The 72,089-nt window shown below is 36.2% G+C and overlaps 3 protein-coding genes across 4 annotated transcripts in view; 1 reads left to right on the top strand and 2 right to left on the bottom strand.

Annotated features, from left to right (window-relative positions):
- Positions 1 to 11,716: 11,716 nt before the first annotated feature.
- Positions 11,717 to 13,537, bottom strand: LOC117304019 (trichohyalin-like). Its single transcript, XM_033788496.1, has 2 exons — positions 13,490 to 13,537; positions 11,717 to 12,976 (listed from the first exon to the last, which is right to left on the bottom strand). The coding sequence occupies exons 1-2, from the start codon at positions 13,535 to 13,537 to the stop codon at positions 11,768 to 11,770; spliced, it is 1,257 nt and encodes a 418-aa protein (XP_033644387.1). The 3' UTR covers positions 11,717 to 11,767.
- Positions 13,538 to 41,132: 27,595 nt separating this feature from the next.
- On the top strand, positions 41,133 to 54,377 carry LOC117303868 (synaptotagmin-15-like). 2 transcript variants are annotated; one of them, XM_033788268.1, is made up of 8 exons: positions 41,133 to 41,476; positions 44,974 to 45,166; positions 46,124 to 46,494; positions 49,607 to 49,911; positions 50,599 to 50,769; positions 52,154 to 52,277; positions 52,737 to 52,919; positions 53,592 to 54,377. In XM_033788268.1, the coding sequence occupies exons 2-8, from the start codon at positions 45,033 to 45,035 to the stop codon at positions 53,717 to 53,719; spliced, it is 1,416 nt and encodes a 471-aa protein (XP_033644159.1). In that variant the 5' UTR covers positions 41,133 to 41,476; positions 44,974 to 45,032; the 3' UTR covers positions 53,720 to 54,377. The 2 variants fall into 2 exon arrangements, with proteins under 2 accessions (XP_033644159.1, XP_033644160.1); XM_033788269.1 differs by having other exon boundaries at positions 41,260 to 41,266.
- A 13,708-nt stretch (positions 54,378 to 68,085) lies between these two features.
- The window catches only part of LOC117304018 (gamma-aminobutyric acid type B receptor subunit 2-like), a 19,243-nt gene continuing 15,239 nt past the window's right edge, over positions 68,086 to 72,089 (bottom strand). Inside the window, exons 14-17 of the mRNA XM_033788495.1 lie at positions 71,457 to 71,637; positions 70,387 to 70,550; positions 69,123 to 69,248; positions 68,086 to 68,444 (exon numbers count right to left, since the gene is read on the bottom strand). Coding sequence (XP_033644386.1) covers positions 68,328 to 68,444; positions 69,123 to 69,248; positions 70,387 to 70,550; positions 71,457 to 71,637 — 588 coding nt within the window. The 3' untranslated portion in view covers positions 68,086 to 68,327. The remainder of the gene's footprint in view (positions 68,445 to 69,122; positions 69,249 to 70,386; positions 70,551 to 71,456; positions 71,638 to 72,089) is intronic.

The following is a 72,089-nucleotide window of genomic DNA, read 5'->3' as shown; positions in this document are numbered from 1 at the left end:
CATAGTTCGCAGCCTCTTTGTGAGTTCCTTTTAACATTAAAGCAAAGAAGCATATCCAGAATTGCATTAATCAATTATGGCGAGCACTTCATACTTGCAGAGATTAAAGTGATCAAGTTGTAATCCTTTTATATAATACATACACACCCCAGCAGTGACAGGAAACGCTCTTGTAAAGTTCCAAGGTCGGCTTTTATGTCTACACACAGTGAGCTCAACCATAACGTTACCCTGTCAACATTTTAAACATTTACTGTGATGTTGTAAGTTATGACCATACACGTACTGCACTCAGGATTGCCGCACACATTATAATATTATATGAATAACTTGTATGCCTTTACTATCATATTGTCGTACTGCGGTTGTTAACGAATATCATTTGCAGTAACAAACAAGAACAAAACATAACACAACAAAACAAAACAAAACAGAACAAAACGTTTTTGTGTTTAAGGACTAAATGATTGTTGCCCACACGACGAATGCATTTTTCAAGAAAAAAAAACGCCCTTTGAAATCTCAATAACATGTGTGTGACGTAATCAATATAATCATTGCTAAAAATATTTAGTTGCACCACGCTTATAAGCTACACCTGGATGTAATTGTATTCAAAACATAGTATATTTAGATATCTCACCCTAGGCCAAGTTTGCATTTGGATCAGTTGACAATTAGAGGCCGATATGGTATCCAAAACATGCATAATGATGATAGCAGTTTGTTTGACCCGTGATTAATGTGTGAACTTGACACAAAATGAAGTACAGACCATTAACTCACATGAAGCTTAATATTGTATCTAAGCAACTAAAGCAGAACCTTCATAATGGACGTGTCTGCATTGTATTATCGGGCTACATTTACACTCGGGCTACATGAAGGTGTTGTATATACGCCCGATAAATCTTTGATGATAAATTGCGTAGTTTGATTGAGACTGACTTGCGAAACCCACTCGCATTAAAACCATGACCTTCATAATTATATTCATTGGCATGACGATAAGATGCTGGCCTTTTGTAATATTGAAGCTAAATTAATATTTAATGTGGAGTAAGGTTGGATCAGAGGTTGTATGACTTACTGCGCGTCTCGGCAAGCGTGATTTCTAATGATAGTATATTTGCCATCGTACCAAGACACAGCTACCAAATGACATATATTCTAAACCATGCTGCTTGTTCATAAAGCTTTTTCTCCTAAGAATTCAATAAATTAACGCATCAAAATAATATACATTATTTATTTGTTTCGCACACTTTGAAATGTTGTCAAAATTGAAACATTTCACCATATATACACTAAAAATAGTTTAATAATAATATCTTTGAAGTCAGGCCTTATTTAGAGTTTAATAATAATATCTTTGAAGTCAGGCCTTTTTTAGAGTTTAATAATAATATCTTTGAAGTCAGGCCTTATTTAGAGTTTAATAATAATATCTTTGAAGTCAGGCCTTATTTAGAGTTTAATAATAATATCTTTGAAGTCAGGCCTTATTTAGAGTTTAATAATAATATCTTTGAAGTCAGGCCTTATTTAGAGTTTAATAATAATATCTTTGAAGTCAGGCCTTATTTTCCACAGAAAAGGCGAGCTTTAATGTCGAGTGATCCAATTTTTGCATGCGGAAGGTTTCTAGCGATGTCACTAAAAATCGACCTATTTTCACTAATGACAACAATCACCCAGTTCATCTGAAGCTGAAATAACAAACTAGAAGCTGGATCGCGAAGAAAGGAAAGACATGGAGGGAAGAAAAGTCAAGTGGCTTCCGCCTTGTCTTTATGGTTGAAACTAGAGCTGTTGCATGTATAGGAGCGATCGCAGTACAATGATGTTTTGTTTACCTGTGTTGCCTAGTTACTGATGTCATTGTGTGGGAAATCGACGTTAAAACAAAAGGCAATATCTTCACTTTGATGGAATGTTCAACGATATGCGGTGTGTGGATGGTTTTAATGTCATTATAACTTGATTCATAGTCAAATTGCGTATGGGTTGTCATAACGATAACGGTACAATTAAAAGTTGTATAGACAACATTAAGTATCTTGGCAAAGGCAAGCTCGACACGTTGCAAAAGAGATCTGCAATACACCTAACATAGTCACAATCTCTTTAAATGCTAATACTTACTAGATACAACACAAGGCTTCAGAAATGTTTAAAGGTACAATGATGATTTTTGTATAGCCTCGTTTTTTCACTTTCTTAATACTAATTAACTCATATATATCAAAGCCATGAACTTTGAACCGTTGGCGTTTCTCTTAAATGTTTATACTTTTCCCACGTCCACTAAACTGTATATTTGTTATCAACCAGGCATACATAATTTAAATACAATTATATTTACTGAGTTTAAATCCGTTGACACCTGATGAGTTCTTTGATTTATGTGATCAAAATAAAACCCAGCATATTATAAGAAAGCCTGTAGATCACTAAAGACCTTACTTCTTGCTTTCTTCTGTATACGCATCCATTCCCTAGCCACATCAACAATGCGCTATTATAAATGCTAGTATATTTGTTCCTTGTTCGGCAGACTTGCAATGACACCGTCATAACTAACAGCTGTGCCAGCCTGACACACTAGGCTTTAGAAACCAGGCATAAATGTTTAAATTTCTACCTGAATTGCTGGATCATTGGTGTCCACAGCTGGACATACATTGGATAGGGTGTCATGTAAGGTTAAATATAGATTTAGTATTAGCAAGAAAGGACATTTCAGAACTTTTCCATCGGGAAAGGAAAAATATGCTTTAACGCGTGACTAATTAACAAACACTGCAGCTCGACAGTGGAGCAATTTACATATTATACGTGATGGTAGGTTGGTACTGTGTGTCTATGACTATGGACCCTCCAGCCATAACATCAGGTAGTGTTATACACAGATACTTGATTGGAAATACCACACTTCATTCTGTGCATAACATTAACAATGATGTCAAATTGTGTTTTTACTTATACGAGGATGTATAAATAATCCATTCGTTGTGGAGTTAACATTTTCACAAGGCTTCAATAGCACAGTTCCATTGGATGTTAAAAATAAATACATTTTGTCCATGACAAGAGAATTAATCAAGAGAGGTTACCGTTTAACGAATGTTTTCTTACAACATTACTTATTCGCAACTCGGTAGTTCTATTAAAAAATGTAAGCAACATATTTCCTTTGTCATGGTATCCGCAATGAATGACCTACAATGTTATAAGAGATTCGGCATCCACATTGTCTGATTGTGTTGTATTTCATCCACTGATGTAAACACAAGAATCGTAAAATGTTTGTGGAGACTATAGTCAACAACCCTCTATAACTTCCTTCTGTCCTTTATTGACACTTCTATTAAAGCAAGCAGTAAATAAGAATGGAAAGTAATTATCTTACTAAATTACTAATTAACGGCGGGGTGTTTGAGTATGCGGCAGCGAGCTGTGCGCGAGTATATTTAATACTATGTTTGTAATGCCATATGTGCTTGGTGGTTAATATTTCATTGATGTTTAAAGGTGCGATGTACCACAAGATTTTATTAGAATACCATTTCCAATATCTTATAATCTTGTTGTGTTACTAGTGGAACCGGAACGATTTAAACCACAGTCCCATAACACTCAGTCTTCTTGCCATGTTCTTAAAAATGAAGCGTGCTAAATGTTGATGTCGACTAAAGAAATCAGCATAAATTTGATGTTTTCGACAAGTTAGACAAATGCGGGGGACACTGATTTAGTAATATCAAATAAGAATAAAGTAACTTTCAGGTTAGAAGTCGATTATGTTTTTCCAATGTATCCTTAGATCATAATGAGTGAACATATTTATTGTTGAGTAGTTGATTGAAGTTTAATTGATTACGTATTATGGGCTGTTTTAATGCACATCAATATTTCCTACCAATATACATTATACCAAACTGAGCATTGGATGAAAATAAGTCTGGGAACTATGTCGTAAATCGGGATTCATGATCATGATTGCATACAGGATACATGACTGACATGGTCGCTGAATTATTATGTTTGATGCTTTGTGACACATCTTATTTGCGTTATCCCTGTTGTGGAAGGCAAACAATGTTCATTACTATACAGTCATTAACAATGCAATTACACGCTCCGTAAGGTAGTTGGTTTCCTTAACAAGATATTCCAGTAGTGTCACTCTACACAATGTGCCTTACCGAGTAACCTCACGCTCACAACACACATTCATGTTGACATCATTGTGGATGTACACTTTGTTCTTTCTCTTGTCTATAATACATTGTACTTAATATTTCATACATTTTATACACACGTTTCCTTATGTCAAATCTAGTCTTTAGATTTTCTTAATGGATACCCTTTTAATAGCTTCCCCTCTTATCATCGGTCTCCATGAGGCAGCAAATAATAAAACACCACTGCAAAATCATTATGATAATGCGTATGACAGTGATGATGCGTTGCTACATTGTATAACTTGGTTACAGTGCTACTACCCATCCATATGATGTGCGGTGAATATGGATACACCACAACACGACACAACATCTTATACATGTTTGGTTAGAAGAATATAAGCTGAATAAGAAGACAAACCAACGATCCTTTCTCATAATGCAGTCTTATTTATCAACCATGACAGAATAAAACGTAATGCTAGTCAGATTTCCCGATACCGTATGTTTTTGTCAGATTTAATTGGATAATATTAAAATGTTCAACGATGCGTATTGTGAGCTGCCCATCACGTGGTGCACTGCTTCTCCTGATTCTCTCTATGCAGTCAAACTGTCGTCTCTCATAATCAGAGAGAGGTTTGTGTCTCGGTTGAGAGAATGTAACTAATTTCCTAGAGCTGTGAAAGCCCAACAATGTTGCTAAGCACAAAACAGTTGTGCTTACAAGAGTATAGCGTAACGTTACCAGCCCCCAAAACCCAGGTTTGTCGCAATTATTGCTTGCTTTTGAGAAACATGGTCAAATCACCTTAACGGGAAGGTAAAAACGTTCCCTATTTCTAATAACATTTTCTGCTTTGAAGCTTGCAACAACTTTCGATAGTAAACTCGTTTTGATATTTTTTTCTGGATTATTGTGGTTATGTAAAAGAATATCATTTTTTTCTGCCTCAAAATTAGATTCTGAGAAGCGTTACTTCGGTAAAGTTTCTCAGATTGTGTTTTCCTGTTAGAGATTATATGATTCTCTGAAATGATGAATGTAAAAGTTGCCTTGACACACACATCATTTAGAGATATATCCAGGCATCTGTACAGTCATATAAAAGCTTAATCGACAAGAGTTGATGACACTTCCACAGTTCAAGTATGCAGCATTACTAAAAGTCATATTGCTATGATGCATACTAGATACAAAGCTATTTATGTGGCATACTGCTTGACATATAAAAAGCAAGAGAACACCACATTCGATACAGCATGTGACTGAAGCCAATGTTTAAGCTAGGCCTAATAACGTCGTGTAATGCTTATAATATTAGACACTTTCCTCTTTTTGTGTTAGCATTTAAGTTTGTCGATAATCCATGGTACAAAGTTCATATTTACCTGTTGACACAATCTGTCATATCAATAATTACGATAGGAAAACATTGATGTGAAGTGTTATTTTAGGGAAGTTTTAATCTTGGTACGGGCGTCATTTTAAGCGCTTTAGAAACAGTATCTGATAACAATGTCCATTGTTTAATTGCACTGAATTGTTCACACTTTCACCTGTATCTTTATCTTCACATAACACCTGGCATTAGGTTCACACAAAATATCAAACTATCTTTCAAACTTGTATGACAGTTGTATTTTCATATCCTCTATCCCATATTAAATTTTAATTAGTTATTATACAATACTCGTACACGCCAAGGAACTTAAATGCATTTTAACTTGAAAACATAGGTTTGTTGAAATGATCTTAGCCCATCATTTGCTCCTCGGCATTCTTCATTGTTCTATTTTACATCTACTCTTATTTGAAGAAGGTATAGGTGAAGTCTGAACCAACACACGCATCAGTACGGCATGCACGTACTAGCAATGCTTAAATGCATGGTGTGGAAACGTGTCAAGACAATGATAAGCACCATTATTAGTGTCCGTATTGTAGGCACTTTGACTGAGACAGTACATGTATTAAGGTTTCTGGTTTCATGACCATTGTCGAATCCACGTGAGATTTAACCATCTTCGCTAGGACTACGTGGCACCATGATATGTTCTGAGATGATATTTCAAACTAGATCTACACCCTTGACCAAAATGTAGCCCAGGCCTAAAAATTGACTTAAATGTTGCTCTAAAGTCCATTCTTGATGCTCAAACCCAACAAGTTGTAGCCTAGGCCCTTGGCGAAGCCTGAATTATAGAGAAAAAGGGCTACTTTAATGCACGCGAACAAAGGTCCCGGCCAAAGTCCATTCTTGATGCTCAAACCCAACAAGTTGTAGCCTAGGCCCTATGCGAAGCCTGAATTATAGAGAAAAAGGGCTACTTTAATGCACGCGAACAAAGGTCCCGGCCAAAGTCCATTCTTGATGCTCAAACCCAACAAGTTGTAGCCAAGGCCCTTGGCGAAGCCTCAATTATAGAGAAAAAGGGCTACTTTAATGCACGCGAACAAAGGTCCCGGCCAAAAGGTCCCGGCCAAAGTTGGACTTTGCCACGAAGGACAAATTTCCACATATTTTGCAATTTACCCTTATTTTGATTATGCAGCCATTGAGTGGTTATGTAGGGCTTCGTTGGTTAATGCATAATTAGGTCCTTAATGTAGGGGCTCAAAAAAGTTGCAAAGATTTCTTAATACAGTTTTTGTTTTGAGCAGTTCAGTCAAACTATTGTATATAGTTGTTTATAAACACATTACCAATTTTGAAATGTTAAGTTATTAGAACACCATAGGTTAACTTATCAAACTCCGAAAGGAATCTTTAAGCATTCACAAAACAATAGCTAACACTAAGATTAACATCTCGATGTAGACTAGAGGTCAGTTAAGGGTCATCCTACACGCACCATAGTCTCAATTTATCATAAATATCCTTATGACTTATCATTACTCAGTCATCACATTATGGCATTAATGCCAAGGACTCGTTGCTACTTTGTTGTGAAGTGCAACTAAGTTGTAGTGCAGCATCATGTCAGTAATTTGATAAGAGAAAAGAGAGGCTGGGCATGTCAAATGCTATACACGTGTTTGTTTTACTAACTAGGTACAATACTCGAAAAATTCCTTTTAATTAGAACTCCATGATAAGTAAGTATGTCTTTGCTTAAAGTGACGGTTTTTTGTTGTATAATTAGAAATGACATGATTAAGTTTCATACAGATTTTGGATGGAAATAGATTGGACATAGGCCCTTTTTTCTTTTTCTTTTCTTCTTTTTGTTTAATTTGAGATATTTAATGATTGGACACTTTTTTTTGGCTACTATATTAACATTCAGTATTACCCTTAAACAACAACACAAAGGATTTTGCAGTAACGCCTCGTTAAAAAAAAAAACGACTCTCCACCAGTCTGTTCCGAAGGGGTGAGTGTACAACACGTCTTTAGTGGAAAACATACCATAATTGATCGGCAACACGTTGTCAACAAATTGCCAGCTAAATTAGATTAAATTTATGAGACAGGCTTTCATAAATAATCCTTCACCTCCAATATGTACATTGTTTTGTACTAACCATGTATATTGATTTATAACGGAGAACAGATCGTTTATTGTTTTTGATTATTGTTTAATTATGCCCGAAACATTAATTGTTGATCTTGCATATTTTTGTTTATTGCATGAAATATTGACTTCTATGAGCATCAGAGATTATATTGCATCTAGTTATGTATCGCAAGATTGTCTTTAAGATGACGTCATACATTACTCTAGAGATGTCGTGAATCGGGATAAATATTCAACTTGCTATGCATTAGTCATGCCGCATTAAGCCGAATATTCGTCATTAGGAATTGTAATTTGGATAAATCTTCCTTTAGTTGCCCTACACTGAAATTCCTATTAAAGTTGTAATACAATTGTAGATTGATGATTTATTGTTTTTCATTGTATTTAATGACAAGTAAACAACGTTTTGCCGTAAGACACGGGGCATTGACACTGCGTGTAAGTCATAACGCACTATTTTTGTATGTCACCAAGTAGAACCAATTTGTATTAATTTCCATACATCGACATCACACCAAAACTCTTTACCAAGTTTGAGTTTGCACATAGAAGCGCCTCACCTTAGCACCAAAGCTCGTCAAACCCATAAGAAGAACTACATTATACAAAAACCACATCCACTTCAATCAGGGAAGAAATACACAAGAATTTATAAATGAAATGAGAAATCAGAGAGTCGCGTCCGACCTCACTGCAGCTGTGTAGGAAATTAACTTGTATCGGACCTAGAACTGTCGAAACATTAAATCAGTCTGTACTGGTGCCCTTGGTTGGTGCTAGTAGGGTGAGAGGCAATAGCAGACGCTACTGGCGACTATCAGACACGCATTGGACTCGATTTGGAGCTGATAAACACAGAATATTAAGCATTTTACTATCATAAGCTTAACGGGAAAAAACGAGAACTACGAAGGCAAATTAATCCAAACATCTGTTTGTACCATTCTGATCCATGTTTTAAAACGCATATAACATTTTGCGTTGATATCTTTTTATAAATATGGGGAAACATCAACAAGATAACATTTTGATGCATAATATTTTTGTTGTGTGTTTAGGTGGTAATTGCACTTGGCCTCGACTTCACAAAGCGCAAATAATTTTAAACTTGGTAGATGGACATACCAAATTACTTAGCAAAAAATGATAACAATTCAATTTGCTATGGTGAAAACCTATTTAAATAACTTAGCTTTGTGTTTTATCGAGTTACATTATTGCCAGGGTGGGATACTTTTGAGAGAGAAAGCTAAATTGAACCCCCAAAATGTGTCCTTTTGTCTGCAAAATTTCCCTCTTTCGGTCCCCACATATTCCTGACACATCTCACCATCTATCTGCCCGAGCTAGATCCCGTCTCCCCATGCATTGCTTATTACGCAGTACTAGCTTCCGGCCATCGCCCACAATTTACTATGCAGCAGTTTATCATCATCACGGAGCAAGACGGACTCCGCGGGCACTATGTAGCCGGGAATAATTCACATCCAACAATGCTCCAGATAACTCTCTGATTTATCACCAAATGCTATCTTTTCCTTCATGTTTGAAGTTTAAAAAACGTAGAATATCAAAATGGTGTCTTTCTGTTTAATCATGTTGGACGAATGTTAAGGCTGCGGACAGCAAAATGTGACCAGACAATTCATGTAGCAGCTACGAAATTATTAGAAGCAAAGTGTTACCAGACGATTTATGTTGCGCTATGTAGAAACAAAGTGTCATTGATTGATATGCCCAAGGGTAATGACGTCATAGGGAGCCCCCCCCCCCAGCAAAAATGACGGGTTCATATCATGGACAAAATATCTAGGACCGTGTTTTTTTGTTGTTTTTTTTAAGAAAAAAAGAAAACAAAAACAAAATGTTTGTACTATCACAACCGCAGCAGACTTTTTTTCACCATCGTAACATTGTGTCGATTGTGTTTTGGGGTGGCATTGTAGGTATCCGTTTACTTGTCGTGTCAGGTTGTATTTGTAATTGAAAATACAGTGATATGGTTGAAAACGTTTAGATTTTTTTTAGTGAATCTCAAGTGCAAGAACTGTAAGTGCTATGTTAATGTATTGATGACCTTTTGTTTATACGTACACAAACCAAGACATAAAATACCCCAAAACAATGAATGAACAAGGGCATTTTTCCTAGTTTTGATTCCATGGCGGATTTGGCTGACTGTGCTACAGGCAGAATATACATCTTCAGCTTCTACCTTGAAAGTACTTAATTATTGACATGAATTGGTCTTAACAAGTCTGACCAAGCCTTCCCATTTTATCAGTCAATCCATCGTGTAAGGTGAAGTTGATTACATCTTATGTTCTTGCTTGGAATATTTATGCCTTGACAAAATATCATATTTGCATGATTTATAATGATTTGGAATAACATCATAATCTAGCATATGTTGATCATTTCAAATCGTCTCCACTTGTATCAACTGTTTCAATATTCCCTTGGTTAAGATTAAGAAAGCACAGTAACATACTTTAGCTGGATGTATCAGCTTGCAATGAAAGGCCTTGATGTAATGGTCGGTTTTCACATTAAAAGACATAGACTATGATTAGCTTCATATGGTAACCCATCTATATCCTTTGTTTTTAATGGCTGTGTTCCGGTAGTTTGCATGCCTTCCGTGAAGCCTACGGACTGTGGTAAATATGTATCCTCCCAAAGGAATAACCAAACGATAGGCAAGTTGTATCAGTCCTCTAAAAGTATTAAGTGAAGCGTATTGTGAGATGTCTGACTGCTGCGTGCAGCCGGCAAATGGACCGTAGCGAATTGTGGGATAAAGGTGTTATAGCGTCAAATAATAGTTATGCAGGCGCGTGATAATACCACTGTTCGTTTCTATCTTAATCGAGCTTTGGGCTTGAAAAGGAAAAACGTCATTAAGAAGACAACAGTCAGTCAGATTTTTAAGTCTAGTTATGTCTAAAGGATCAACCATTTTGTTTTCTTCATGGACTTAATCCGCTTGTTTTATAATGGCCGCAAGTTTAACCTTTAATAACATGGTTAGTAAACTTTGAGTATTCCCAGGATGCACTGCGATAAAACCAAAGTACGTCGATAAAAATACTACGGTGTACGTCACAACTTTTTTAGCCGAAATATTAAGGCCTCTCGGGGTTCGCCTACGTAATATACAACTAACGGCGGCCATTTTGAAATATCCAATATCAAATGGAATATTGAATTTCTCTCAGACTTCTAATGATGGGAAAGGGCTCCGGTTTGACTAGCCAAGTGTACTGAAAGAACCACATAACGAGGACCTTAAACATAAGATATTGAAAATGTGTATAGGGTTGGGTTTCGATGCTCATATGTGGAGTGCGTCAGAGAGTTTTTTTTCTGCCGTAAATTAAACAACAGTCTAGTTATGCCTGGATTTACACGCGTTGCTGATTTACCGGTACATAATATAGCAACTAACGAAAGCCACATTGGAATTACACGCATGGTCGTTTTGTTTGGATGAATATGTGTGGCACTTTGGGTTCTTATATATATAATGTTTGTTCAGGCTAGCATCAAAAGACTTTCACCGAAAATACCCCCCGAGTACAATTTCTTTTTTTCTAGTTAGTTACAATTACAAGTATTTCAAGTAGTATGTAAAGGTATGTCAGTTTGTATGTCATTTTTGTTTTGTTTTAATGTTTAAATGGATTGGAACTACAGTTCGAAAATAACGTTTACGGTTTACGTTCATTATACTTTGATGAACGTTGTGTTGTTATGTGCTGTTTCGTTTGCATTGTTTTACGTATAATACGTTAATTTACACTATAAGACGCATGCTATAGTTTACGTCTTCTGTGATTATACGGTGTGTACACTGTAACGTTCTTTTTGTTTACGTCGTATACGTCGTTTTACGCTCCTTTGCTGTGTTATGGTACGTTACATAATTTTCCATCATGTTGTATCTTGTTATACGTTGGTGTACATGTTATGGTCGCTTCACGCCGTATAACGTGCGTTTTTTTTTTTGTGTTTGTTGATATTTTACGTTCTTTGCATACGACGTTTAAGTTGTTCTACGATATGACACGTCGTTTCTGTTTGCGTCGTTCATGTTGTAATAGTTGTTTCTGTTTGCGTCGTTCATGTTGTATTAGTTGTTTCTGTTTGCGTCGTTCATGTTGTAATAGTTGTTTCTGTTTGCGTCGTTCATGTTGTAATAGTTGTTTCTGTTTGCGTCGTTCATGTTGTAATAGTTGTTTCTGTTTGCGTCGTTCATGTTGTATTAGTTGTTTCTGTTTGCGTCGTTCATGTTGTAATAGTTGTTTCTGTTTGCGTCGTTCATGTTGTATTAGTTGTTTCTGTTTGCGTCGTTCATGTTGTATTAGTTGTTTCTGTTTGCGTCGTTCATGTTGTAATAGTTGTTTCTGTTTGCGTCGTTCATGTTGTAATAGTTGTTTCTGTTTGCGTCGTTCATGTTGTAATAGTTGTTTCTGTTTGCGTCGTTCATGTTGTAATAGTTGTTTCTGTTTGCGTCGTTCATGTTGTATTAGTTGTTTCTGTTTGCGTCGTTCATGTTGTATTAGTTGTTTCGGTTTGCGTCGTTCATGTTGTAATAGTTGTTTCTGTTTGCGTCGTTCATGTTGTAATAGTTGTTTCTGTTTGCGTCGTTCATGTTGTAATAGTTGTTTCTGTTTGCGTCGTTCATGTTGTATTAGTTGTTTCTGTTTGCGTCGTTCATGTTGTAATAGTTGTTTCTGTTTGCGTCGTTCATGTTGTAATAGTTGTTTCTGTTTGCGTCGTTCATGTTGTATTAGTTGTTTCTGTTTGCGTCGTTCATGTTGTATTAGTTGTTTCTGTTTGCGTCGTTCATGTTTTAATAGTTGTTTCTGTTTGCGTCGTTCATGTTGTAATAGTTGTTTCTGTTTGCGTCGTTCATGTTGTATTAGTTGTTTCTGTTTGCGTCGTTCATGTTGTAATAGTTGTTTCTGTTTGCGTCGTTCATGTTGTATTAGTTGTTTCTGTTTGCGTCGTTCATGTTGTATTAGTTGTTTCTGTTTGCGTCGTTCATGTTTTAATAGTTGTTTCTGTTTGCGTCGTTCATGTTGTAATAGTTGTTTCTGTTTGCGTCGTTCATGTTGTAATAGTTGTTTCTGTTTGCGTCGTTCATGTTGTAATAGTTGTTTCTGTTTGCGTCGTTCATGTTGTATTAGTTGTTTCTGTTTGCGTCGTTCATGTTGTAATAGTTGTTTCTGTTTGCGTCGTTCATGTTGTAATAGTTGTTTCTAATTGCGTCGTTCATGTTGTAATAGTTGTTTCTGTTTGAGTCGTTCATGTTGTAATAGTTGTTATACCTCGTGAACCATGTACGTTCCCATATCCACATTACTTTAAAGTGAATGATACTCACAATGGGTTATACCATCGCAAGCTGCTGTGTAGCCCTACTTTAACCAAGTAGGCATAGTGTTTCATTAATTTACGGGTGATTACCAAACGTACATGTACCCTTTAACGTGTCGTTTGAATGAAATAGAGTGAACGGACTGGAGGGGTTTATGGCGCCATTCGCTTCACACTTCCCTCGATGAAGAGTTGGGATTTCAGTTCTGCCTCGTTAACTTTCCATCAATAGATTCGCACTCCTATGACGAACATTCAATAGCTTTTATATCTAGGTTTCTGTGCCTTCAATTGAAATCAAGTCTTTGTCAAGATTCAAACCGTTGGTATAGTTCTCGTGAATGTACTATAAGATATTCTCAAATCGACTTGTAGATACATGTATCAGTTGCTACATCACTGAACTGCTTCATGTTTCCAAAATCATTCGACATGACCACCATGTTGAATAGCATGACAAGAAAACGTACTGCAAACTAATTGGCAAAATATAAATAAACAAACGAGTTAAATATAAGACCGTCATTGAAACACGTAATGAAATACAAAATATCACAGTATTCAAGATATTCTGTCCAATACGTGTAGTTTCTCCGCTTATTGTTGTGTCATCCAAGGTTATTTCCCTATTCGCCCGGCTCGTATATTCTCATCTATTTCGATGCACTTACAGTATTTTGAAAATGAAAACCGCAATGTATCTATTTTCTCAGATTTTTATTGAGTTCAGTGAGTAGAAGTGGCCGCAGTTGTGAGAAACAAATCGCATTAAATGCTGAATCAACACCGAGAAAAAAGGGCCAACTCACTAAAACCTCGCAAAGGTTTTAAAACACACACATTCAAGCTTCTCTCGCACGTCGCTCTAAGTGGCAAATTAGATCATACCTTCTCCTTACTGCTAGCCTGTACTCCAGTCGGAGCATCAGCTCATTCCACACTGAGAGTGAGGCTTGGTTTCCGTCTTTACAAACCAGGCTATATCGATTGGTTCCAACCTCACATATCGATCGCAAGCACTCATATAGATGTGCAATATTCTTCCATCCACTCTCCCCCTCTCTCTCCCCAAAAGTGGTCTTCAATGTTCCTTAATTTAAACTATAAACTTGCCCAAGAATCATGACCAGCACCTCAATTTGAGTTACAGTCCGTCTGGAAAAAAATAGATGCATGTACAACTTCCTCTGTAAACCTAGACAAACCAATACTCGTGACTTTGATTTGTTTTACTCTGATTTAAGTCTCCTTCTTCTCAATGTTTGTGAGCACGTGAATATATGCAACCCGACCATTTAAACACAAGGTATCTGAATCCCCAGGGGTGCACCACGACCAATGGGGACGTCTCTAAAAACTAAAGACAAAGCACAATCTTTGGTTTTTAATTTAACAATCATGGTGAACGTGCCTAAACCCATTGAAACAGAAAGGTTTGACTCAAGGTATCAAGAAACGTCCTTGCTTCGCGGGGTTGATTTGTGTTACGTCGGTCATTAGTTTAAAACACCGGGTATCTTGAAATCTGGGAGACAAGGTGAGTCTGAGGAATGAGGTCATTTTGAAATATGTGAAACTAGAACGAAACATCAGGGATAATACACGTAGGTTGACAAAGAAACAAGATTAGGAATGAAATCTACATGTCAGATCTTTAAAGTAGTACGGTGGTGGTAATATATTATGTTTATGCGTAGTCCTTTCCATCTAAAACTCGGCATACGTACAGCCAGAAGAGTGGTCTTGATTAGTGCAAATTTCCCCAAAAGTCAATAGCTATATTTGCAGCCTGCCAATAAAAGCAAGAGTACACGTACTTTGGTATTTAGTTAGGAAGTTATCTTACAACATCTCGCGTGGGCGACCTTTGGCGGTGAACCCGGCTCGATTGTCCCGCGGGCAGCCTCCTTCATGACGTGCTATATATTTATTTACTGGCCTTCAGTGGCTGTCTCTCCAAATATCTGAAATCTGACACTTAAGGTGGTAACTCGATACCCTAAAGATCGAGTCACTCTGACCCAATTAATATTTATAATTACTTGATAGCCAGTCAAGACAGGTCCAGGGCGGAAGGTCCTTTGGCCGATGGCGTGATGGCGTTATATCACTTGGAAAAATCTCGACCGAATGTGGTTTAGACGAATCTTGGAAGACCAACTTAATTTGAATTCAAGATGTGTTAACTGAGAATTTTTCGCTTCCATTTAAAGCGAACAAAACGGGATCGCCAAACAGTGTATCATTTAAATTCCGCATTAATGTTTTAAGTACATTGACAATGAAATGCAGAGAGCTGAGATGTATGAACAACATGCCAATGTACTTTTGGTATGAGCCTTCTAAAAGACTTTAGTGCGTTGTCTAAACAATGACTAAAATATCACAGTTAGTTTTTCTTTATTAATCTTCTGCTTCAAAATGTAAACACCTGTTATAAATTCCTGAATGCCTCGTGTGTAGACTCTGAGAGTTTGAACTGCGCGAATATTAAATTTTATGCCAAATCAATATTTGCTGTCTTTGAATATTTGTCTTTGTTTATTAAATAAACACTGCAATTAATTTTCTTTGAAGGGCAAACAATGCCGACGCTATTTTTTTCGCATATCTGTGTTAGGAAACAAAGATCTCCTAAATTCTGATAAATTCTTGAATTTAGTTTAGTGATCCTATATATGAATTCTCCTAAGCGATTGGCCACATTAAAGGCGAAACAACTAATGATATGCAACGGCATATTTAAGTCCCTGAATGATGTTTCAGTTATACATCAGGGAAGTTACTCTCTCCGCACTTGCTAGTGTAAATTGCAGTCCACCGAGCCTCAGCAAACTGCAACACTGAGAAGCTTCCACAAAAGAATAATTGATCGGTTTATAAATTGAAAAGGAATCCTTGGGATGTCCCTTCAGAGAGCTCGCCAAAAGAAGAATTCGTCTTGTGTTTCTCAAGCTAAAGAAAGAGGATAAAACGAAGACGAAAAAGACGAGTAGCGCTTGAGAACATTTGGGATAGGAGCAGCTGTATCTCCGAAAGCAGTGCCGTGGGCCGTTGACGCACTGGAATTCACTCAGGTGAACGGGTTATGAGGAACCTGGGTTAGGTTTAACATTCCCTGATGGACTCGAATCTCTCTTTGGATTCTCAGCGATGGCTTCCTCATCAGGAGAACGATGAGGAAACGCTTACTGTAGCTTGACAAAATGGTGAAGCTGTAAACAGGATCAGTTTTTGTTAATAAATTGCGATGGGGACATTCAATCAGGCAGAGGATTGAAAATGTCCTCATATTCATGTTGATGTGATCACTTCCACGTGGAAAGAGACTCACTATGATTCCATGTAGTACCTCAGCCCATTGTAATCCCTACAAATGGCTGCTAAAAAGGGTATCATAATTCATAAACTTCAACACCTGTCCCTGTAAGTGTCACTCTTTGTTGCAATGCCTTGAGCACTTAAGTTATGGATGTGTGCGCTACAACTCCGTTATTATTATAATTTAATATTTGAAACCCTGGTAGTTGCCTATAGTCCTAATAATAATAATAATAATAAGAAACACATCAGTTGTCAGTCGTAATGCGCCATATTACTCTAGAAACACACTCAGCGCAGAATGCAGATACAGAGTGGGCCTGTTTACACAAAATAATGTTTTCAAATGAGATTTAAAGCTTGCACATGTGGTTACTTTCGAGTAATTTAAAAAATAAAAACCACCTCGTTTTCCTACGAAAAAAAAATTGTATAAAATGTTGTCTTTGCCTGAATGAGCAAGCGTTGAAATAAATAAACAGGTATCTTTACGTAATCATTGCATAACTTCTCTTTGACGAAGGTGTGTTTTAACGTCAGGGTGAAGTGATAGTTGTGTGAGTGGGTGGATGAGTGGGACAGTTCACTGTCGTGCCCGCTCGAGGTCTACGCTCTCGATCAGTCAATGTTCCTCTGATTCTCACCACATTTCAACCCATACGAACAACGGCACATCCACCTGCTTACTTAATCCAGATTCGAAATAACATGGATTAGTGTTTTTTTGTACTTAAGAGAGTAGGGAAACAAGGGTTTTAGAAACATCAACATCCCTTAAACCAAATTGTAAGACGCATTGTCAACAATGAAAAGCAATACTTTGGAAAGTTGTTTAATATCGGTTTTGTACGGCTATCCGATGATAATAGAAGGCTATGAACAATGAATAAATGCCCAAGACAGTTATCTCATTGGATGAAACTTGATAACCTTGGGTTGACTTTCATGCCGTACCGTATAAAAGCACATCATCAGAGCTTTACGTTTTTATCAGCAGCTGCTGTTTCATGTTGATGTCATTTCGCTGAATAATACGAACATTTTGAGCCAATCGGAGTAGCAAAGTGTTTTGACATCGCGAGTTCAAGTGACTCTAGCAGTACTGGACTCTAGGTTTTGTGCGTCCCAGTAAAGCATTCTCTCATAACTCTTAATGTAAGAATAAATGCTAAATTTGAAAACTGATACGGTTTCAGAAGGAATACATCAATAGTTCGGCACCAGCCCCATTCCAGATCGTAGTATCCTGCTAATGATTAGGTCACCGCCCTTTTCTTCCTGTACTAACGTGCTGATTTGCGCCATTGCACGTTGGTATCTCCATGCTAGCGCCACTGTGTGCCTTAGTGGTAATCAGCATGTGCCTCGTGATTCCAATGTACTACTTGCGGAAATCGCAGCATTTCCCTAGCGTGTCTTTGCGTACATTTACCTGGTTGTCAGCTGACCCTCTCGCCTCGTGCACATCCGCCTTTCAAGAGCCTTCCGCTCTCCATAGATGACGTCCAAAAATTCTCGACTGGGACAAATTTAACTCATAGATGCGCCTGGGGCCTACATCATAGATCACAAGTTGTGTATATTAGCTTTCTTTTACGGTTTACACAAACCCTGTATTTGCCGCTATCGGAAAAGTCATCTTTGGAACTCGGCAACCATTCAGGCGTCATACGGAGTATACTCAGACCTCATTTACATATGTTCAGGAAATTTGCATCCATCCAAACATGTCTAGGGTAGCGAGATATTATAAGCAGCTTATACCCGACCAATCCCTGCATGTAGGCCTTCATTATAAGTGTGTTATATGGAGTTACATTGGCTACGACCGGGGATGTTGAAATCTGTTATATGGAGTTACATTGGCTACGACCGGGGATGTTGAAATCTGTTATATGGAGTTACATTGGCTACGACCGGGTATGTTGAAATCTGTTCATCTTTATTGTTCAATTCAACAAGTGTCTTCGGAATCATTTGCATGGTTTAATGGTGATAGCTAACGTATGTCGCAACCATATACTTGAGTTTGAAAAATAAACAAGGAGACTGAAGTCTGTCTGCTAACTAACATACCAACATCATAACAATCTAGGGAAACAAAGTAACTCAAATACTTAACTTATCGTAAGCCCACAATCAGGCACAACTGTTCGTACCTTTGAGGGCGTTGTGTCCACTTTTAGCAAGAACTCTACAAGTTCTTGAGCTCCCGCAGTTCACAACAGTCAATTCTATATTTTAATCCCACAACTGCCATTTTGAAAGCAAATAATATGCTCTAATCCTAATTGGTACCCTACACAAGAAGAAGCCCCCCCCCCTCCTTCTCCTCATTCCATAACAGGAGTGGGAACTTAATATATTCTGACTAGGGGGTACCATGATATGACGCAAATCAGGAACTGCTTTTGATTCAAACCGACCCTTCTATTCACTGATCCCCGACTGACCGAAACTCCGTTAATTTCTAGTCTTTCTTCCTGCAACGAGATTGTATCCATCCCCTCGGCGGAGACCCTTGCCTTCGCTCCATCAATCATTTATAATATTCATTTGGTTAAACTTGCCTTGTACTAGTTCTGACCGTAGTAATGTAAATGCATGTGCTGTATGGAATTGCAAACAAGAACTGACTTACCCATTCAACCCTGATTTTGACGACCCTGCATTTTGTCCACTTGCTGCATTTATGAAAGGTAAACCATCGCTCGATTTCATGCTTGGAAATAGCAGAAACTAAACTCGTCTTTTCTGGAATTTGTTTAGGTAATGTCAGACGAGGTGTTTCTGTTTTGTTTATAGTTCATTTGCGGCATAATTAATATTTTAGTTTTTAACAAAAAGTCGTATCCGATTTGAACGATTTGGCTGCGGCTATATACGGAACCGCTAACTGCAAAGGCATACTTTCATAAAGGTGATTTTTGTTGCATAGCCGTAGCCGTAGCGTTAGCCTAAGCCTTAGCAATAATTTGTTTGAACTCATTATAACAATTTTTTTAAATCGTTTTTAATTTTTTTTTTTTTTTAAGCAACAGTAGCACATAGTCTTTAATCACATCATAGCAAAGTTTCGTCTGGACGTTATTAATGGACCTCGCCTTCTTACTTGATCCATTAACAACGGCCTTGTACCCAAACCGGTCATTACTAGTCACTGGAGACCGGATCCTCACATCCTCACCTTAATAGTGTCTAATTAATGTCTACAGTTGCTCTGATTGACTCATGTAGCCTTCACGTCTCGCACAGCGAATAATTTCTCATTATTGTTCTAACTCATTATTGTTCAGTCTCCTGAAGATGACTAGAGCAAGCTAGTCGAAACGTTGAGACCAATTTCAGAACTGACTCCGCGGCAGTACAGTTAATTACGATCCTATAAGCTAAAGTAGTAGTTCAGTCTAATTTCTATACCATCCGCCCTGGTAATAGTTAAAAGCAGGACAGTTCTTTTCAGAACTGAGAAGTCTCTCGAACCTCCGATTATCTACTCCACGGCAGTAGAATAATGCAAGACAGTTCCCTAAGAACAACTCTACCTGGCAAGTAGATACACACATGGTGTTACCGCAAACCAAATATACATTCTAACTCCTCTTCTAAGATTGTATGTTGCGCATAAGATTGTATATCCTGTCAAACCGCCGTGTTGAGTTTTGGCTTTGAGGTAACTATTATTTCACAAGAATAGGTATTATCTCAAGTGAGAATAGGTTTGGGTTCTAGTCCTGCCTGCGTAAACCAACAAATCCCCCCCGAATATGTTAAAGCACTGATACTGTACTGAAACGTGAGCATGTGAAGGACACGATACACAGGTTTTATTCCTAATTCGTAGTCTCATTGCCTTCTGTCTTTGATTTTTGTATTATAAATAATTTGACAATGATAAAAATATATACTCTGTAGCAGACTAGTTTATTTTAAAGGTATCAATATTATGTATTAAGGAAAGCACTCTTAATATATAAGTTATAACCGCGTTAGTAATATATGTAGAATGTGTTAAATAAGTTCCCGTTGAAACATTAGAATTTATGAATCTTATGAATTCAGTGGATAGAATCAGTTTAACCTAATGTACATAAAATACATACAGCTATGTCACTGTATACGACATGAAGTACTGATGCACATTTTGTTTGTGTAATGTTATAGAACGTTAATAATACATGAAATACTAGCGTCCATTATTCAAGCAAAAACTGTTTAATTATACACACCAACTTGTTAATTATCTCAATTTCAATCAAGTTTACAAGTTGATTGTCTGTCAACAACAACCAACACAGCTATGTAAATATGTCTACAATACAAATGTGTATTTATCCCTCGTGTGTTGTGACTTCATTTTGAGAAATTGTCTCGTTCGTAGCCGACTTAAAAATAAATCCTAAGTCCATCGCTGAAGGCAACACGCAAGGTCACTGCGATTGGTTTTACATTATACATCTATCGATGAAGGTCGACCTTATCAAATACAAACATGATAATCCACAATAATTTTGACCAAAATAGTCTACTTTTATAACAAAAAAACCCAGGATTAGTCACCCTCACATTCCACACATTACATACAATAATATTATGCGCTTTAAGGGGAACAACTTGAGGCTTAAAACCAATCATTTTTTTATATTATTTAACTCGGCAGGGACGTGTATAGTTATTTAGCAACCCTGGGCAAAACCTCATGTTAATAAGAAATTTATGATTGTATGTAGCCATGCCAACGTGTATAACGGTACTCAATGTCGGTATGCTGCTCTATACACATAACGGCTTTAATACAACATTCATCGATTTGAGAGGTGTTTCTGCGAAGGTGTATCCAGTCTGTTTTGAATCATTGCAGTTAAGCAGAACAAGATTTATTGGTAACCAAATTCTAAATTTTGCTAAACAAATAAGACCAGTCACAATTTTCTTCGTTTTACAGTACGATGGCTGATAACGAGTTTATGTATAACAAGACTCGTGACATGTTCTTGCTAAGCAGATTTAATACCCTGGTACCTGAGTTAACCTGAATCTAGTTTATAATGACGGCTAATGTAGGCGTTTTTCTTTAAATATGTACATATTTGGGTGTTTTCATTTGTACCCGAAAGCAACCAAATGCAACCTTGGATAAACACAGTCTGTTCCCCTATCTGCTTTAATTACCGATGCATTATATCAATAAAGTGGAACCATATCGTAATTCATTAACCTCATTCCATCCCTTTGAATAGACCTCGTATTGTTCGATAAGTGCGGCCATTAAGAACCCTTATGCACTTTTGACTACAAGGTCAATTTGGTCCATGAACAGTCAGAAAACAGCTCATTTAATATTCTACAATTCCATCTTTCTAGACTAGCAACAATTATGAGATACTAAATCATTGGTAAAACCAAGCTACAAACGGCATTATTTGGTTTTAGATCAACTACCGTGATATAATAAAAATTCCAGTTTAGAGTAAAATCCAAACATCTAATTATAACTGTTCTATGGGGACACTTTGTCCTATAAGTATAAGTGACTTTTGTATAATTCGTCAACTTATCGTATCTCCGTTACGTAGTACATTATCTTTAATCGACACAGCGCTATACGCAATGTCAAATTACTTTGTCGTGTATTCCTCTAATTTTAAAATTTGTGGTAATTAATTTGAGCGGTGGAACTCACTCAGCATGTAACCAGAGCCGGAACGAAGCTGAGACTATGCACCTGACTTCATTTACATCCCCTCCGTTCAGTTAATTCAATTAATTGACATCGGGATCACCACAGACGGAATAACTCGCTGTGTTTGGAGCTCGCCTGGGCTCTCAAAATGCACTTGATGTTCTGGTGTAGAGATTGACTCAAAGTCAGTTCGCTCTAATATGCGCATATGAATTATCTTAGAATTCAAGGGATTGATTTTTAAATGCGAAACGAATAAGATAAGACCGCGACAGTTTATCCCACGTCTGAATTGAAGATTTACCGGGGTTTCTGTGTTCTTATGACGAAGACGGATTGAGCTAAATCCGTTATACTAATTAACCGGAAGCCGATGGATAGTTGGCTATCGCTTATAGATTCACAGGTTACTCCTGGGATCGATGGAATTCTTGATGCAAAATGATAGTTAGTTTTCAATAGTTGCAATGAATAACAGTAATAATCTTATATCAACGATGGACTGGTGAATGGAATCAATTATTATAAAAGATATTATGTCTTTTTCATATGAGGCAACTTTTACATGCAACTTGGAAAAAGAAGCCCAATAATTGGATAACGCCACCGGTACTTTAATCGGGAGGTCCTTGGTTCAAGTCCGGATCCAGTCAATTTGTCTTTGCTCAAATGTTGTCGCAACTTGTCTGTTTATGTATCGTTCTTCTTCTTACCATTCCTTTACTGGTTAAGAAATTGGGATTGGTTAAAAAATAAACGAAAAAAAAAAAAAAAAACGCCTTGTGTGTATTTATTGCAAGTTTGCAACGTCATTGAACCAAGACAGTAGTAACAAGGCTGTTCTTTAATTACAAAGAGCAGTCGACATGTTTACCTACCTCATCAGAACAAGTTTCAAGAAAAAAAAATAGTGACAGGTAACAAAACGCCCAAAATGTCGAGTTGTTTTGTGTTGTCATAGTTAATCACTGCCAGGCTGCATTTTCTACTTCTACAAGAGGAAAGTCAACAAGCGATTGACACCGTGGTTGCTTGGTTCAACAGTTGCGATGCTAAAGTGATCTTATACTGTCATTAGTCATTTAAAGGGCTGGTTATTTGGTGTAGTCCGCCTACAAGAAATAATATGATTATGTCATAACATGTCGTTGGAAATTTAAAATGTTATAACGGTTTTAACCAATATTTGATTTTCCGTCTAAGTGGATAGAAGCTGCTAGCCACACCGTTTGGCGAATTGAGTTATTTCTAGAGACTAAAAGTAATTCATAGAATAGCTTGAATAGAAAAAATATTTTAACATTTTTCCTGCTAAGCAAACACAAGTATACTACTCACATATTGTACATGCGGTCAATAAGTTTGGCCGGCGGTGACCATTATCTGGTCAGCATTATTATTGTTGTGCTAAGCTATTTTTTGTACTTATGTAAGCAGCTCTATGAAATTGGGCTAGAGTCCAGTTAGTTTGAGAATATCTAAACGCATTAAACATGGGAAACTTGTAAAAGATGACTGGCAACAGTTCAAATAACGTCTCGATCATGTTCATCAACTTCGTTTAAAAAATCATTTCACATCATCCTCTCTTGTTTTGGGGCTCTTGTATTTAAAGTAAGGGAAATCAAAATGGCTGTCAATTGGTTTCTCCAATGTGAATGAACTTGCAAGTGTAACACTAGTCATGCGTGCGTGCAACTTCAGCTCTGACGCTATCCACAAAATAAATGGATTCTTCTGTCACGTAATGGCTCACCAAAATAACAAGTGGTTAAATATTGATATCTACATTTAATTGGTCCAGTTAGATTCCAGTTAATGATTGATAGTAAGATTTAAAGCCTGTTTTGTTTGTCTCTTTCATGTTTTGTTCACCTATAACAAACCAAAGGTTGTTTTGAAAGCAATTATGAACTAGTTATTATCTACAGACAAGGAGATTTGTGTGGAAGAGGCGGTTTTGTTTTGCAAAAACAAGACGTCACTTGAATTGGCAACGAATACAGTTGAGAGATTTGTGTTTAAAATTGAAGTCAGAAACCGAGTGTGATGTTAGAATCACCCCATAGACAATCAAGTACTATTCTGAAGAGCTATTCAAATTAAAATGGTTTCAAATGGCTACTTGTCTTCTTACAATGTGCATTAAAGGGACGTACACACAAATTTAAGGATGATTTGTGCATAGTTGATTCGGATAGAAAGTGCCTAGAAGTGGGGGATTTGTGTGCCAGTGATTTATTAAAAGTATTAGTCAATTATACGAAAAAAAACAACAACGAAATTGCAACAGGATTTACAGTTTTAAGAAAAAAAGAAAAGAAAACAAAAAGTCACTTTCACTCTGCAAGTAAAAACAACAAACAAACTGCTGTTGTTTTTACGAGTTCTAGAACTTTTAGATGCTCTAACGCTAACTACTTGCATGTCAACATTATCGGGCCAGCCAAAAACAGGCTCACATAATACCAATTTCCTCTGCATACGACAGGAGTATACCTATTTGTTCGGGATACCTTGAGGTTAATAATTGTCTGGAGTCTTGAGGGGAAGACTAGAAGGAAGTCGAGTGGGTTGTGTGAAGTACCAGAAGTCACATTCGCGAAGTCATGACAGACGAGTTGGTTTATGTTATTAAAGGAAACATCAAGTATGACGTAGGGTAAGGGTATGAGATTAAGTTGCCGATGCTGAAAGCTTTGTTTCTTCTATCCAAACGTGCTGACAGCAGACAAAAGCAGACTTCCGGGTATGTTTTAGAATTGTGTTTCAGTATGTGCCATGGCTTGAATGAATGTCATAGAATGGGCTCCAAAGATTGGCTACTGGTACTGTATCTAATGAATTTACAAATAAGTACATCAAATCCAAACTCCAATTCTAAACCTTATGCTTTGGCAAACCTAATGTAACTTTATTCACATTGTTAATGGCATGTCAACTTCAAGACATGATGACTTCAAGACCTGTCAGATCACTTCAAGACATAATACAATGTTACGACGCTTGTCCGAGCCCTGGTTTATATATGGCGTCTTTCTACATAATAATAATAATAAGACTTGTAATTAACTGTGTCCCAAACCATTGGTAATCAAAACCTATTTTAATTCTGCAATTAATCTCATCAAGTCAGGAGATGTAGTCACTCAAGCAAGTTCAATCAGATCTATTGGTTTTACATTTAATTGTGCGCAATCATCCATGCGGATAGTTTCATAATAAGATTACCACATTTCCATTAGCAACACTCCAAGGGCATCCTGCGATAAGCATGTTCATTCAAGCATACTATGGTAAGCGTGTTCATTCAAGCACGTCGATTTCCTAAGTCCTGATGATCAGACACTTTATAAATTACACCGTTATGCTACTGTAGAGTGTAGGCGTCAGGGGTTTATACATTTTTGCATTGGTGTCCAAAACCCCCAGTCGCAATACAGGTGCCTAATTGGTACTCTGATGAATTAGTATGTATACCAATCAGCAATGAAGTCTGGACTGGATGGCTACGGCTACTGATATATAACTTCATCATGGCACAGTATCCCCCTAGGCAACTGTCTAAGCCATAGCCAATCATAAGATTAAGCTGGGCCTAAGGTGTACTCGCTAAGGTCAGTGTGATCTTTGGTCGCGTTTTCCCCCAATGGACTGAAGCAATCTTGATTACAATGTGAATGAGTTATTTACACTGCAAACAACCCGGAGCGTATCCCACAAACCACTACGAATTTCTGCTGATCTCCGTGTACACATCGTTATGCTTGGGAATGATTTGTTCTTTGTAGTTATAACGACTCTTTGGTTCCATCTGCACGAGACTGTTGGACATCTTTGTATGGTACCCTGTGTACCCGTATAAGATTAACAGTAATGAACCATGAAAGGGAGCAGACTATAATATGTCTCGCTCTTATAGTTCACATGCCGAACTTGTCTGATTTTGTTTTCCTTTGAGTAAATAATTGCTCCCAGTTCATTTAAGAAATAACTTGACAATTTCAAATTCAGTGAAAGCCATTGCTTTGTCCTTATGAAAAAAAGAAAAAGGAAACAAAGGAGAAAAAAGAACCACACGTTGTTACATTGAGCTACCTCATTCTTGGGCGCGTTGGATAGGTATCTATAAGCTGATGTTGGGAAACACATGACACCAATAGTATCTGCCTCCAACACAGTGCGCAGTAGACACAGTCCCTAGAAGCAATATTGATTAGGTTTCGTTTCTACTCCGGGCTAGAAAACATCCTGGGTTTCCCTTTTCTCGTATGATCACCAATGTGTTGTGATACCACGATCTGCCGTTTGATGTAACCTTCAGTGCATAAGGTTTGTTTCTTTTGAAAACATGTTGCCTAAACGATCTGGTGTAGGATGGCAGAACATTATGCGTTTAGTATGCCCTAAGGTATAGCTTCCTTCATCCATGGGTACATGTACACCGACCGGCGAACCCGTGCTAGTTTTATTTAATCTATGTTATTCATAACGATTAATATTATAAAGCGATTAACACGGACTTGACGGATAAGTTTCACTTATTAACACATTATGTTTCATAGCTGTTTTGTTTGTGACTGTGTAAAGTGTGATACCGAAGAACACACAAAATGAGAGTTATGTAATATTGTTTTATTTACTTCATTGAAACATGATAATGCGTGTTTATTTTATGTTGATAGTCTTTCATACTTTGTGCGAATTAATGCAGCACTAGTAGAGTGTTTTGTTTTCTCTAAAATGATGAGTTTTCGAATCTGGAAATTTGTTGGTATCTTAAATTTGCTGTCACATCGTGACAATGTCATAGCTGTGTGGCTGCTTGTGACATAGGTTATCATTCTTAAAAGCAGGGGTATGTGCAGTGTGAACAGACATACTTGAGACAATCAAACCTTGACTTTTACAGTGCTAAGCCAGTCTAGGAATAAAACCGAGTTGTACACTGGACACAGATCAATCGTAAGTCAGTCCTGGACACGAGCGAGGGGCTGGGTTCGAGGTTGTGAATAATGCGAGTCCGAATGGTATCATTATACAGTCTCGTCTTCAAATACGAAATGGCTGCTCCATAACTTTCAAAATGTCTCTGTTTATTATGTGACATTTAATTCGTAGTTTCTGAATAAGCTCTTAACACTCTTCAGTTGTACAGAGTGACGGTGCTGTACTTATAGTACGAGCGACACATCCTCGAACGTAATACAACATCTGATGTGTTGTTACGAAACCAAACATTTTGTTAACCAAAAAGAAAAGCACGATATTAAGACACGATTGAAAGCAAAACAACTCTTTTTGCACTAGAAGAAAATGTATACTGCTTCATGAGTTGAAAAATCCCCCATGCAAATTACAACATAGCACATTAAACATGATTACATCAGTATCCTCCACACCCGGCCCCATATACAATGCTGTGCAATTATCTAGATCGTGTTGCACATAATTTGTCTGAGAACCCAATAAAATATGCAAAATGGTTGGCCAAGTCTCGTCTAAACTACCCTGTAAATTATTGAGGTTGAATTGCACGCTCTAATTGCCAATTTTGACGTCACGTAGACCGGCAAATATTATATTAAAACTCCAAGGCTAAGTCTCCACTGTGCGAGAGACAGCTATTTGACAACTTTGTTGTGGAGACCTAGTACATATTACCTTTTAGAATCAATGATGTAACCTTCTATTAACTCTAAGCTGACTTTAGCCTTGATATGTCTTCATTTACAACACGAAGAAACACAGATGCCTAACATTATCAACAAGTACGTCATCAACCAACCTTGTGAAGAGACAATGTCTGGTTATCTTTTAGCAAACGTCTCAACTATACATTTATCTCTATTCTTGAAAAAAAAAAGAACCCTTTCAAACCCCGTCAATATTGCAAAGTTGTTAACAGTAATAACATATTGTCACCTTATTACGTTTAGTCTTATCTCAACATTTACAATGTCTGATCAGTTTTAAGAGATGATGAAAACTAGTATTTTAAATTAATGTTTCTTCGTACTCAAAAATTGCGTCACAAATCAGTGGTCGAAAAAAAGAAGGCAATTTTGCTTTGATCTTCACACAACTGTTAAAGTGATGATACATCAGTGCACATGGCGCAATATGTGCATTTTCAAAAGCGTATAGGTCTATTATTAACGGTCATAAAGTTTAAACGTAATTAAGTTAGTGCGATGTTCTTGTTTTAACTTCATGTTTCACTTGAATCCTTCACATAATTGGTTTTTGTTTGGTGGTGAACTGTGACGACTTGATGGTCTGTGACTCAAACCATAGAGCCTAAACTGTTCAGCCTGTCTACAAGATGCGGCGGGCTTGTGGTTTAAGATCTTTGCACTATCTACAGTAAGGGTATTAACGTTACCGGTGGCGGCGCTTTCAGTGCGTTAAGGTTGATAGTGATGATTGATGATATTAATGAAATATCGGGAAGATTGAGTCTCATTATGCAGATGAAAATTGAAAGAAGAGTACACCGGTTTGGAAAATATGTTGTCTATTGGAAATTTATTTTCTGTTAAATATAGTTTAACACCGGTGTGGTGGGGAATTCTGTGCCCCGACCAAACTGGCTTTTAATGTCCAGAGATTGTGTCTACTGAGACAGAGTCTCCTAGAAGTGTGTCTTCCTAAATCTTAATCTATCTACATTATGCAAAAGAGACTATGCCCTCCCGAAACCATGTCACCCTCTTTTGCACCATGTTTTAGAACCATGTTCAACGTTGAGTAGTTCATAAAACGACAGTGAGGAATTTGACAGGTTTAAGAATTAAACCCTCAACCAAAAGTCTAAACTTTTCAGAAGACAGCTCTGAGTTAATATTGTCAACATCAATGTTTATTCGTCATGCTCTTATTACCATTTCATTAACTATTCAAGTTCTGTACATAACGTATTTGAGAAGTAGCCAAGGTCTTGATGTGGTTTAATCTGCCACCCAATGTCTTCCACTACAGTGGACTCAATTATAGAAATGTATTCCGAAAAACATTGTGCATGATTGGTCTGATATGTTGTGTGATGCGACTAGTTAGAGGAGTCCGTCTAATTGTCCAACGTATGCTGAGCTTTAGTGGAAAATTAACATAGTATGTGGTGCTTTACCAGAAAGCTTTGATCAATGTTTTACTCTTGTTAGGTCCCGTGAGAAGCATTTTACCAGGAGATTTACCATTATTATTTCCTGGTTTGTTTGATATAGTTTGTGGCCACCTTACAAAGCAATCATCATTATTTGAATAAAACTGTTGTTACATTTGATTTCTTTACCATGTCCCATTGCAGTTCAAATCATTTTCAAGTTTTAACTTTCCAAAAGTTCATGCATAAATAAAGCTGTCAAAAGTACAGTCCATCTAGAAAAAAAACCCACTGTTATAATAGACGGATGTTACGGTCACCCTTTTATTAGGGCAGATTCACCATCCATAAAATTGCAAACGAAGTAAATCTTCATAAATGAACATGAGCAGCTCTGTAAAACGGATCGGTTTGAAGTACGTTATAAGATAAACTGGGTAGGGTGTGTATTTATACAGCGGGTCGTTGCCCGATGTTAGAGAATAAATCAGATCATTATGCATAACGTCGGGAATTAGAGCGTGAACACAATTTGCATTGATCGCAAAATATGCACTTTTATGTTTGGCTGGACAAGCTGCCAATTGGATCTACTGTTTATTTCCAATTAATAAAACCACACTGTAGGAGTTATCTTATTACTTCCAATGTAAGGCAACGCCGATCTAAATTATTATGGTTTGGTCATGCTTTGATATTGACCTAAAAAAAAGAACATTTCTATGAGACCCATCTCAGCTATAAACATTATGGTAATAATAAAAAAAAAAAAAAAAAAAAAAAAAAAAAAAAAAAAAAAAAATAATAATAATAATAATAATAATAATAATAATAATAATAATAATAATAATACCATTTATATTATGGTAATAGTAGATAAAATCTTGCACAATTTCGTCAGAAGTGCTCACGTAAATTGCAATTTAATAAAAGCTTGTCGACAAACTATGTCTTCAAAGACATGCCACTTTATAAATTTCCATTTTGTTTTTGGTTTGAATACCGCCCTCATGGTCACGAGACGCGGTTGGTACCCACTCTCACAATATTCTTGATAACACCGTGCACTTCTTACCCTACTTTTGGAAAATTTAGCAACGGTGTTTTTTGTTATTAAGAGAAAAAAAAAGAAAACAAAAATCCTATTTAGTTATACTTCGTAAATCATTTCCAAGAAGACAGTCGCATCTCATCTGGAAACATTTAGAGAATATTTTGGTCTGGTGCCTGCCTCGAGAGTGTCACTACTGCATTGACTATGTTGACATTGGGCTGCCACAATGATGTTGTTCTTGTATAACCAAACAATCTTATACACATCGATACATTCAAAGAGATAGGAAAGGAAATGATAAATGGATTAACATTAAGTCAGCCTACTCACTGAAGCAATTTCGCCCCCACTTCCAATGTTATAAACATCCGTGTGAACTTATCCGACAGTGCTATCGATCACCCGTGTCTACCAGGACGACTGCAAACAAGACTACGTGGCTGATTCTGTAATTACCCGTAGCCTTGTTTCTAGCATGACTTCTTAGCGTTTTTTTGTTAATGATTGTGTAAACCTATAGCTTTTCCCTCTTCGTCTTCTGAAAAAAAAGTAAAATATACACATCGAAACGTCGAGTTGTAACCAACGGTTCTTTTCAGAACTAATTTAGAGATATTCATTACATGGTGTTACTGCAAACCTTTCCATAGACAAGGGATGTTCAAAAGAGGACCAACCGTGACAGTGGTTCGTAAAGGCTTCTACATGGAGAGGCAGTTCGCCAGGCTGGGGGGGGGGGGGACCATGGACAAACCTTTTAGCCAAATTTTGAAATCTGAGTCGCCAGGTGGGTTACTTACTCTAATTATTGCATGCAACTGGAATTTAACTGCTTGACGTGCGTCAAAGTTGACGTGAGTTGCCGACACGGTGTTCACAGCTCAACGTATTCATTATTCAAAGCTGCAGTGCACGGGCTGAGATAGTATCTCTACAAATAATAGTATGCTGTTTTATATTCCTCTTCTATCGAGGGAAGATACAAATCCATTTGAGTTTCATGTCCTACGAAGTTAGCGGAAAAGCATCGACAGTTGCGACGATAACAATCTAAAGGAAAGGAATAAATATAATATATTGACAGTCAGCTCTCTTAATATTGAAAAAAATGTTACAGCAGAAGACCTACAACGGAAAAAGAAACAACCTAAAACTACCTTCTTACTCAAGGCAAAAAGAACTTTTTAAACATTTATATAATTCAACATGTTTTGTTTTTTACAGTTCACTAACAATCTAAAGGTTCTTGTATGGGTTCGTTAAACATCATCTGTTGTTTTTATGACATTGCTTCGTCTGATTTGTATTTTACTTTGTATAGACGATGTGACCTGTGACATTACATGTTTACAAAAGAGCCACAGCCTGGACTTCCTGCAGGCATGATTTGTACACAGCCTTATGGAATAAACCATAAACTATTATATTTATCATGGAGATTGCACTGTCTAATTCCTATCAACTGTTGATATGATGAAAGGGGGCACATCTGAAAACTTGTCCAGCTTTTACTTTCATAATTATTGGATTTATGTGGAAATTCTGCCACAAAATGTCAACTTGCCTATATGACCATTGTAGTATTGTGCCTGCCAGAACACCCGAAGAATGTACAAGGTCACACTTATTGTAAACAAAGTTCACATGGTCTATTCATTAAACGGATACAATGTCAAAAAAACGGTTAGCAGACTGGTCTTCTTTTATAGAGAAAAAACAACAGTTTCGTCGTAAAAATAAAATTAAATTAAATAAAAGTACATTTGAAATATGAGCCATTTTAAGCTTTGATGACATTTCGCACAAGAAGCATAAATAAAAGCTTGATCCAATATGCAGAAAGAGGCTAAACGCATCAGGTTGTCACGTGACTCAATTTATTTGTTTACCCCGCGTGGAATTTGATTTGACCCGTTCGAATGAAATGGTTGCTATGGTAACCAAAAATAGGTTAGAAGGGCTGCGGGGGCTCCAAAATCATGCTTTGAAAAAAATTACCAAAATTTACGCATGGGAATCGAAGCGTTAACTGAAGGGAATCAAATAGCCCGCGACTTGGGGAGGAGGCTGTTTTCTTTGGGTTGAAGCCTTCTTTCGGTTCACCTGTCACTGTTTAAGATTGGACCATTATCATTTAAAGCCATTTTGTTTTTCCAGTTCATTATTTTTGCTTGAATGAGGTTAAAATAGTCTGGCCCCTTTTGGTAGCCTAAATTGGTGTGTTTGCTGCTGTTAGTTTAGGAAGGGAGTATGACTAGAATGGCTCTGGTATTATCAAACACTATATCATCATCCCATGCAGATCACAAACTGCATCCAGCATCACTATAATCTTTTTCCAATCTGACTTCCCTTTCTCACACTACAAATTGCTGAAATTAAAAAAATACAGCTCCGCACAAAACCGCGAATACCTGTCACTGATGAAAAAAGGCGCGTATATGTAAATCACCCGACCTCCAGTAAATTGCCCTTGCGTCACAACCAAAGCCATAGAACTCAATGCATAACTTCATCATCATTTTTAACAGCGTAGTTGCCAAGAAAATTCACTCAAACTGCGCTATCCCCAGTCAGTTTTTGCGTGTGGTGTTGTCAAAGGATACCCTGCACGCCATAGGAAACGTACATGTGATACTCTACACGTAGTGTTAAGTATACGTGAAGGCGCCTAAGGGCAGCCTCGGTTGAAAAGAACCTAAGGAACTGCATAATAATATCCCAAGATATACATCAGACTAAAGGATATAAACGCAGGTATCAAAACCCTCAGTATATCCGTACATTACAGCATCTACTCCAGCAGCCGATTATTATGTCCCTTGGCTATATTATTACAGGTCTGTCAACCATTCATTGAAGATTGTCAGCTATCAATCATAAACCAGTATGGCCGGATTTGTATTCATTTTATATGATTATTTTTAACATAATTTGTTTTTGTGAGAACAGCAAAAATGTCGCGTTATGTATGCATACCCGACCAACATCTCACTTAAGCGAATTACTGCACCGCAGTGCTTGAGGTGTATCAGTCTTTTGTCTTATTATTACACTGAATTTTCTGGGTGATTTTGTATTACCATAGGACCCCTCCCTGTTACTGTTAAAAACATGTTTGGACCATATTGTGTAAAAAATGCTACTTGAATATTGGCATGTACACACGTTGAAACTCTCCGGTTTGTCAAAGCAGGCGCTCTATTCTTGTGCCATTGCGGCGGAACATGAACAAAGTATGAGCAATCAATATTGCAGGAAAAGTCATAAGGAACCCCTATATAAAATATTCTTTGTATATGCAGCCAAGTGTAAAGCATAGGCCGGCTAGCTAGTCGGAAAACCCATAACGCTTTATTGTACTATATCATTAGACGTCATTTCGAAGACAATAGCGACCTAAAAACACTTAATAATGTGATTGATTGATTTATTGCATTGTATTGTTTCCAACGGTATCATTGCCACACTGCCCCAATTTCTTGGACCAAATGATTATCATGTATTTTTTGTTTTCGTAATGATTAAAGAAAATGCTTCAACAAATGTTTGAATAAATTATTCAAATCTGGCAATCGTCGTTACATACATCTCATTTGCAAGACATAACAAAAACCATTAATATTACACAATGCAACAGTCCATAACTGCTCTTTATTTCTTTGACTGAACTAAATAAGCGAGTATTTCCCAGCAATCCTCAGTTTATTTTGTTTGTGGATCACCAACAACACTCGTTTTCGAGGAAACCGCATTCTCAATCTAAGAATGCGAACATAATCTAACCAAGTAGAGCGTACTGCACCACAGAACAGCAACTTAATTATGACGTCATCAATCTATGTTAATGCATCCAGGCCCTGATGAACACTTTATGTGTTTGTCCAAAGAGAACAAGTTGGGCATCATCAAATCTTAAACCACAACCTCTTCGGATTCATCCATTCATGATGCGGAATGTTATATGTGGGTCAATGGTATCCTCCACTGCTGTGATGAATTACACTTTCATTTGTAGTGACATTTGGGACAACTCTGGGACTGCAAACAGTATCGGTATGCTGCATAGAAGGCACTAATGGGATTATTTAATCCGTCCCAACTCAGACAATTTTACACTTCGCGGAAAAATTAAACGGCAAGGCTTTCGAAATCCAGAAGATTAACTTAAAGTGATTTAACTTCAACCTTTGAAAAACTTAAATCACAGTAATTCATAGTCACATACAATAACAAAGAAAGGTAACGCTTCTCTAAATAAAGTTTTCATAAAATATTGTTTTCCTTATTAAACTTACCGTTATTTCTTCTGTCGATCACCTTGACGCTTTTTTCAATGTCAAAGTTCAATATCGCGGTCAGACACAAAACATTTTCTAAAACAAAGGGTCAGACTCTTTAATTTTCACTCTGTAAGAAGATCTAGATTTTTAAACCCCTTTAAAAGTTTGCTATAAACATTAACAGAATGGCATGGTAAAAATGTTGTTTCTTGAGTTTGTTCATTACTTTATCATCAACACGCTTTTTGGGTATTATTTGTTTGTACCGTGCGTTTTTGGCGATTAGTTGGGCGCATGATATTTTTGTTAACAAGCACAGATTGGTCTCTCTCCACTTGGTTTCTGAGATCTAGTGTTTATTTTAGGATAGTGTCTCCAGTCTATCCGTAAAGAAACCATAAGAAACACCAAGGTTGCAATGTGCCTGATGACGGAGCGATATTCCTTCAATTTCTTCCTCGGCAAGGCAAAGGAGAAACTAAATATAGATGGGTAGAGACCAATCAATATTGCCTTCTGGGTAGAATTGAAGTTTGGTTTGCAGGATGATGGAGTGTAGCAGTTGTGTGCTGATTATATATGCCTTCATTGGATTTGCTAGAGAGAAAATGTCAGTGTGTATTGAGGCATAAGGGTCGTAGCTGTGCATAATGCTGGATATATAACAAGTCAAAATTTACTAATGTGCTTCAAAACTATAATACAATCTGTTGAATATTCAAGCTTGACGCTTCATTACGAAATAATTGAGGGTTAATTTGGTGTTAAATAATTGTCGACGCATTATATTTTGTTGTTGAGGTTGAATGCTGGACATTATGTCTTAGTTTTCAACTGGATTGCATTTGATATACACTCTGGGAGTTTCCTGCGAATGTATTGATCTCAACTAACCATCCAACATGCTAATCATACCCGTCGCAAGACATGTTCTTATTATCTTTATGTTTCGATTATCTTCACTTATTCGCCCTTTTTTCTACTGCATCTTGAAGAATTCCCAAGACTCCACAGTCTCCTAATGGAATGACAAGAGGACTGTTCCGGCAATTTCTTTCGTCTACCTTCATCGGGAAAGTGGTACCCTGGGTCGTCTGCTTTCACTTAAAGTGACATATGTAGTGTTTATGTAGACATATCCCCGTCTTGAGTAAAACTCTGTTCACACTGCCGGACATCCTACAATGCTTGAGACAGACTAGTTATGGCGCAGGTGTTTGCTCAAATAAGAAACCACATCCAGTGTGACAAACTTTGTGTCCGTTATTGCTACATTTTAGTCCGTGAGACTTTGGTTTTGTTTGTATGTAAGTCCAACGGCAAACTTCAAGGTAATTTACGATTTATCTTTGAGATTGAAATTTAAATGAAGCATACTGTTGCCAAGTCAAGGTTCGGATCAAGAACAATCCATCTATACATGAAGTGTAGAGTCCTTTTTTAAACAGTTTTGGGTCAAAATAACACATAAAGCGTATTGTTTCATCTTCTGATTATTGGTTAACTTGACAAACTGTTTGAACAGTAACACTCTACATTTCAATGTTCTTATACCGATTTGTCCTGATCTTGTTTAAAAGAACTTTAAGCTGGGTAAATTCTGCCAACTTAGGTTTTGGCTGAAGGGTTTCAATGCTTCAAGAATACACTACATTTCTTGCAGTGATTAAACAAATATATGTATATATACATACATGTTTTTTTTTTTTTTTTAAACATTGCTTCTTGTGGGTTAGCCGTAGGTTAATGTACGTAATGTGTTAATTGAACCAAACCATGTGCTTTTTACGTAAACTATACGTGCAAGCTCATTGGTGAATCCGATGGTAACATCATATTTGTATGACCTTTGACATGGCAACAATACCAGACAAACACAACGACATTTTTCGAAGGCTCTCCAAATTTCAAAGGAAATGAAACGGAAATCATTAACAGTGTGCCAAGAAGTCGATCAGCTGAAATTGATTTGTATTCTGCTTGCCAGACTCAACAGCTGAGCATAGCCGTCCCTGTTTTTAACCGCAATAAATCATTTATTTCCAAAGCCTAACCAGTTGAAGTCAATTCGTTACATTATCCAGCCTTGCTGACTACGATAGAAGGAGGCTAGATGAAACATAGAGTAGACGTACGGCTTCTACAGAACCATGTATATTTGTCGCTAAACTACAACCCAATGCAATCGACACCAATGTGACACGTACAGTCCCAGTTGGTGGTTATTTGAAGAACGATCTATTGTTTCTACCCACGATTGTTAAACTCGGATAATGAAAACAAAAACTAAACTGTTAAACACTCATATCATAATTCTCTTATTTCTGAAGTATGTATTTATACTTTCTGGAATCGAGACACCTTTGCGGCTTAACAAAAAGGTTATCATTATCTTAAGGTTGATATCCTTTTCTTTCGCACAATAAATCAGTGCATTCATTCAGTATGGATTCTCCAGTTTTAGCACTTCCTAAATAACCCCTTTTTGAAAGGCATATTATTTCGGAATGGTATCTTAGTGTTTAATTTCATCCTCGGCGGTACATTATGGATTTCATTCTAGAGTTACGGTTATTCCCCTGCATGGGTCTACATACAATAGGCAAGTCAAATACTATCAGCTAGTGAACAATTATATATATTAATTCACGTATTTTGTTACTCTGTCGTTTATTCCGCTGTCTGGAGCTTGAATGGTCTGAATATTGTAAAAGGGGCTTCTCAACGCATACAATTAAGACAGAATGGGGCCAGTGGACCTGAGACCAAGCTATACTTAGATTACTCGTGAGTCAGGTATTATGTAATATGAACCTATTGCGTTAAAATCCACTGACGTCATTCAACATTATGACTATTACCATTGTAGATATCCCAGAAATAAGAAATGATGAACATTGACGAACAGGAAAGCAAGACACAAAAACACAAAAAAATTCACCTGACTGTTCGACCTACTTCAAAAAGAAAGAACAAACGAAAGCAGAAAAAAAATGTTAATCACGTCCCCCTGTAACATTATAGCCAATAAACTGTGAGTTTTAATATAGGCAAGTGGTATAGATTCTGCGAATATGGCTGGGCAATTATACTCCTAGTATTGCATGCATCATACACTAATTGCTTTTTGCTGTCTATCCTAAGGTCCTCCTTCTAAAAGGGTATTTTTTTTAAGAATCATTGGAAGAGAGTGATACACAACTTGGGGGCAGAGTGTAATCAGTCTTCAACATTATTAATTACTCTTGTTTCTGGCGATCCGTTATGAAAACAGCCCATTTATTATACATTGCTAAGATTCGTCCTTGTTTGACGTGCCGCCAATTTCCAGAGGCGTGCGTTTGGTATTAAAAGCTGCAAACTAGAGATATTACAAATGTCTTAAAGAGGCAGTCACACATTAGTTAAAGAGACAGTTACACTTTTTAGTTGAAAAGGCAGTCACACATTAGTTAAAGAGACAGTCACATACAAGTTACAAGGACAGTCATACATTAGTTAAAGAGACAGCCACACTTTAGTTGAAAAGACAATCACACATTGCTTAAAGGGGCAGTCACACATTAGTTAGAAGGACAACCATACATTAATTAAGGAGACAGTCACACATTAGTTAAAGAGACGGTCACACACGTTAGGAAAGTCGGATTCGTGTCAAAAAAGGAAAGAAGAAAAACAAATCAGCTCTTGCAGGAAGCTACAGCAGCCTGGTTCCCCGTCGTACCAGTTCTTAAAATGTCCCAATAGGCCATTGTTTCAGTCTTGTAAGGACACATTTATAAAATGTTAAGTTCACGATGATAGACCGTTGGGAACCATTAGCATATCATGTTAAAGCACCCCATCAACACTGCCGACATGTAGATTATATCACTTTGGATAGTTTACTGGGTCAACTGCCACGTTCTATGGGTCGGCTCGTCAATCTCCCGAGCTCTGGTCGAAAGAGGTGAACTACATCTAGGGGCTGCTCCAATTCCAATTGCCCAATTCAAAACACAGCGGAAACACTCTGCCTCTGGCTACCCAAGCAAACTTTGTCATTTTCTTGTTGCGGGACAGGGTCGTCACCTGTACTGTACGTGGGGTTTTGATATTTAACATGCCGTCACCGACGTATGAAACCACCCTTAATAAGAATCAGAGCAAGCTGGTCTGGGTAGTTAAAGGAGAAACAACTCCAACAGGTTTTGTACGATAAAATGTAATGATAATACATCAAGCAAACTTGAGTATTCACCAAGAGGAAATAGGAGCAATGGTCAGCCGGCTTTACAAACGTCCCTTCTGGTTATACTATAGTATAACCAGAAGGGAAGTTTGTAAGTGGTTGTGGTATTCTTTTCTGAAACTTGGTGTCCCATCAGTATATACAAACGTCAATGAGAAAGTTAAATGCACGAGTTACTATAGTAATTACTTAACATAACGAGCGATGGGGAGATGTTGATAATTTAGTAAAACAGTGTGTAACAATAGTTAAATTCTCACTCAAATTGTAAAAGGACTTCTGGCCTAAAGCTTGTCTTTGGATGCACGGCTCTACTGGTAATAACGTGGCAATCTGTAAGCAGCTCCACTGTGTAATCGCAATCGCAATGTTCTTCTATCCCCCTGTGAATTTAAGCTAAAAATGAACAATTTTAAGCGACAACATCATCCATCATTACAACACCTTGAAGTCTCACTATCACCTTCCCAATAAATCCGCCACGCCACAGAGAAACCTAAAACTCAACGTCGCAATTCCCTCCCCCACATTCACTTGTAACAATCTAATTCTGATTTCCGCAACAGCCGTTACTTAATTTTGATTGAAGTACTAGTATTGCATGTTTGGGCAGTCTCTTGCAATCGGTGTTAACTTGGCCTCTCCCACATGAATTGCCGTTGGACAATATTTGGCAATCTTACACTGAACTCTGCGTTTCTTCCTCTTCTAGTTTCCCCCAAACTCCTCTTATTAAATTCGTGAATTTTCTCTTGATGGTCCAAATGGTGATTTCTGAACTCATATTTCAATGTTTTGTGGATGATTTTCCAGGCCGCGATTGCACAGGAAATTGGCTGCGAGTATCGAGGCACCTGCCTCGTGCAACCTACGGCTGTTATATGTACCAAGTTGATACAGTGTCAAACGTCATTCCGTTCCAATGTACGATTGGAATTATTATGTGTCGAATTAGCTGCTCTTGTTGGTAAAGTATCTGCGAAGAAATAAAAAAACATTAAACCAGTTTCACCGAAGAAACCAATGTCCAATTAAAAGTCGGGCGACGTTATTATGCCAAAGTCTTACAAGGTTACGTTAAATGATATTTATCTTTGCTGAAATAGGACCGATAAGTATTTGATTTCTTCGCCCACCGGATATTAAACTGCTCGTTTCAAAGTACAGAAGAGGCGTTTTACAAACCGAAAATGTAACAGCCGTCGGTGCCACTTTCAGCAGCGGATTGGTAAAACGCGCGCGCAACATGTCAACTATGACCAATGTGTGCACAAACTTTATTATTACTTTTTAGTTTTAAGGATTACTGTCAGATTGGTGCAATTTTATGTTGTTCACTTCATCAGTTATATTGTTTACATTCTGCCTACAAATGGGGCACCAAAGTATTTAGAATTCCCTTACGGAGTCGTTTTGTTTTCTTGTGTTTTAGTTTGGTTACTTGGTCTTCACAAGGTACCACTAACATACAAGCGTCTGCATGATACTGGACAACGATGTAGATAGCTTTTGTTACTTGAACGCTCCATGGTATGAGCATGCTCCTTCCCGCCGCCCGCTATTTGACCGCATCCCTACCCCTCACCTCACCTCAGTCCAGTACTTCAAGACCTCAATTGATTAAGGATTTTTTTATCAACATGTAACATCAATCTTCCCTAGGCCTCGAGGTGTGTAGTGTTCCAAATTAAGGTTAATATCTTCAGACTACACCAGGTGGAGTTTTCTTAGTTATTAAGGAACGGGTCTTGATTAATCCCAAACCCGCTTCTAACTAATTCTCCTCATGTTATAGGTTAATAAGTGAAACATTTATTCCTGCTCTGGTATCCAGCGTATGTGCTGGGCCTTCGTGGCTGGTAAGACCGGGATTAACGCTGTTAAACGGTAGAGCTGCAGTTAGAAACGAAGGACAGAAGGTTACTTTGGTTTTCAAAAAGTAATTATCAGGATGTAACTTCACTTTGTATTGACGTCAGGAGACTGGATCAAATAAACAGTTCGTTGATGTTGTTATCTCTAGACTATGTTGAATATCTGTCTGCATTTGTTAAGTCAATGATTGTGCGTCTATAAGGGTCGACTCGGCAATGAGTTGGATTGGGTGCAAATTGTGGCCTTCGTTTGAGGCGCATAAACTAGATTGTCTTTGAAGGCTTGATTGCGGTGTTTTTACGTAGTTTGTTTGTCAGCCTGCCAGTAAATCTAATGAACTGATCGGACGTCTCAGTGGAAAATAAACAAAACATGTTGTTTTCAATCCAACAATCATTTTACAAACACTGGTCCCTGACACTGCATTACTGCCATCAGGGAGCTGTACCCAGACGCCGCGGGCGGGATTTGAACCAAGAACCCACACCATACTCTTCCTAATTCAATAACAACAAAGAACTGTTAGCACAATGGTTGCGCGTCTCAATGGGATATTGCTAGGGGGAAGTCAAGCGTCACTCAGCTGTATTAGGAAACATGGCGGTCTGTGAGTTGTTGCCGTGAGTGTACATAAAATCATCATGATTTGCTGCTGGGATATTGCTGGGGGAAGTCAAGCTTCACTCAGCTGTATTAGGAAACATGGCGGTCTGTGAGTTGTTGCCGTGAGTGTACATAAAATCATCATGATTTGCTGCTGGGATATTGCTGGGGGAAGTCAAGCGTCACTCAGCTGTATTAGGAAACATGGCGGTCTGTGAGTTGTTGCCGTGAGTGTACATAAAATCATCACGATTTGCTGCCTGTATAAGATCTGTTGCACCTCTTACTGTGATATAATGTTACGTAGCTTTGACAGGTAAAGGTTCATCAAACACTGTTTGAATTGTCTTTAGAATATGTTACAGGTATACAAACATTAACACAGATATGTTGTGCTGTCCATTTTATTGAGCAGTAGACTGGCTACTATGCTTTAACCTTTACATAATGTGTTCTTAGCGTCTAGGAACCAAATGATAATGCTTGTGGTGTACTTATTAGTACGATGACCGGTGTAATAGGCAAATTATATCTTTGTTTTTGGAACTTGATTTATTTAAATCCTATTTAAATGTAAATTTTATCCATAAAACTAGCCTGTGAATATTTCATTTCTAAAGGTGGTCGCAGATCAAAAATTTCGGGCATTAAAAAATACGTCCTTTTCTTGAAGGTTAACATAACTTTTAATTGTGAACATTTTGTTGTTTTATGTATTATTATGTTAGTGCATGGAGGATTCCTCCATGGTTAGTGTAATGATGGGGTTGAAACCACTCAGCTCTTGAGTTGTTGCTTTTGAATTTATTTAATTAAAAAAAAGTTGAGCACGTAGAATCGATGCCGCAAAGCTCTTTCTTTAATTTGCATCACAACCTTTCACTCCACACCTTCATTTTGATCTGAAGCGAGGCCTTCCCGGTAAGAAAAGAGGGAAAAGTAATTTGTTGTGTTTGAGGAGTACGTTGGCCGGTGAGAACCAAGGGACAGCCAAGTACCTTCCCTCTAGAGATGAACTAGCTTGCCGTAAGGTGTACTGAGCGTGACACATTGCCTACTTCGATAGGAGTCCCCATGGGTAACCACAGAATCTCATTCACCAAGGACGTGCTCTTTACCTCTCCTATAAGAATCTGCTTACAGCAAGATGCAAAGGAACAGAGAAAAGTACTGCTTTAAGTTCAAGCTGTTGTTAAAAATGTGTTTGCGTAAGTGGAAGCGGAGGACTTCCGATCGTAGTTTTTTCCATTGAATAATGAGTAAATACCACGAAACTTGAAGTGAAGGTATAAACAGCGCCACCTATTGAAAGTGTAAAATACCGCTGGACCGATTGAGACTTGTCCCTTCTAAAGGACATGCACCAAATAATTGAATTCATTTACACATTTTGTTGATAAACGTGCAGTGACGTAAGCTTTCCATAAAGCTGCGTTATGACCCTGACCCTAAGCTTGCACTCTCAGTCAAATACATGTAAAAAGTATATTGTTGACGGCGAATATGTTGTTGACTTGACTGCGAATCTCCGTATAGGAAACAAAAAATAAAAAAATCATAGGCCTACCTTTGGCCAAGCCTCGACAAATCAAAGGTCTGGAATAGTTTTTAGTGGAATTTGAAACACAGAGACGTACTGAAATCAACCATACCAAAATAAAATATACGAATTTTGGTTTTAACCATATACACCGACGTGTGAAGTAACTTACGAATACACAGGGTCAACATTACACCTCAACAATCAGCATAGAGAAGTAAAAATCACGGTGAGAAATACAGTAACTTAAATAGTTTTTATAAATAATTTAAACATAATTTCTAACCAATGTCATTCCGTAGCCTGATTTGACCAACACATGAGAAGGTGGTGAGAGTGATTGTCTAACCAATGCTGCTCTACTTTCTTATTCACATGATGCCGGTACCATAGCAACAGACCATTAAGTCCGATTTATTCACTTATTATACCTTCAAATATTTATGGAGAGACACTTTAATAAAATAGTGTCTGTCTTCTAGTCAGTCGATGCAATACTACTACTTACATGTTTACTTGTTAATAATTGAACTTTGATTATAAAACCAATATATTATAGAGTAAAACATGAAATAAATGAAAACAAAATCAAATGTTTTGTGTCAATATTAAGCAATAGTTTTGGCTTATTGAGTAATATTTTCCCTTTAGATAGCAGAATTGGTTCATCACCCAACATCTCGTAATTTAAAAGTACATTGCCCGTAACAGCAGCTTCACTGCAGATTTGACTTAGTTCATTGTATATCCGGAAGTAGCCCGTTGAAGTTGACTTGGTGTTTTTTCTACTGTGTGAAGGAAAGTGGTAGGGCAGTGTTGAATTTCTTGCATATTACATCAATTTGCACTTGACACTTGCCAAAGGGCCATGCGCTGATCGGCATTTGAAGCATTTAACATTTTCGACTCATATAAACTGAACTTATCTGAAAACGTAACTTTTTAATGTATACAAAAAATAAATTTACTCGTTAATGTTGTAGGATTCGAATCTCTTTAAACCAGATAAGTTGATTCATTATTTAAATATTAAGTTCCCATTAAAGATGAGCGGATATGCATCAGACACTACGTCGTAGGTGGGTTGTTCTTATTATCTCGCTGCACTGTGATTTCACTATGTGATTACACTGTGAGTATCATCTGCAGATGGTATGCCCTTCCCATGCTCACACCGTCTTGTAGTATCATCTCGCAATCGAATACCCTGCTTTTTGTCAAGGTTTTTTTTCTTCTTCTAAATTTGTTGCAACTGGAGATCAAACAAGACTTGATGTAATCGTTTGGGGGGTTTGTCATTTTGACAAGGAGTCCCTGCGATTAGTAAACGAGTATCACAGGCTTTTGAGCATTCATCGCTTCAACTTTACACGATGTAATGTTCCTAGGCAGGTGTAGTCGTAGAGCACGGGGGCGTGTTTTTGAATAGACCTTCAAGAGCGACCCACGTACAGGAAACTCTATAAACATGCTTGGGTTACAATTGTGTTTTATGTTTTTTTTATACTGTTGATAGATTGAGTATTTCCCATGTTTGCTTTTTAACGCGCCTGTTTTGTCAAGTGCTGAGTCTTTGTTAGGCGTTGTTTGTTACACTCATGCTGGTGGTGTAAAACCAATCTTTTTTTTTTCACCCCGGTCGCCAAGAGTGACGTGCCTCTAGTATCATACATACACATCAATCTGACGAGATTGTTATGAACAACATTTCGTAAACTTATCAACGGGAATAAACTAATTGCGCTGACGACCTCGCGATCTTGCCTTGTGACCATCGTAGGGACCTCAAAATAGGATCATGGTAACCCAGCCTTCCACTGCTACACGGCGGCCACGCTGTGAGCTCTTTCTCAACGCTTGAGAGCTTCAAACAGGCACTCTCGTGTATCTTGTCTGGACACTATTAACTACCCCTGGGTACTAGACCTGTGTTTAGTTTGTCGGTATAAAATACTATGGATGATGGTTTAAATGTTAATGTTAATGTTGAATCAATCCAGTGCCAGATTTCACTAAGAGACTAGATTCATATAATAAAAAAAAACAGATGCATCACTTGTTTTAGCATTGATTTACATGTCACATCTCTGTTTTTCAGCAATGCGATTTCTATAACAGACAAGTCATCTTGAAATTAATATTTACTCGTCATGCTAAGATAACAAGTTTTTTGTTTCTTTATAGTTACCATCGCCGGTATCATAGTAGGCTCACTGTGTGGGGCCGCAGTACTAGCCGGTCTTATGATTCTACTGTACCGTGTCTACAGACGGAAATGCGGAGGACGGTCCAAGTACGAACGGCTCAGTGGCTATGGAAAGAAGACGGCACCCGCTGTTCACATCGATGGAAAGAGTCTCGCTACACCCACAGTCAGGTGAGATAGAGAGTCTTCTCTTCATGCTTGACCTCCTGCTAGTGGGGGCCGGAGGACGTGGGATGCAGAGGTTACTGCAGGTTAATAATCTCTGATGACGAGAGAAGATCACAGTATTGCATACTTGAAACCTTTTGATGAGAAATGGCCTTGGGTAGCGACTGTAGGCGAGTCTAGTGTTGTTGACACCGGAAAGGGAAGGGGGATCGTGTAAATGCATTGGTAATTATTTTAGTTGATCAGTGAGCATGTGCAATGGTTGGTGTAGAAGGGACTAAACAGTCTGCATGTAATATGGCTATGGTATTATCTGTCTGTGGTGTCACCATAAACGTATGAATATGGTAAGAGAGCTCACGTGCCCTTTTTTTTGCTTTACTTTTTAACCACAATAAATTAAAAGACTACTGGATTAAGAAATTAAATACAAAATTAAACAACAATTTACAGCAAAAATTGTTCTTTCGCCTAAGCAACTTACGAATAAAGAAATCAGCACACGCTAATTTTATTTTGTAACCCGAGTTCATGTTCTGGGGGGGGGGGCAAGTTTTATTAAAAGTCAGATTTTTTGCCCCAAACATTAAAACATAGATTGTTTTGAGTGAATGGTATTTCAAAGAGTATCACCCGCTCTAACGAAAAATAGTTTAACTTTTACTTGTAATGGTCAGGAACCATGCCAAAAATTTAAAACATTTCTTATAAAACACATAAGAATTGGTCACGTGATATATTGTCGGGATCCCAACAAAAACTAATTTTGAGCACTTTATTTCACTGCTACTAATAATTGGCAGACTTTTTTGAGCAGCGGCTCAATTTAAAGCTTGTAACTTTCTCAACCCCCATCAAAATACCTATTGAATTTTAATTTTGCAAAAAATCTGACATAGCATCTTTAAGACGGGTACTATGACTGGATGATTACTTAATCATTTGGATTATTTTCAACAGCTTGAAAGCAGTACCCTTTACATTGCCACCAGCTCCATCTACACGAGCCGGAATAGCTGCTTTTAATTATCCACTAGCAATCAACTCCCCATGCCGTGAGAGCTTAGACCAACCCGACTCACGCGCCAGTGAACGTCGACCGTCCGTATCAGCCGATCGTCGGCCATCTTTCAGCGACCGGCTTCCCAATCTACCGCTCGGGGACCGGGAACGCAGACCGTCTGTAGTTGAGGATACCAACGGCAGACGAGACAGTGTTAGTGGATTGAGCGTATGTAGTGATTCGACAGAGGGAGGCGGGTCCCCGACCTATGGTAATTCACGCACTGGTTCGAGGAGATCTTCCGTCGCTGACGTCATGAGCCCAGCAGGTAAGAATAATACGGACGGTTGGTGGCAGCAGACTCACTTTACTTGTCTAAGGTTGTGTTGATTCCACAGACAAACTGTGACTAGTTTGATGTTACTACAACTACAGCCACATATTGCATAGGGTTTGTGAATATTTATGAATAGCAATATAGAACGGAGTGTCAGTTGCTTCTCATTAATTCTCATAAGAATTCTTAGAGAAAGGTCAACAAGTTCCTGGCCTTTATTCGTTAAAATGTTCTGCGTTGAGTTTGTTCTACTTTTTGGACCTCCCATGTGTGTTGGAACTGTTGAAAAGATATCGTATTACTATTTGGTGCTTGTTTTCGGTAAAATGTACATAAACGATTTTATTATTCACATGATTTTGGAACTGACAACAGAGAATTTTTATGGCATAAAGGATTATCTACTAGAACAAAGTGTCTTTTTAGTTGTAAATCAACGTAAAAATAGAGATAAATCACACGAAAAAGAAAATAGTATAAGATAGATGTACTCATTCACTTTAAGCTGTTGACCACTATATCAGATTGAATCACAAACACGCTTTCTGCCACCAATAAATCACACTAAGCTGTCATTTCATTACTAGGTAAATGTTTTGATTTCTAATCATTTAGAAGAAAAATCACTTTTACTGTCCCTAGAAATAATATTGATGTTTCACACGTTTTGAGCAAACTCTATTGTGCACTTAGCTAGCAGTGACGTCAAACCCTAGAAAAAGAAACGACCTGAAACAAGACCTTACTTAAGTCGAAAGCACTTCCTTTATTGCCCTTTTAAACCATCAACTTTGACAACAAATATTGACCTGAAGTATGTGTTTTAGCGGGAAAGCTACCGAAGGATACGCTTGAAGGCTTTGAGTCAGTTTGCAAACAGTGACTCAAAATCAAGAAGATTGTGACCAACCGACCAGATTACTTCCGCCTTAACCCACAGAAAACACCAACAGGATGATATATAATGGACTATGTTTTAACTATGTTGGACGATGAACAATTATTTAGTTTTACCCTACACTGGCAAGCTGAGTGCTTTCCCTGGACTGCTTTTGAAAAATGATTCCACAGGCATACCACTTGATAAACACAACTGGACACGCCATATTTCAAATGGCCAAGTTGTAGGTGTATTCGTGCAGCTTGGCACGAACACCTATTGCTGTTGTTTACATGTATAGTACAAGTACACGTAGGCATACAATGTATGGTATAAAACATTCGTATGATAACATTTTGGCATCTCAAAAAGTTATGTAGTATTTTGACTTTGATCCCATTTTACTTTGATTGCCATATCAACACGGAATGTTGAAGCTTCATACAAAATAAAAACAAAACAAAAAACAAGCAGCAACCGTAGTTGGAAACATAACACAAAAATAACATTTCCAAAGATATATTTAAGAAAAAGCAATATTAAGTATTCAAATGAGTTATAGAATTCAGTTATTCCATCCATATACATCAAGGTGTGATTATCAACCGCAGCCTCTGAGTTAAATAAAACTCTAAGTATACCCAACCTATATTTCTTCACTGGAAACTCTGTTTTCTCTTCCAAAGCCCAAGCCGGGCCCCGAGGGGAAGACGCGGTGTCACCCCCAACATTAAACCAATCCCTTGAGGCTAAATCAAGTTGCCGCATGAGTGGGGTGCAAAGCATAAATATTCACAAAGATGACAAGCGAACAGTTTGAAAGCTCCTGTCATAAATGATGTTTAAGCAAACGTGTAATCCAGCATGGCGGGCCCACAACCTTGAAGGAAACTCAATCTGATGGAAACTGAATTCGATTGGTATTGATTAGACAAGGTTTGTAGCCAAGGTCGGGTTCTATATACGCAGGTGCTAAAGACTTGACATCCAACACTTCTGTTTCATCTTCCTTCGTTTTCAAGGATGCTCAATTCAACATGCATTATTCTTACAATCTTAAAGTTCATGCATATAAACCATACAACCTGTGCAAACCTTCTAAGGAAAATAACTATTTAGACTTAAAACATGGAAAACATTGCTATTATCGTTATTATCTATTTCTGTAATCAAGTATTTCCCATTCTAGGCCAATTGCAACGACCGCCATCTTTGATAAAGTGCGCGCATCAATATAATAGCTATCATTAGCTGATGAGAGTAGTGCGCAACGCGCACACCACTGCTCTTTCTAGCTAACGTCAAATATGACGGTCAGTGACGTCATTGCGCAATGCATCTATACTAATTTTAATGATAATATAAGCTGTGGTAGAGTCGCGAAGTGTTACTAATGAGCTGTTGTCTTGCGTAGTTTGGTCACATTTAATGTCACGAAAGGAATAGCATGTACATCAGGTTAAAACATGTAAAAACGGGTTCATATCAATGCTGTGTTGGGATATGACCACTACAAAACTAAATCATAAATTATCAACCGATAATTCCTTCTTTTCGTAAAGAGTATTACAGCAATTTTATTGCCCATTTAAATTGTTCTGCTTGATTGCAAACCGATATCGAGGGCACTCATGGGAAAGAGAACTCAGACGGTTTAGGACATTCTTTAAAACATTATTGATCTAACTAGAGTGATAATTAATATGCTTATGTAGACACCCCTTAATGGATGTGGTGCCATAATTCTTTGTCTACATATCTCGATTAAAATGTTAGGTACACAATCTGTCCGGAAGCTGATTCTAAAATCTGCCGGAAGCTGATCGAAATGCTGTACGTTATGATACATCCCCAGATGTTCACCTTCATCATGATACATACACTTTGATTATTGAAGTGATCAAACATACACTGGACTGTGAATTGATGTCTTGTTGATGTTGGGCTTTGACACAACATTGGGGTTAATTATTAAATGCTGCAATGGTAGCATGTTTCAGGGTCTCGTTTTTATTAGTAAACTTCCAAATTGCATTCACATGTTGCAGTTTCATGTTTACAAAGTCATACCATTCAAGGCAAGGCAAGTTTCTGATTAACTTTGAATGTTTGTTATAATGTGTTGCTTTGCAATTCGACTGCCGCAGCAGCTTAGCCTTTGGCTGCGATGGTGTTTGTTTGAAATAAATCATTTGAAAAGGTTATCTTTTGTTCACCCTGTAGGTGCTTTCGTTCTAGGTGGTCTCAACCCCGACCTTTACCGTCTAGAAGACGAAGAAGATGATCTTGACTTCCCAGATGATCACATCGGCCGGATATGGCTGGCTGTAGAGTATGAGATGGAATCTGAGAGATTGGTGGTCTCTCTGATAAAAGCTAAGAACCTTCCTAGCAGAGTACGGGGGAGTGTCAATCAGTGTGACCCCCTCGTTAAGGTCTTCTTGCTACCGGAAGAAAGAAGGCACCTACAGTCAAAGGTCAAACGAAAAACGACCAATCCAAAGTTCGACGAAAGTTTTGTCTTCCAGGTAAATTGTTACTACAATTATTGTTTGTTTAAATTAATGAAGCTTAGCACAAAGCTAAAATACTGTTTCCTTTTTAAACAAACGAGGAGCTTGATATAATAAAACGAATTCAGTCTGGTCCTGCTTCATCTTAACGGGAAGGCACACGTTTGGTAATTACTCAGAACAAATATTAACTTAAAAACTGGCTTGGTAACGAGCATTGGGGAGCTGTTGGTAAATATAAAACATTGTGGGAAACGACTCCCTCTGAAGTAGCATAGATTTTGAGAAAGAGATAATTTCTCACTAAAATAATAAAAGACTTCTAACCAGAAGTCTTTTATTCCTTTCTGAACGCTCACAAATTCGTCCAAAAGGGGTGTTTTTCTCTCATCATTTTCTCGCAACTTCAATGATCAATTTAGCTCAAAATTTCACAGGATTGTTATGTTATGCTTATGTTGGGATACACGAAGTGAGAAGACTGGTCTTTGAAAATTACCAAACGTGTACCTTCCCTTTAACAATAATTTTATTTTTCATCACAAAGAGGAACACGATTATTGTGATGATCGAGCTTTGATTGTGACTGCCCACCTCTCTTGGGGATAATGAACAGTTTTCTTAAAATAAGATTTAGGAATCCAATATCGTTACTTAGAGTCGTTTGACTATATGTTGTTATTATTGTATCTCCGTAATCAGGTTACATTCAAAGCACTACAACAGAGAACTCTACGACTTTCAGTCTACGATGTCGATCGTTCTAAACGTCACAAGCTAATCGGTCATGCATTGTATCCACTCAAAGATTTGGACATCGAGGCTCATCAGAAGGTGATCATGTGGTTGGACCTTGAGAAAGAATGCTCTGAGGTAGGTCGCAATGGAGAGTCATTAGTCGTTAAAGCACTGGACACTATGGCAATTACTCAGAATAATTGTCAGCATGAACTTTGACAAAATAGAGTCCAAATTGTCATGCATACACCAACTGAATACACTGGTCTGTTATACCACCAAAAGTTACCATTTCTTTTAAAGAATTTAAATAATTGCAAACAGTATCATGGCTTTAAAATAGCTACATCAAGATGATTAGTTCAAGCATAGTCAACAGGTGAAGAGTAAAAATAGAAGAAGTACAGCCGCGAACACTAGCACAATTCAAACCATTTTACCAGAGCTTTACATTAAAGCAACGACAACATAAAAAAACAATTTCCCAAAAGCCATCAAATAATTGAAAAACGAATCGCTTTAAAATGCAGATTAAAAGTAGACTATTAAGCATTCTTTGTATTAACTTTATGCACCAAAGTATGTTGTAGATTGTACTGACAATAGATCCTTTCGAAAAAAATATTGATTATTGAGTATATTTTTATTTCAAATTTTCTACAAACTACTACATGATTACTGTAAATTGGTTCCGTTGTATGTTTCTCTCTCTGGTTTCTATTGATGAGAAACAATAACGTCCTATAGTCATACTATTAATGATTACTGTAAATTGGTTCCGTTGTATGTTTCTCTTTCTGGTTTCTATTGATGAGATAGAAAACAATAACGTCCTATAGTCATACTATTAATGATTACTGTAAATTGGTTCCGTTGTATGTTTCTCTTTCTGGTTTCTATTGATGAGATAGAAAACAATAACGTCCTATAGTCATACTATTAATGATTACTGTAAATTGGTTCCGTTGTATGTTTCTCTTTCTGGTTTCTATTGAGAGATAGAAAACAATAACGTCCTATAGTCATACTATTAATGATTACTGTAAATTGGTTCCGTTGTATGTTTCTGTTTCTGGTTTCTATTGATGAGATAGAAAACAATAACGTCCTATAGTCATACTATTAATGATTACTGTAAATTGGTTCCGTTGTATGTTTCTCTTTCTGGTTTCTATTGATGAGATAGAAAACAATAACGTCCTATAGTCATACTATTAATGATTACTGTAAATTGGTTCCGTTGTATGTTTCTGTTTCTGGTTTCTATTGATGAGATAGAAAACAATAACGTCCTATAGTCATACTATTAATGATTACTGTAAATTGGTTCCGTTGTATGTTTCTCTTTCTGGTTTCTATTGATGAGATAGAAAACAATAACGTCCTATAGTCATACTATTAACACATTTTGTTGATACTATAATCTATTTGAAGGAATAACAAACTGGGCATCTACACTCATATATGAGCCAACACCAAGTCACTAAACATCCATTTTGTACTTTTACTTTTTGTTCAGACGTCATCGTCAGAAACCGGTGATGTCCACTTCTCCCTGAACTATAATGACAGCATAGATAGGTTGACTGTCGTCATCATTGAATGCAAAGGGATCCGATTATTAGATGGATTCCAACATGTGGGTGAGTAATAAACCCAGTTTGTTTGTAAATTAGTATTTCCATCACTCACATAATTCAAGCTGAGTTATCCAAGGTTAGAACTGTTTCAAAGTTAGTTTTTATTATGTCAAAGTCAGTTTGACAAGAATTATGCATTATTGAAGTATATCTGAACGACTATAGACAGTACTATCAGACACATACCTTCTCATTGTTTGAAAAGCTTTGAGCCCCTCAGTTTGTATGCGATCACTTGTATTCTAACCACGTAAAGATCTTAATAGTAGAACCTTGTATTCTAACCACAGTAAAGATCTTAATAGTAGAACCTTAAAACTTAAACATGTTTTGGTACAGCTGTGGTGCAACACATTTCCGAGTTATCTTTTTTTATCATTTCAAGTTGTATTATTTGTAAGTAATATTATTCCTTAGTTCTCAATATTTATACTTTTAATAATAAATCATTATTATATTTAGATGGCTACGTGAAGGTAAGCTTAATGGGTGCCAGCAAAGTCGTCAAATCGAAGAAGACAGAAGTCGTAAAGAAAACGCCAAACCCAACTTACAATGAGTCTTTTCAGTTTAAAGTCCCCTCCAGTAATACCGACATGTTCAGCATATCATTAACTGTCATGCAACATGCACCAGCGATGAAAGGTAAGCGATTTAATGGAAATGACAGACAAACAGACACATTGTTATCCGTAATTGGCTCTCGTGCTGCATTGTGCTAAGTTTGTGTTTACCAAATGGACGTATATGCAACCAAACCGAGGTAGTGTAGAATGCCTCACGTGTATTGGATATTTAGGGAAATCATATGGCGATGGTTATTTTCAACACATTAAATTGGGTTTTCAACAAGCAATTTTTGAAAATGTTCAAAATGCCTGTCATTGCTTAATATTGTTTTACTCCCCTTATTTGCTGTTAAAGTTAAAGCTGCAGTGTCCATGAATCGCGATGGACAAAATGTCTGACGGTTTGCCACATTCCATGCTTGTCTATTAAAGGAAAACTCCCTTCCCCTCTTCGATGTACTACAGGGGAGAGAGGGGGGAGAGAGGGGGGCGACCCAATCTCCTCTCATTTATAGAAATTTTGTGCAGTTCTATAATCTGTATGCTTATTGCTTGCAAATAAATATCAAGTTCTGAAAAGAAAAACAAACTCAAAACAAACTGCAGTCACTGGCTTGTGTAGTCTGGCTATTATAGTCTGGTCCCAGCCTGAGGTCTGGCCCTTGCTGCTCAGGACAACATGCGTTTGCTATAGCAAAGCTTGTTACACATCTACATAATATTTGGATTTTTTTGCTTTTGTTTTCAGGTGATAAACAGATCGGCCGTGTGGTTGTAGGTCCCTTCATGTATGCCCGTGGAAAAGAACTCGAACATTGGAATGAAATGGTCAGCCATCCAAAAGAGACTATAGCACAATGGCATTCCCTAACATGATTTCATGCTCTTCACTGAACAAGAGAAGAATACACAAACTGACTTAAAGCGTGGCTCGACACCTAGCTATAGCAGGTCATACACATTGAGGAAATTGAGTATGCTACGTGCTTAATGTCTGCTGGGACCAGACATCTCTATAAGTGTGGTTGTTATTCATTTGGATTGGATGAACACGATGGGTTTTCTTGGCGCCAATCACTCCGACCAGCCAGGGTATGAAAACACACCTACACACAGTTATTCCCATGGTGGATTTATTGGTTATTGTAGAAAGAGTAACATCAAAGTGGTTTGAGAGTCCCTTGTTACACTACACTACCGTGGATATCACACGCTAGCATTATTAGGTAGAGGATTGAAGCTAGCTGAATGCTACACTAATGAGAGGATGGGATTGGATTGCAAGAACTGATTGGCCGTCTTACATGGTAATTCTTTACCGTCTTGAGATTTGGTTCTTCTTACAAACCTCAATCATGAAACGAGGGAATGATGGGCTTTGCAACACGTACACACGGATATTGGTTCTTCTTACAAACCTCAATCATGAAACGAGGGAATGATGAGCTTTGCAACACGTACACACGGATATTGGTTCTTCTTACAAACCTCAATCATGAAACGAGGGAATGATGGGCTTTGCAACACGTACACACGGATAGTATTAACTCTGTGCACACCTGCATGCCATCTACTCAATAGAACTAATGGTGAGCGGCATTGTGGGTGCCATAACATATTTAAGGGTAACGTCGGCATGACTTTTAAACAACCAGGACATCATCTATTATGTGTTGACGTCAGATTTCACAATTGTTGAATGTAATGCTTAACTTGACATCAACTACAACTTGACGTGAATTGGATATAGCAGACAAGCCGAATGTGTAACAGTGTGGTATTTTTAATGATGTGTATTGTATTAAAAAGAAACTTAAGTTTACCAACAGCAAGATGTTTTAGGGTGAAGACTCCAATCATAAAAAAAAAATCATTGCACACCTTAGAGAGTTTAGAACGCCATGAACAATTAGTACTAAACACCTGGGAGAGTTTGGAACGCCATGGGTGTAGCCCTTCATCACACCTAGGAGAGTTTGGAACGCACTGGGTGTACCCCTTTATCATACCTAGGAGAGTGTGGAACGCCCTGGGTGTACCCCTTCATCACACCTAGGAGAGTGTGGAACGCCCTGGGTGTACCCCTTCATCACACCTAGGAGAGTTTGGAACGCCCTGGGTAAACACACAGTGCATAGAATGGATAGCCCTATGAAGTGTGTCGTCATTAACACACATTGCAAAGTTTGGAACACCCTAGTATAGCAGCCTGACACATCTTGAAGAGTTCGGCACATTATGGCTGTATCAACATAACATATCTTGGATAGTCGGAATCGCCTTTGAATTATAGACTGAACACACATGAGAGTTCGGAAAGTAAGTATCGAAGATACATGTGACCAATGTTGCAATATAAAGACATATAGACAAGGAATAGTATTGTTAACACAAGCTCAAATATAGTCATGTAAGAGTTCTTTTCGGGGAAAAAATTGATAGGGAAAAATTAGTGTGTTGTAATGTTTCCCTGTTTAACAACCCGACCCACATGATAATAGTTTTTGGAACTCCTTTCATTTTAGAATGCAGCTCCTTAAGTGGTTAGTATTACCACTTTTAGCATGACAATTCATGTTTGTTCATTACATTTTCCGATTGCCCGTTTTTACATCAAATACGTGTAGGTGAATTGGTCATGAGCATTTTCGAACTGGGCATGGCAAAGGCGCAGAATAACTACAAGCCCCTTTGGAAAGTCACAAAAAAAAAACTGTACATACATTTTGTATACTTATTTGTTATGTACACATAAAAAAAACAAAAAAACTTGGCAGAAGCAAATGTTACTACATGTTTGCCCAATTAATTTTTGCAGCGAGCTAAAGTAGATTTTAAATCTGGTTCGAGTAGCAGTAAATGTGGTGACTTATGTTGGACTTTAAATGCCTTGGATGCATTGTCTGTTATTTGATTTTCTAGATTAAGAATCTATACTTTTACCATCCCTGAGAGTGCTTTAACCTTAGTCGTATTTTAGTCTGTATTTGATTTACGTTTACATTGTCAAACGTGTTGAACAGTCTAGAACTATTTTGATAAAAATCTACATAGGTGTACTAATGTGATCAAACATGTTCATGTAATTGTTATTTCACAATGAGATGTCTGTCTATATCGTCTGTTGTAAACTACAGCCTGGTTTTTGGCTTGGTCTACAGCTAGAAATACATAACAAACTGGCTCAAAATGATTGTCTTTATTCTTATTGTTGATATTATCCAATGTTCAATTGTTCGTTGCTTGAGATCATGAGTTGAAATTAGCATGGTATTCTCAACTTAGTTCTCGACATTCAAGACAGTATTGAGAGACGAGAAACAGTACAGCAACCCTGTTCATGTTGTTGAGGTGTTGTTGTCCGTTCGGAATATTTTTCGAGACGTTCATTCTCTACAATTGTATAAATTAAAACCAGTCTTGGTCTGTGGATACTGCAAATGAGTATCATTCAATTAAAAGTGATTATAATTTGACTAATATAATCACCTTACAATGCAAGCATATTGTTAAATGATTGAACACGAAACCATGTGATTTTAGATGATATCGCTGAAGATAATTCAATTTAAAAGGATAGCATGTTTTTGTTTGTTTTCTTACTATCTATTGACAAAAACATCTAGTGGCGAATTTGTGAAACTGCAGTGTTTAAAACACAAATAGATTTAGAATATGTTTCCTATAATGTTTGTTTTTCTTTTTTTTGGGGTCGGGAAAATTGTTTTAAAACTGTATGGTCTTGCAATTTTGTCAAAAACATGCTTAACAACGTAGGGCTTAAGCATTGCTTTTGTATGACTATTCGTCTAAAATTTACACTAAACAAATTGCTTAAAAAGTGTAAGGCTTAAGCCTTGCATTTTGTGTCTAAAAAAATTGCTTAAAAAGTGTAAGGTTTAAGCCTTGCATTTTTTCTCAAGAAAATTGCTTACAAAGTGTAAGGCTTAAGCCTTGCAATTTTCTAAAGAAAATTGATTAAAAAGTGTAAGGCTTAAGCCTTGCATTTATTTTCTGAAGAAAATTGCTTAAAAATGGTAAGGCTTCAGCCTTGCATTTTTTCTCAAGAAAATTGCTTGAAAATTGTAAGGCTTAAGCCTTGCATTTTTTTCTCAAGAAAATTGCTTAAAAATTGTAAGGCTTAAGCCTTGCATTTTTTTCTAAAGAGAATTGTGTTAAAATTGTAAGGCTTAAGCCTTGCATTTTTTTTTTCTCAAGAAAATTGCTTAAAAATGGTAAGGCTTAAGCCTTGCATTTTTTTCTAAAGAGAATTGTGTTAAAATTGTAAGGCTTAAGCCTTGCATTTTTTTTTTCTCAAGAAAATTGCTTAAAAATGGTAAGGCTTAAGCCTTGCATTTTTTCTCAAGAAAATTTCTGAAAAATTGTAAGGCTTAAGCCTTGCATTTTTTTTTCTCAAGAAAATTGCTTAAAAATTGTAAGGCTTAAGCCTTGCATTTTTGTCTTAAGAAAATTGCTTAAAAATTGTAAGGCTTAAGCCTTGCATTTTTGTCTTAAGAAAATTGCTTAAAAATTGTAAGGCTTAAGCCTTGCATTTTTGTCTTAAGAAAATTGCTTAAAAAGTGTAAGGCTTAAGCCTTGCATTTTTTTCTCAAGAAAATTGCTTAAAAATTGTAAGGCTTAAGCCTTGCATTTTTGTTCTAAGAAAATTGCTTAAAAAGTATAAGGCTTAAGCCTTGCATTTTTTTCTAAAGAAAATTGTTTAAAAATTGTAAGGCTTAAGCCTTGCATTTTTATTCTCAAGAAAATTGCTTAAAAATTGTAAGGATTAAGCCTTGCATTTTTGTCTTAAGAAAACTGCTTAAAAAGTGTAAGGCTTAAGCCTTGCATTATTTTCTCAAGAAAATTGCTTAAAAATTGTAAGGCTTAAGCCTTGCATTTTTGTTCTAAGAAATATGCTTAAAAAGTGTAAGGCTTAAGCCTTGCATTTTTGTTCTGAAGAAAATTGCTTAAAAAGTGTAAGGCTTAAGCCTTGCATTTTTGTCTTAAGAAAATTGCTTAAAAAGTGTAAGGCTTAAGCCTTGCATTTTTTTCTCAAGAAAATTGCTTAAAAATTGTAAGGCTTAAGCCTTGCATTTTTGTTCTAAGAAAATTGCTTAAAAATTGTAAGGCTTAAGCCTTGCATTTTTGTTCTAAGAAAATTGCTTAAAAAGTGTAAGGCTTAAGCCTTGCATTTTTTTCTGAAGAAAATTGTTTTAAAATTGTAAGGCTTAAGCCTTGCATTTTTTTTTCTCAAGAAAATTGCTTAAAAAGTGTAAGGCTTAAGCCTTGCATTTTGTGTCTAAAAAAAATTGCTTAAAAAGTGTAAGGTTTAAAGCCTTGCATTTTTTCTCAAGAAAATTGCTTACAAAGAAAAGTGTAAGGCTTAAGCCTTGCATTTTTTTCTAAAGAAAATTGTTTAAAAATTGTAAGGCTTAAGCCTTGCATTTATTTTCTGAAGATAATTGCTTAAAAATAGTAAGGCTTAAGCCTTGCATTTTTGTCTTAAGAAAATTGCTTAAAAATTGTAAGGCTTAAGCCTTGCATTTTTGTCTTAAGAAAATTGCTTAAAAATTGTAAGGCTAAGCCTTGCATTTTTGTCTTAAGAAAATTGCTTAAAAAGTGTAAGGCTTAAGCCTTGCATTTTTTTCTCAAGAAAATTGCTTAAAAATTGTAAGGCTTAAGCCTTGCATTTTTGTTCTAAGAAAATTGCTTAAAAAGTGTAAGGCTTAAGCCTTGCATTTTTTTCTAAAGAAAATTGTTTAAAAATTGTAAGGCTTAAGCCTTGCATTTTTATTCTCAAGAAAATTGCTTAAAAATTGTAAGGCTTAAGCCTTGCATTTTTGTCTTAAGAAAACTGCTTAAAAAGTGTAAGGCTTAAGCCTTGCATTATTTTCTCAAGAAAATTGCTTAAAAATTGTAAGGCTTAAGCCTTGCATTTTTGTTCTAAGAAAATTGCTTAAAAAGTGTAAGGCTTAAGCCTTGCATTTTTGTTCCGAAGAAAATTGCTTAAAAAGTGTAAGGCTTAAGCCTTGCATTTTTGTCTTAAGAAAATTGCTTAAAAAGTGTAAGGCTTAAGCCTTGCATTTTTTTCTCAAGAAAATTGCTTAAAAATTGTAAGGCTTAAGCCTTGCATTTTTGTTCTAAGAAAATTGCTTAAAAATTGTAAGGCTTAAGCCTTGCATTTTTGTTCTAAGAAAATTGCTTAAAAAGTGTTAGGCTTAAGCCTTGCATTTTTTTCTGAAGAAAATTGTTTTAAAATTGTAAGGCTTAAGCCTTGCATTTTTTTTTCTCAAGCAAATTGCTTAAAAATGGTAAGGCTTAAGCCTTGTATTTTTTTCTAAAGAAAATTGTTTAAAAATTGTAAGGCTTAAGCCTTGCATTTATTTTCTGAAGAAAATTGCTTAAAAATTGTAAGGCTTAAGCCTTGCATTTTTGTCTCAAGAAAATTGCTTAAAAATTGTAAGGCATTTTTGTTCTAAAGAAAATTGCTTAAAAAGTGTAAGGCTTAAGCCTTGCATTTTGTGTCTAAAAAAAATTGCTTAAAAAGTGTAAGGTTTAAAGCCTTGCATTTTTTTCTAAAGAAAATTGTTTAAAATTGTAAGGCTTAAGCCTTGCATTTATTTTCTGAAGATAATTGCTTAAAAATAGTAAGGCTTAAGCCTTGCATTTTTTTCTAAAGAAAATTGTTTAAAAATTGTAAGGCTTAAGCCTTGCATTTTTATTCTCAAGAAAATTGCTTAAAAATTGTAAGGCTTAAGCCTTGCATTTTTTTCTAAAGAAAATTGTTTAAAAATTGTAAGGCGTAAGCCTTGCATTTTTATTCTCAAGAAAATTGCTTAAAAATTGTAAGGCTTAAGCCTTGTATTTTTTTCTAAAGAAAATTGTTTAAAAATTGTAAGGCTTAAGCCTTGCATTTATTTTCTGAAGAAAATTGCTTAAAAATTGTAAGGCTTAAGCCTTGCATTTTTGTCTCAAGAAAATTGCTTAAAAATTGTAAGGCATTTTTGTTCTACAGAAAATTGCTTAAAAAGTGTAAGGCTTAAGCCTTGCATTTTGTGTCTAAAAAAAATTGCTTAAAAAGTGTAAGGTTTAAAGCCTTGCATTTTTTTCTAAAGAAAATTGTTTAAAAATTGTAAGGCTTAAGCCTTGCATTTATTTTCTGAAGATAATTGCTTAAAAATAGTAAGGCTTAAGCCTTGCATTTTTTTCCTCAAGAAAATTGCTTAAAAATTGTAAGGCTTAAGCCTTGCATTTTTTTCTAAAGAAAATTGTTTAAAAATTGTAAGGCTTAAGCCTTGCATTTTTATTCTCAAGAAAATTGCTTAAAAATTGTAAGGCTTAAGCCTTGCATTTATTTTCTGAAGAGAATTGTTTTAAAAATAATAAGGCTTAAGCCTTGCATTTTTTTCTCAAGAAAACTGCTTAAAAATTGTAAGGCTTAAGCCTTGCATTTTGTGTCTAAAAAAAATTGCTTAAAAATTGTAAGGCTTAAGCCTTGCATTTATTTTCTGAAGAAAATTGCTTAAAAAGAGTAAGGCTTAAGCCTTGCATTTTTTTCTCAAGAAAATTGCTTAAAAAGTGTAAGGCTTAAGCCTTGCATTTTTTTGTTCTGAAGAAAATTGCTTAAAAAGTGTAAGGCTTAAGCCATGCATTTTTTTCTCAAGAAAATTGCTTAAAAAGTGTAAGGCTTAAGCCTTGCATTTTGTGTCTAAAAAAAATTGCTTAAAAATTGTAAGGCTTAAGCCTTGCATTTTTTTCCTCAAGAAAATTGCTTAAAAATTGTAAGGCTTAAGCCTTGCATTTTTTTCTCTCAAGAAAATTGTTTAAAAATTGTAAGGCTTAAGCCTTGCATTTTTTTCTCTCAAGAAAATTGCTTAAAAATTGTAAGGCTTAAGCCTTGCATTTTTTTTCTCTCAAGAAAATTGCTTAAAAATTGTAAGGCTTAAGCCTTGCATTTTTTTTCTCTCAAGAAAATTGCTTAAAAATTGTAAGGCTTAAGCCTTGCATTTTTTTCTCAAGAATATTGCTTAAAAATTGTAAGGCTTAAGCCTTGCATTTTTTTCTCAAGAATATTGCTTAAAAATTGTAAGGCTTAAGCCTTGCATTTTTGTTCTGAAGAAAATTGCTTAAAAATGGTAAGGCTAAACTGCATTTTTTTCTAAAGAGAATTGTTTTAAAATTGTAAGGAAGTGTAAGGCTTAAGCCTTGCATTTTGTGTCTAAAAAAAATTGCTTAAAAATTGTAAGGCTTAAGCCTTGCATTTTTTTTCTCTCAAGAAAATTGCTTAAAAATTGTAAGGCTGAATGCCTTGCATTTTTTTTCTCTCAAGAAAATTGCTTAAAAAGTGTAAGGCTTAAGCCTTGCATTTTGTGTCTAAAAAAAATTGCTTAAAAATTGTAAGGCTTAAGCCTTGCATTTTTTTTCTCAAGAAAATTGCTTAAAAATTGTAAGGCTTAAGCCTTGCATTTTTATTCTCAAGAAAATTGCTTAAAAATTGTAAGGCTTAAGCCTTGCATTTTTTTCTAAAGAAAATTGTTTAAAAATTGTAAGGCTTAAGCCTTGCATTTTTATTCTCAAGAAAATTGCTTAAAAATTGTAAGGCTTAAGCCTTGCATTTTTGTCTTAAGAAAACTGCTTAAAAAGTGTAAGGCTTAAGCCTTGCATTATTTTTTTAAGAAAATTGTTTAAAAATTGTAAGGCTTAAGCCTTGCATTTATTTTCTGAAGAGAATTGTTTTAAAAATAATAAGGCTTAAGCCTTGCATTTTTTTCTCAAGAAAACTGCTTAAAAATTGTAAGGCTTAAGCCTTGCATTTTGTGTCTAAAAAAAATTGCTTAAAAATTGTAAGGCTTAAGCCTTGCATTTATTTTCTGAAGAAAATTGCTTAAAAAGAGTAAGGCTTAAGCCTTGCATTTTTTTCTCAAGAAAATTGCTTAAAAAGTGTAAGGCTTAAGCCTTGCATTTTTTTGTTCTGAAGAAAATTGCTTAAAAAGTGTAAGGCTTAAGCCTTGCATTTTTTTCTCAAGAAAATTGCTTAAAAAGTGTAAGGCTTAAGCCTTGCATTTTGTGTCTAAAAAAAATTGCTTAAAAATTGTAAGGCTTAAGCCTTGCATTTTTTTCCTCAAGAAAATTGCTTAAAAATTGTAAGGCTTAAGCCTTGCATTTTTTTCTCTCAAGAAAATTGTTTAAAAATTGTAAGGCTTAAGCCTTGCATTTTTTTCTCTCAAGAAAATTGCTTAAAAATTGTAAGGCTTAAGCCTTGCATTTTTTTTCTCTCAAGAAAATTGCTTAAAAATTGTAAGGCTTAAGCCTTGCATTTTTTTCTCTCAAGAAAATTGCTTAAAAATTGTAAGGCTTAAGCCTTGCATTTTTTTCTCAAGAATATTGCTTAAAAATTGTAAGGCTTAAGCCTTGCATTTTTTTCTCAAGAATATTGCTTAAAAATTGTAAGGCTTAAGCCTTGCATTTTTGTTCTGAAGAAAATTGCTTAAAAATGGTAAGGCTAAACTGCATTTTTTTCTAAAGAGAATTGTTTTAAAATTGTAAGGAAGTGTAAGGCTTAAGCCTTGCATTTTGTGTCTAAAAAAAATTGCTTAAAAATTGTAAGGCTTAAGCCTTGCATTTTTTTTCTCTCAAGAAAATTGCTTAAAAATTGTAAGGCTGAATGCCTTGCATTTTTTTTCTCTCAAGAAAATTGCTTAAAAAGTGTAAGGCTTAAGCCTTGCATTTTGTGTCTAAAAAAAATTGCTTAAAAATTGTAAGACTTAAGCCTTGCATTTTTTTTTCTCAAGAAAATTGCTTAAAAATTGTAAGGCTTAAGCCTTGCATTTTTATTCTCAAGAAAATTGCTTAAAAATTGTAAGGCTTAAGCCTTGCATTTTTTTCTAAAGAAAATTGTTTAAAAATTGTAAGGCTTAAGCCTTGCATTTTTATTCTCAAGAAAATTGCTTAAAAATTGTAAGGCTTAAGCCTTGCATTTTTGTCTTAAGAAAACTGCTTAAAAAGTGTAAGGCTTAAGCCTTGCATTATTTTTTTAAGAAAATTGTTTAAAAATTGTAAGGCTTAAGCCTTGCATTTATTTTCTGAAGAGAATTGTTTTAAAAATAATAAGGCTTAAGCCTTGCATTTTTTTCTCAAGAAAACTGCTTAAAAATTGTAAGGCTTAAGCCTTGCATTTTGTGTCTAAAAAAAATTGCTTAAAAATTGTAAGGCTTAAGCCTTGCATTTATTTTCTGAAGAAAATTGCTTAAAAAGAGTAAGGCTTAAGCCTTGCATTTTTTTCTCAAGAAAATTGCTTAAAAAGTGTAAGGCTTAAGCCTTGCATTTTTTTGTTCTGAAGAAAATTGCTTAAAAAGTGTAAGGCTTAAGCCTTGCATTTTTTTCTCAAGAAAATTGCTTAAAAAGTGTAAGGCTTAAGCCTTGCATTTTGTGTCTAAAAAAAATTGCTTAAAAATTGTAAGGCTTAAGCCTTGCATTTTGTGTCTAAAAAAAATTGCTTAAAAATTGTAAGGCTTAAGCCTTGCATTTATTTTCTGAAGAAAATTGCTTAAAAATTGTAAGGCTTAAGCCTTGCATTTTTTTCTCTCAAGAAAATTGTTTACAAATTGTAAGGCTTAAGCCTTGCATTTTTTTCTCTCAAGAAAATTGCTTAAAAATTGTAAGGCTTAAGCCTTGCATTTTTTTTCTCTCAAGAAAATTGCTTAAAAATTGTAAGGCTTAAGCCTTGCATTTTTTTTCTCTCAAGAAAATTGCTTAAAAATTGTAAGGCTTAAGCCTTGCATTTTTTTCTCAAGAATATTGCTTAAAAATTGTAAGGCTTAAGCCTTGCATTTTTTTCTCAAGAATATTGCTTAAAAATTGTAAGGCTTAAGCCTTGCATTTTTTTCTCAAGAATATTGCTTAAAAATTGTAAGGCTTAAGCCTTGCATTTTTGTTCTGAAGAAAATTGCTTAAAAATGGTAAGGCTAAACTGCATTTTTTTCTAAAGAGAATTGTTTTAAAATTGTAAGGAAGTGTAAGGCTTAAGCCTTGCATTTTGTGTCTAAAAAAAATTGCTTAAAAATTGTAAGGCTTAAGCCTTGCATTTTTTTTCTCTCAAGAAAATTGCTTAAAAATTGTAAGGCTGAATGCCTTGCATTTTTTTTCTCTCAAGAAAATTGCTTAAAAATTGTAAGGCTTAAGCCTTGCATTTTGTGTCTAAAAAAAATTGCTTAAAAATTGTAAGACTTAAGCCTTGCATTTTTTTTTCTCAAGAAAATTGCTTAAAAATTGTAAGGCTTAAGCCTTGCATTTTTTTTCTCTCAAGAAAATTGCTTAAAAATTGTAAGGCTAAAGCCTTGCATTTTTTTTCTCTCAAGAAAATTGCTTAAAAAGTGTAAGGCTTTAAGCCTTGCATTTTTTTCTCAAGAAATTGCTTAAAAATTGTAAGGCTAAAGCCTTGCATTTTTTTTCTCTCAAGAAAATTGCTTAAAAAGTGTAAGGCTTAAGCCTTGCATTTTGTGTCTAAAAAAATTGCTTAAAAATTGTAAGGCTTAAGCCTTGCATTTTTTTTTCTCAAGAAAATTGCTTAAAAATTGTAAGGCTTAAGCCTTGCATTTTTTTTCTCTCAAGAAAATTGCTTAAAAATTGTAAGGCTAAAGCCTTGCATTTTTTTTCTCTCAAGAAAATTGCTTAAAAATTGTAAGGCTTAAGCCTTTCATTTTTTTCTAAAGAAAATTGTTTTAAAATTGTAAGGCTTAAGCCTTGCATTTTTTTTTTCTCAAGAAAATTGCTTAAAAATGGTAAGGCTTAAGCCTTGCATTTTTTCTCAAGAAAATTGCTTAAAATTGGTAAGGCTTAAGCCTTGCATTTTTGTCTCAAGAAAATTGCTTAAAAATTGTAAGGCTTTTCAGATTTGTTAACATTTCTGACTAAGGGCCAAACGAAACAAATGCCAAATGCCAAATGCGTGGGCATACCGATAACTTTATAAAAAGCAACAGTTACCGATTGGGGCCTGCTGGACAATGTAGCGAATGAAACATGATAACATAGACAGCTTGAAACTTAAAACCATGTCATCGTAAAATCCAGATTGATTTTTCTGCTTTGATATGTTTTTATACGATCGGGTCCAATTATTGCGTGAAGAGAAACCCTTAACAAACTAGGTCTTAGAGAGTGTTTTAAGTTCGTGCACCAAGCATATCCTCGTCAATAAATTGAGCTGGGTATGGATTTTAAATTCAGTGACAACCGGACATTGACCGATATCTGTTAAATGGAATTATCAGCCATTTTGTGTTGTATGTTAACTTTACGATCTTCCCGTAGATAAATAGTTTTATGATTGGACGGTCTTTCAATGGGCCTTTACAATACTGTATTTTTACATTGATTATATTCAAACTGTATAATAAATGTTCTTTTTTGATTGTTGACTGCTCTTTTTATGTACTGTGAAATGTAAATTGTAAATAGCAAAATATGATATTTTATGTAGCAAACAACAACTAAGAAAAGTGCATGTAATGTTATGTGTATATATCAATATAAGAGACGTGTAAGACATGCGACCGAGTCCATACATTCAAAATGTTTGAAACGGGGTTAAAGTTAGGAATATCGGAATTTCACAATTAACAGCAAATTTAGCAGGATTTTGAAACTGTACATAATAGGAGTATTAGGTGAAGTGAGCATCGCTTATTAACATCAAAGATTAATATTATACAACAAATTGAAATAATTGTTCAGAAAAGTTTACATTACTCTGATGTCAAATCCCAAAGTGTACATTGGTTGAGGTGAGTGCTTTACAAAATAAATTGACTCTTTATTTTCATATATTTGCGTTTTTAAAAACCGATTGACTAACAATTCGACTTAAACAAGGTTTAACAGAAAATAAACCTGTTGACGTTTGCAACGAATTTAGTTTTGAATCATACTTTATAATTAAGACCGAATGTAAAGTCATGTCTCCATGACCAAGAAGTGCAAACATGTATTTGTTTTTTTCTTTTTTTAGTTTATTTAGATCGAAGATTATACATGAGAACGATGCATCCTTTGTATTATTGTATCAACAATGTATCTCAATATGACAATGCTGTTGGTAATCAAACTAAAATGACTCATTAATCACCATGTTGTTAACAAACAAAGATGGAATAACGTTCTGACCTTTGCAGTACAAAGTTTTATATAAAACAACAGACAATGAATGAATGTTCACATTAGCTAAAATAGTAGTGTAATAAACGCTGGATCGTGGTATAACCAAAGGTAGCCAACTACTAGTGCGTGTACGTGTGTGTCAACAATATCATTCCAAATACCTTTTTTGTTTTTTGTTTTTTTTACGACAAAACAACAAAAAACCGTTAATAGCTAACTAAATATCATCATACTATTGTAAGCTTCGTCTGATAATTAGTTCATGTATGTACATGTGTGTACAAAGTATATTAATTAATAATCGTATTAAATATATAATATTGATAATTATTAATAATAACAATAATGATTTATTAACAAAACGAGCTGGATAATTCTCTGCAAAATGGAATATGTTGAAATATATAAATAAATATACATACAAATATATCTTAAAACAGACATATCTAGACCAATGTGTTTTCTTACCAGTGTTACCCTAATGCAAACCTTATGTAAATTATAAAGGCAATCATTTTATCCTGTTAATTGTTCTTAGTGAGAAGGTGGAAATTCGTTCTACTTTTTGTCTTTAAAAAATCAATACCTTTGACTCGAAATTGGCCATGCTTTCCATCTTCACAAATTCGACCAATTATTACGAAATGGCACGGTGCAAACTAATTGAAGTGCATAAAGACAGTTCATATTAACTGAAGACAGTTCAGGGAAGTTCATAAGAAGTATGAGTCCTGTTCAAATCATCCTAATGTGACAATTTATCCTATCATCATAATCATCATCAGAGATAGACCATCATAATCACCCTATCACCACCATAGTCACCATGACCACTACAATCACCACCATTCGGCACCTGAATCAACCAAAATCGACAACAATTCATCACCATCACGCTCGACATCCATTCAGATGAAGCCCTGAAGTAATGTCCTTGACCTAGTGTCACTTGTTATTTTACTACATGTTGCCATGGTGATCCCACAATCTCTCAATCTCCATGTTCCTTTCTTCTCCATTTGCCTGCCATTGGTTGTTATTCTATAGTCATTTGCCTGGCATTGGTTGTTATTCTATAGTCATTTGCCTGCCATTGGTTGTTATTCTATAGTCATTTGCCTGCCATTGGTTGTTATTCTATAGTCATTTGCCTGCCATTGGTTGTTATTCTATAGTCATTTGCCTGCCATTGGTTGTTATTCTATAGTCATTTGCCTGCCATTGGTTGTTATTCTATAGTCATTTGCCTGCCATTGGTTGTTATTCTATAGTCATTTGCCTGCCATTGGTTGTTATTCTATAGTCTTTTGCCTGCCATTGGTTGTTATTCTATAGTCATTTGCCTGCCATTGGTTGTTATTCTATAGTCATTTGCCTGCCATTGGTTGTTATTCTATAGTCATTTGCCTGCCATTGGTTGTTATTCTATAGTCATTTGCCTGCCATTGGTTGTTATTCTATAGTCATTTGCCTGCCATTGGTTGTTATTCTATAGTCTTTTGCCTGCCATTGGTTGTTATTCTATAGTCATTTGCCTGCCATTGGTTGTTATTCTATAGTCATTTGCCTGCCATTGGTTGTTATTCTATAGTCTTTTGCCTGCCATTGGTTGTTATTCTATAGTCATTTGCCTGCCATTGGTTGTTATTCTATAGTCTTTTGCCTGCCATTGGTTGTTATTCTATAGTCATTTGCCTGCCATTGGTTGTTATTCTATAGTCTTTTGCCTGCCATTGGTTGTTATTTTATAGTCTTTTGCCTGCCATTGGTTGTTATTCTATAGTCTTTTGCCTGCCATTGGTTGTTATTCTATAGTCTTTTGCTAGCGTTCACTAATCTAATGATATTCAACACTAAGAACAACACAAACTATTTACCTAATGAGCTAACTCTCATCTAAACTCAAGTTCCCATGCCCATTAAACCAAGTTTGCTATTACCACAAACACCACCTATCAGTCACATCACACACCCATCACCAATAACACATACCTTGACTCAAAACACACACAAACAACAACCACAACCCCCCGACAGACAAACCAAACAAAGAAATACACAAACAAACATACACACAACATTCGTATGTTACCACCGTTCACACAACTCAATAAACTGAGTTAAAAAAAAAAAAAAAATGAATCCTAGACGTGAACTCAACCCTCTACGTACATTATCATCATTATGCACCTATTAATGTATTCATGGTCATTTTCACTTATGTCGTAAAATATTCAAACAGCCACACAACGATGACCGAAATTGTTATAATAAACATCATTAATACCAAGCTGGCTGAACGAAAAATCATGAGTAAACTCAGCGCTCAGATTGAAGAAAGTTTCGTACTTGAGTTGTGTCTTCGGCGCTCAAGACTAAGGCCATCGTTTCTCCAAACCAGGTTGTTATAGTCCTTAAGTAAATTAGTAAGAACTTCAAGTTTCTGAAACACATATAGAAGTTAAGCAAACACAAACAATAATAAGTACAATGCATGTATTATTAATATTCGCATCCATACAGTACTTTTATCAAAGTTTACTAAATACACCTGTATAACGTGGCCTCCATCTGCCATAGCAATAATGGAATATGGAAAATTCAAGAATGCTGCACCAATATGAAGGTCTTACCAAGCATCATAGCTTCACTCTTATAGTCACATGTAAACTTTTAGGTTGACAACTGTTGATTGCAACAATTATTTTACCCGGCACAGTTCAGTAGATGTATCTCTTATTTACACTGCACTATGTCATACATAAATCATAGCACAAGTGCATTACGTCAAGAAAACACGCAAGCATTTTGAACTCATGTCTACAAATTGTACATGAGCTGATCGCAGTCCCGAAACTTGATCTTGAGCCTAGGTCCACATTCAAACCAACGGCTTTGTTTGTGGATACAACGTCACCAATAACCTTACTAGCCCCATGTCGATGGCTTCAGAGCTTTACATGGTTGCACTGACCATGGTTTCAACAGTCAATTTCGGCAGCGAATCAGTTGTAGTTAAAACACCATACTTATAATTATTAATATTCTCAAACGAAACTATCTCTGAAAATGTATCATGATTATAAATGAGGACCATAAATTACTCTAGAGAATTACTTACCTCTTTATGCTTCGTGTGAATTTCATTCCTGCGATTTCTTTCAGTTACGGTTGTGCAGCTAGATTCAGACATATCCATCATGGTAACGCGAAGGGCGCCCCCACGAGTCGTATACCACAAATAAAACTGAAAGGCAGGGGAGATGAAAACAACTGCGTATATAACAAAGCTCTCAATCATATAATAGTCACATCAAGTCAACAACTGCGTATATAACAAAGCTCTGAATCATATAATAGTCACATCAAGTCAACAACTGCGTATATAACAAAGCTCTGAATCATATAATAGTCACATCAAGTCAACAACTGCGTATATAACAAAGCTCTGAATCATATAATAGTCACATCAAGTCAACAACTGCGTATATAACAAAGCTCTGAATCATATAATAGTCACATCAAGTCAACAACTGCGCATATAACAAAGCTCTGAATCATATAATAGTCACATCAAGTCAACAACTGCGCATATAACAAAGCTCTCAATCATATAATAGTCACATCAAGTCAACAACTGCGTATATAACAAAGCTCTCAATCATATAATAGTCACATCAAGTCAACAACTGCGTATATAACAAAGCTCTCAATCATATAATAGTCACATCAAGTCAACAACTGCGCATATAACAAAGCTCTGAATCATATAATAGTCACATCAAGTCAACAACTGCGCATATAACAAAGCTCTCAATCATATAATAGTCACATCAAGTCAACAACTGCGTATATAACAAAGCTCTCAATCATATAATAGTCACATCAAGTCAACAACTGCGTATATAACAAAGCTCTCAATCATATAATAGTCACATCAAGTCAACAACTGCGTATATAACAAAGCTCTCAATCATATAATAGTCACATCAAGTCAACAACTGCGCATATAACAAAGCTCTGAATCATATAATAGTCACATCAAGTCAACAACTGCGTATATATAACAAAGCTCTGAATCATATAATAGTCACATCAAGTCAATTATAAGTTTGATTTGTGTGTGTGTGTGTGTATGCTTTCAGTCTTCGTCGATCCAGGCAACTTGTAAGACACATTTGACGAAACTTGATACAAAAAATGTATAATACAAAAACAGACAAAAGTAGACCCTGTAATTTGTGTTGAAGGCACTGACCCGTTTGGATATTCTCACTTGGCATATTATCCCATAGTTCGTTGCCAAGTCAGTTTTGTGTTCTTACATAATTGGAGTGCATTTTAAATTTGATTGTTTCTAAATTATTTGTCAAAAAAAACAATACCTTTGGAAGAAAAACGACACACAGTACCGAGGTATTTGCGAAGATGACTGAAATCCCGTAGAAACAGAAATGTAAATCTGCATTTTCTATGAAGAAATACAGAGTTGGTACCGCGATGGCTACTGTGACTCCAACAATACAGATTGATAGGACGACGTATTTACCTAAAAACAAATTATACGTTTGACACTTATTAAAGAGATAGTTGACTCATCGTATAGAGGAATAGTCAACACCATTATTTGCTTTTAGTTCTTGTTAATGAACCCAATTCATTCATGGGGAAAAATTCATCCGGATTCCTGCACGGAAAAATAAAATTATGTTTATAATTTGCATCCAAATGTTACCTTCAAACTAACTTCAAAATAAACAAGTGGTATACAATGGTACTGGAATTAGAGGAACATTTGGTGTTAAACCTGCACTTATAAGCACTTAGAGGAACATTTGGTGTTAAACCTGCACTTATAAGCACTTAGAGGAACATTGGTGTTAAACCTGCACTTAAAAGCACTTAGAGGAACATTTGGTGTTAAACCTGCACTTATAAGCACTTAGAGGAACATTTGGTGTTAAACCTGCACTTATAAGCACTTAGAGGAACATTTGGTGTTAAACCTGCACTTATAAGCACTTAGAGGAACATTTGGTGTTAAACCTGCACTTATAAGCACTTAGAGGAACATTTGGTGTTAAACCTGCACTTATAAGCACTGTATGTTCGCTACTCTACCACATTGTGTAAACACTATTCACTTATTACGCGGTTGAGATTCGAACCCTCTACCTCTGCCAATCTAGAGCAGATGTGTGACAAACTAGAGCACTGAAATAGTCTGGTGGCAAGAGGCAGTTCGAATCAGTCTAAAATATGCGCCTGTTTTTTGTTTGTTTGTTTTTTTCACAGAACTCTGAAAAGTAGTGATACTGTGTGTTTAACATCTCTTAGTTATAATAAAATTAATAAAAGAGGATCTTGTTATGGGCTTATTATGAGCTGACGTAATAAGAATAAAGATTTTATAATCACAATGCCACTTCTTGAGATTACATATCATTGTACCTACTGTCATTAAGTCCTCGGACTTTGACGTGTCTTGTCTCCCATGCCATGAAAATACCAAAGACAAGAATACTCCCTTTGACACCATAGAGGGCGCACATTAAAAAGAATTCCTGCTGTGAATGACAATGATATAACACGGGTATGATGTATTCTTCTCTGTCAGGGCTGGTAGTATCGGACAGCTGGAGAAACAATCACAGAGAAGAACAAGACTTGATACTTTGTTTAGTGTCATTTCCATAGCTGAACAATTAAAACCGGTGTTTCTTTCTGCATTTTTATTCTCAAATAACAAGAAGAAAGTACACAAAACAAGGTAGTAAACACGGTAGAAACACAAACACGATATATAAAGAGATCAAGAGTCTAATAGACAATCAATTATCTTGACTGGGAGACGTGAATTAGGAGTAAGCAATATAATTATAAAGCATAGGGTAAAGGAACATTGTGTTTAGCTTAACAAACTGGGGCCAATTTCATAGAGCTAAGCACACAAATGTGCTTAGCATGATATTTCTTACTGGATAAAAACAGGATTACCAACCTCATGTTACATGTTGCGTGTTACTGGTATTTAAGTGTAGTTTACTTATCATGCAAATCACGTGGAAATTTGGTTAGTAATCCTCTT

Source organism: Asterias rubens, chromosome 20, assembly GCF_902459465.1.
Source record: "Asterias rubens chromosome 20, eAstRub1.3, whole genome shotgun sequence".
Taxonomy (NCBI): Eukaryota; Metazoa; Echinodermata; class Asteroidea; order Forcipulatida; family Asteriidae; genus Asterias; species Asterias rubens.
This window is presented reverse-complemented; position numbering and strand designations above follow the sequence as displayed.

Bases quoted from the DNA above. Each gene is read 5' to 3' on its own strand.
- LOC117303868 (XM_033788268.1), top strand. From the start codon at position 45,033: ATGATTCTACTGTACCGTGTCTACAGACGGAAATGCGGAGGACGGTCC. The intron at 49,912-50,598 runs GTAAATTGTTAC...CTCCGTAATCAG, and splicing joins ACGAAAGTTTTGTCTTCCAG to GTTACATTCAAAGCACTACA. The intron at 52,920-53,591 runs GTAAGCGATTTA...TTTTGTTTTCAG, and splicing joins ACATGCACCAGCGATGAAAG to GTGATAAACAGATCGGCCGT.
- LOC117304019 (XM_033788496.1), bottom strand. From the start codon at position 13,537: ATGGTGGTCATGTCGAATGATTTTGGAAACATGAAGCAGTTCAGTGAT. The intron at 12,977-13,489 runs GTAGCAACTGAT...CGACGCAATTAG, and splicing joins ACATGAAGCAGTTCAGTGAT to AAACAACTATTACAACATGA.